Here is a 72089-nt window from a genome sequence, read left to right as displayed (position 1 = left end):
AATTTGTTGCTGGGACCATCATTGCCAAGCTTCCACCTTCGTGGAACGATTTTGCTACTTCTCTGAAAAACAAGAGACATGATTTTTTCCGTTTCGGATCTCATTAGCACTCTTCATTTTGAAGAGAAGGCGAGAGCAAAAGACACACGTGCTTGGGTCACTGAGGGAGCTTCTAGTGCCCACATGGTACACGAGAAGAACTTCCGCTCAACCAGCCCCAAAACAACAAGAACAAATCTTAGGGGAAAGGCAAGTTTGATGCAAAGAACAAGCCGTCACATTCTACCAACTTCAAGAAGAATTCTTATAACGGGAAGGGATACAAACCTCAATTTTGGTAGCACCGCACAAAACTTATATGGCTGCATCTCCCTGCTGTCAGCTAACCTCATGGTGCTCCAGGTATTCCTACATTCGTAACTAGGTACAATCACCACCGCAGGATGAAATAAACTTATTCGTACATTGCCTTGCTGATTGTAGTGCGGAACGATCCTGTCATGTGTGGAGTAGCAAACAAGCAGTGCAGCCGAAGGTGGAAATCAACCAAGGACTTATGAAATTATATATAATCTTCCTCAGGCAGGTCAGTATCCCCTTCGTCCAGATGATCATGTTTTGTCATGCCGAGCTATTGATATGTGCTACTGTTTTGCAACACCGTTTAAGTATAGCTATTGTTTTCCTATCTTTTCAGATTCAGGACAATGAAGATGATTTCACGGGAACTGCACAATATGGACTCATGTTGAGTCATCTCTATTGCCTCATGTGTTTGCTGCAAATGTGTTAGCATCAATTGCAAGATGAGGCAGCTAGCTAGCTGTGGAGTTGCCAACATGCTCAAAGTGCTCGCAACATTGAGAAGAAAAAAGCATGCCCAGGAAATTAATGCATGCGCAGGGAGGCCCTTTGCTCAGAGAAGCATCGATCGATTTTATTTATTTCCACACCTTCTCACAACTTTGTATTGGTTATAGTATGCTGAATCATCGAGATGCATAAACATGCTGAACTTTTGTTCTTCTGAATGTTAGTATGCATACAGTATCTTCTAAAGCTTAGTTTAATGTAAATGCTGACTAGCCTGTGAACCTTCACAATCTAGTAAGTATATTGTAGGCCTGTTATTTGACACCTCACTTTGCCGCACTACGCGACCAGTGTGAGTGTGTGCATCCAGTACCGCATCCTCTAATTTGGTGGATGCTAAGTTGAAAAAAGTTACCGATGAGTAGCCATAAGCTGGAGGCATCTCTTTTTTTTCTTTTGAATGGGCAATAAGCTGGAGAGTGTCTTGGGCTGCCTCTAGCACAAGGCCCTCTAGTATGAAACACGGGCAGCCGACTGGGCCAATACAAAAGCCTATCCATCTTAAAGCCCATTTGTTTTTTGTATTTTGCGAGGAGAAGCCCGTATTTCTTGAAGAGGGGGCGATCCCAGGAAAACCCTCCTTCCTCCTCTCTTCCACTTACGCTTCCATCTCGCCCCAATTCCCCCCGCTCCCCATCTTCCTCACTCTTCCAAAAAAACCGCTCACCTTCTTCCTCACTCATACAGAAAACGCCTTCTCCTCTTCTTCCACTCCTACAGAAAACCCTAGCCCTCCTTCTTCCCCACTCGCACTGCCACTAGGCTCGTCTCTGGCTACTCTGCTCAAACCCATGAGCTCGGCGCGATGCCCACTAGGAAAATGGAGTCGGCTGGCCCCAGCGCCAAGAAGATGAGGCTCTTGCCAGCGGCGATGCCTGTTGTAGATCCCGCACCCGACATCGCGGGAAGAAGCGGCGAGCTCCCCCCCACCCGGATCTGAGGAACCGGTAGAATCTCCAGTGGACCGCATCAACGATCTCCCGGACGTCATCCTTGAGGAGATCATCTCGCTTCTCCCCACCAAGGATTGCTGCCGCACACAAGTCCTCTCAACTCGGTGGCACCCTCTATGGCTCACCGCGCCCCTCAATCTCGACCGTCGTCAGATATCTGTCCTTCCTGAATTTTATCTCCTCAGAGCCATCGTCTCCTCTCACCAGCAGGGCCCCGTTCAACGCCTCTGCATCCCGACACGCTAACTACTGACCATACCCGGCACGGTGGACGCTTGGCTGACATCCCCTGAATTCAGAAAACTCCAGCAATTTGAGTTCTACCATTACCACGAAAGTTTCATACCACGAACATACCAAGAATTCGTGCCCACACCACCGTTGTCCATCTTGCAGTTTTCCTCGTCTCTCCATACCGCCACCTTTGCCCAGTGCCATCTACCAGACGATCTGGTACAAATGCTTCGACTCCCACTGCTAAAAAAACTTTCGCTTGTGGTGGTTTATCTGTCGGAGGCCTCTCTGCACAGCATCATCCACTCAAGTTGCCCTGCCCTGGAGCGCTTGCTGATTGTTTTGGGAATAGAAATCCCTATCAGTTGTCTCCAAATAAAGTCACCTCGCCTTAAAAGCATTCGAATTTGTTTTGAAGGACAGCAGCTCATCATCGAAGATGCCCCTTCACTTGAAAGGTTGCTCCTGGATAATTGTTATAAACCTTCGCAAATAACTGTCGCCTCTGCGCCCAAACTGGAGACCTTGGGTGTAATTCTTGATCCATTTAATGATCACAAAGAGTTGGTGTTTGGCTCCTCACTTTTTCAGGTACCGTATATTATCATCTACACATTTCTAATCATAAGCTGCATTTTTCATTTGTGCCCATAAGTTTTATATCATCTTGGAGTACACTTTGGGTACTAATATTATGTTATATGCTCAATGAAGAGTTCGTCCATGGATATCCTATCAATGCTGCTGGATTCTGTCAAGATCTTATATACCGGAATGTATAGTTATGATCTGAACATAATTATTGGATTGTTGCGATGCTTTCGGTCTCTGGAGAATTTATATATGGAGGTGATGATTTCATGCACATTGAAAGACTGTATATATTGTACTAGAATTAACCGTTCAGCTATTGCTCTTTCGACATACTCAATTTTTCAGACCTTAACTGTTTTCAAATCTTCATGTCTACTTAGGTACTGCAAGTACATGGACAAAAACGTATAACCAATCGGTGGCGTAATAAGCACCAGGATTTTCTCAGTTCTCATGACATTCGTTTGAGGACAATAACGATGGAAGGATATGCATCCAACCAGGCAAATAGAAGCTTTGTCACATTCTTCCTATTGAATGCGAGGTTACTGTTGTCCCCGAGGCTTAAGTTTTACCGGAAGAGATTTCTCACGGACGGACACATTGAAGAGCAAAAAAACATGTTTCAGGTGGACATATAGGCTTCTAAACGTGCTCGGCTTCTATTTACAACAAGTTGTAGTCATCGTGCAATAAATTTTTATGCGCAGGATGTTGATTTTATGGATTAGACCGATCCATTTGTTTGTGACTGTGAAAAAGAGTGGTTGGGTTAGATGTTACTGCCATGTTCAATCTGGGTTTTTTCTAAAAATTTGGTGAACAATTAATCCTTGGCCTTTTTGTACCGTTTGTAAGCTTGAGTTGCATGTTGTTGCCCTCGTACTCCCCTCCATTGCCACTACACTGCCGCATCTTCCATGGCTTCTGTTCCTTCTCGTCCGAGGCCTCGCCATCGTTCTCCGCCTTGGTTCGCTTGCTGTGCCTGCCTCCGTCTGGCATTGTCCACATGGTCAACAACTAAGAGGAATCAGGAGATGATTGTACGTGGAGAGGCTGACAGTAGGGACCCACCAGGGTCATTGCATTACGCAAGCAGGTGCCTCGTTATTACAAGTCAGGACAAGTCATCGACGTCTCATCTCACACCGGCGATGCATAGGCCGGCGCGGCAGCGGCTTTGTTAAATTACACAATGAGCGGATAACACTAGGGACCCAACAACTCGCCCAATTGTTTTTTTAGTTTCAGAGACGGAGCTCAACTGCGCGCTGTGCGGGGGTTGTGGCCCTTCTAGCCCACGCTTACGCTTTTATTTAAGCACATGATGAACCCAGTTGATATCTTTTTTCTTTCTAAAAATGGCTAGCCCAGTTCTTTTTTGGAGAACACCAAAACCGAGGCCTACTTGCTTTTCTCAGCCCTGCTGGGCAGCAAATCTTTCAAGACGAGGAGGGAGGGATGTAACGCCCCAGATATACTTTCCATATTTGTATCCAACTCTTGCCGTCTCCGGCGCTAAGTTATATTTATTTCTCGGGTTCGGGTCTTTGTCTCCTGTGTTGTTTTTCGTTTTCATGCATCTCATATCATGTCATCATGTGCATTGCATTTGCATACGTGTTCATCTCATGCATTCGAGCATTTTCCCCGTTGTCCGTTTTGCATTCCGGCGCTTCGTTCTCCTCCGGTGGTCATTTCTAGCTTTCTTTTGTGTGTGGGGTTCAAACATTTCCGGATTGGACCGAGACTTGCCATGCGGCCTTGGTTTACTACCGGCAGACCGCCTGTCAAGTTTCGTATCATTTGGACTTCGTTTGATACTCCTACGGTTAACCGAGGGACCGAAAAGGCCTCGTGTGTGTTGCAGCCCAACACCCCTCAAATTTGGCCCAAAACCCACCAAACTCTGCTCCATGTCATAGAGCGTTCGATCACGATCGCGTGGGCGAAAACCGCACCTCATTTGGACTCTCCTAGCTCCCTCTATGCCTATATATACACCCCCCATTCGGATCTCAGTTTCCTCCCCGTCCTCCTCCGAAAAAAAAGAGATCAACCTCCCCGCCACCGACGGACGTGTCCGGATCGGACCGGACAACGTCCGCCGCCGCCGCCTCCCGTCCAGTCCGCGCGCGCCACGTGGGCCGCGCCCACATCGCCGCCGCCGGGCCCGCCTAGCCCGCGCGCCGGCCCCCTTCCTCCTCCTCCCGGGCCAGAGGTGGCCGTGGCCCGACCGCCGCCGCCCGAGGCCACCGGCCTTCGCCGCCGCCCATAGCTCCGGTGGCCGGAGCCACCACCGCCGCCATCGCCGCCCGCCGCCTCGCCCGGCCCCGCCTCGGGACTCCGCCGCCGAGCCGCCCGCCGCCTCCACCGCCGGCGACCGGGCCGGATCCGGCCGCCCCTCAACCGGCCGGCGAGCCCCTCCTCTCCTCCGGCGTCCTTCTCCGGCGCCGATCTGCTACAGTGTCGCGAAGAGCTACAGTAAAACCCTAGATCTAATCTGGGAGGTTGATTTTTTTTTTTGCTAAGTCCCTAGAATTTTTACTCCATATGCTCCTGTTCGAGACCCCGTATCTCTGCATCCGTAGCTCCGTTTTGGGCATATGATATATCAAAATCTTCGCCTCGACATGTACATCATTTCATTCCATTGAATCATTTGCATTTGAGGTCATCTTGTTGCCCAAAATACTGTTAGAAGGAGGCTTCGTGAGTTAAATTGCAGATCCGTTAGTTCATCTTGCACTTTTGTCATTTTTGCCATGTTTAATTCGTGCATTATATACCTGTGCCCCTTTGGGATGAATTGTTAAGCATTTTGTCTTCTTTCCATAGGTGCCACCCATGCATTTTTAGGATGTGTGTGTTGTCTTGTGAAAGCTTGCGAAGAGAGGTACCTGAGATTGCTGATTTCAGGGACTTAGTGATTTTCACAGTCTGGGATATTTTAGTTCATGATGCTATATGTCCAGCTTGTTTCCTAGTGATACGTGCCTCTTTTGAGGATGATCAGTAAGGGAGTTTTGATATCTATGTTATGCTATATCCATCCATATCTTTGTTTGCATATGTGGAGTGCTCTAGGTTGACTCAATCGAGCTCAACTTTTGCTTCGTGGTGAATCTGGGCAGATCGTCAACTCGTTTGCGATTTTGCCGGCATTGTTGTAGTTGATCCGTGTATGCTATGCCATTGTTCTTGCCATGTCTAGCTTGTATTTTGTGCCTTCTTAATGGTTGTATACCTTCCTTGCCATGACTTGCACCGTGGTGAGTGCATCGAGCTCGTTTACATGCCTTCGTGAGTTATATTTCAGCATGTCTCAGTTTTCACAAAGTCTGAAAACTGATTGTGTTTGAGCTATGTTCGTGAGCTCGGTAGAGTATTTTGTGAACCCTTTTGGCCCCAGGTCACTTTGGGTATTTTGTTAAGCTTGTTGAGTAGCTCCATGCCATGTTCTTACTTGTCATGTTCAGGTCATGTATCATGTTGTTTTGCTGCTCCGAAGAGGGCTTCGTGATCTGAAATTTCAGGCTAGTGTCAATTTCACCAAGTCTGGAATCTGTTTTGCATATTCATTTTTGCCATGCTTGTTTGAACCTCTTAATGGATGAATTTGCCTATGTCTCAGTGCTAGTGTTTTGTTAACCATCTTGTGTACATCACTGCCATGCATTTTGTCTTCATGTTTGGTGGCTGTAGCATGTTCATTTCGTTGCATTTAGATGCCTACTTGCTGAAAATCGCAGACCGGTGTCATATCTTAAAACGCTTGCCATTTCCAAACCGTAACTCCGATTCCAATGATCTTTATATCGTTTTCAAGCGATTTCATCCCCTCTATCCAGTGGCACCCTTGGAATTCCATGTTGAGGCCAGGTTCATGCATTTCCTGTTATATCTTGCATTTTGCATCCCGCATCGCATCCCGCATAGCATATCATCATTTCATCATATTGCTTGGTCTTGCACGTGGTTGATTGTATCCTGATTGCTTGTTTGTCTTGTTAGGTAGAGCCAGGATACGAGTTCGCTACCGAGGAGCCCATTGAGTTTGCTTGGGAGGATCCAGTCAACTCTGACAACTGTGCAGGCAAGATGATCATACCCTCGAAATCACTACTATCTTTGCTATGCTAGTTTGCTCGCTCTTGCTATGACAATGCTACGATGCCTACCTTTTGCTTGTCAGACTCCCAATTGCCATGTTGAACCTTTAACCCACCTTGTCCTAGCAAACCGTTGTTTGGCTATGTTACCGCTTTGCTCAGCCCCTCTTATAGCGTTGATAGTTGCAGGTGAAGATTGGAGGCCGTTCCTCGTTGGAACATTTATTCACTTGTTGGGATATCATCATATTGCTATGTTATCTTAATGCATCTATATACTTGGTAAAGGGTGGAAGGCTCGGTCTCTCGCCTAGTGTCTTGTTCCACTCTTGCCGCCCTAGTTTCCGTCATATCGGTGTTATGTTCCCGGATTATGCGTTCCTTACGCGGTTGGGTTATAATGGGAACCCCTTGATATTTCGCCTTGATTAAAGCTTTTCCAGCAATGCCCAACCTTGGTTTTACCATTTGCCACCTAGCCTTTTCTTTCCCTTGGGTTCTGCAGACTCAAGGGTCATCTTATTTTAACCCCCCCGGGCCAGTGCTCCTCTGAGTGTTGGTCCACCTGTCAGCTACCGGTGGCCACCAGGGGCAACTCTGGGCTGGCCTACCCGTACCTAAGACAATCTGAGTGTGCCCTGAGAAAGAGATATGTGCAGCTCCTATCGGGATTTGTCGGCACATTCGGGCGGTGTTGCTGGTCTTGTTTTTAACCTGTCGAAGTGTCTTGAGTTACCGAGATACCGAGTCTGATCGGAACGTCTTGGGAGGAGGTCTATTCCTTCGGTGACCGTGAGAGCTTGTCATGGGCTAAGTTGGGACTCCCTTGCAGGGATTGAACTTTCGAAAGCCGTGCCCGCGGTTATGGGCAGATGGGAATTTGTTAATGTCCGGTTGTAGATAAATTTAACTAAACTTAATTAAAATAAATCAACCGTGTGTGTTACCGTGATGGCCCCTTCTCGGCGGAGTCCGGGAAGTGGACACGGTATTGGAGTTATGCTTGCGTAGGATGTTCCTTTAGCTTCTCGCTCGTGCTTCGCCTTCTCTTCTCGCTCTCATTAGCGTACAAGTTAGCCACCATAAATGCTAGTCACTTGCTGCAGCTCCACTTATATTGCCGTACCTGTCCTATAAGCTTAAATAGTCTTGATCGCGTGGGTGTGAGATTGCTGAGTCCCTGTGGCTCACAGATACTACAACTCCAGATGCAGGTCCAGGTGTTTTTGCTCCAGTTGACGATTACGAGCTCGAGTGGGAGTTCGACGAGGACTCTCAGCGATACTACGTGTCTTTTCCGGATGATCAGTAGTGGTGCCTAGTTGGGGTTATCGATTCAGGGCCTTGTCGCATGTTGGGGGTCTTTTCTATTTTGGCACCGTAGTCGGGCCATGAGTGATTTGCATGATGGATGTTATTTATGTACTTTGATGTGACGTGGCGAGTGTAAGCCAACTACGTTCTCCCCTTTATATTATTTATGTACATGGGACGTGTAATGATTTCCCGACTTGCGACATTGCTTTCAATGCGGTTATGCCTCTAAGTCGTGCCTCGACACGTGGGAGATATAGCCGCATCGAGGGCGTTATAAGGGATGTGAAGTAGTAAGAAATGGGCTTCCTCAGAAAATGGGCTATAAGTTGTAAGAAATGGGATGTAAATTTTTAAACCAAAGCCAACCGGCAATTACATTAAAATATCATTTTTTTCTAGATTTCTCTACTCTCTACTCTTATAAAAACCAAAGCCAACTGTCAATTACATTAAAAGATCGTCTTTTCTCCCACAAGATAAACTACTCATACAAATGCATCTTCATGTTTAGTGCAACGCACGGGCATCTTGCTAGTTAAGATTTTTAATTTCATTCATTTTTTTGCGGAAAATTGTTTTTTCAATTTTATTTTGATATAATTTTTAAAAAATTATTTTTAATGCGACTCAAAATTTCATGATTAAAAGAGTTCGGACCCCACCGAAATATGAAAAATTTCATTGATTTTTTTAGCAGTGCCCAGAATATATGGTCTGTAATGCTAATAAAAAGAATATGGGATTCAAATATCTTTAAGAATTAGCAAACGCGCTATAAATTATTGAAAATAATGGCTAATGGGTTGTATGTTGTTTCCCACAGATTTGGAGGCTGACTTCTGGGCCTACTAGTTTGACGATGACGCTGTCCTAATTTTTTTTGACGCGTACGCAAGGCTTTGTCAACTTAGTGAACACAGAGCACTGACTATTGGATGTCCATCCAACGGCCGCCGTGCTTCTTCAATCTCTGATCTTCCTGCTCCAGCCGCCCAAACCAGCGCCGGCGGGACTGCCTGCTCCCTCCTCCCATTGCTGGTTGTGCTGCCGCCATGCCATCCCTCTACCCACCCGCGCATCCTGTTATTTTCCGGTGACATCAGACTCACCCCGTAGCCGACCAGTCAGCGCTCATACACCCCTCAGCATGGGCATCCACGGTGGCTTCGCCGACTCTGGGTCATTCCCTTCCTGGGCCTCGCCCTCGTCCACCGCGTTTGTGCTCTCGGCGTGGCGAGGTCGACATGGTAAACAAACAATAGCCATCGGAAGAGGCTGATAGTAGGGGTACACACAAGGAAATGCCTCCTTATTACACGCAAAATAATGATTCCTCCACCTAACAGCTAGGACCCATCGGAAGGGCCTCTGTCTGCCGCCATCGCGCCCCCACACGCAAAATAATGTTTCCTCCATCCGCCGCTGCCGCGCCCCCATTGCCCTCAATCTCCCATTGCTCCAAATTCCTCACCTCTTTCCCGGCTGCCATGGCACCCAAAACTAGTAAGGGAAAGGGAGTGGCCAAGGATGCCGGGGAGAAGGAGATGTCGGAGAGCGAGTTGGCGGCGCTTCGGACGCAGCTTGCCTTCTTCCCCTCGACGGTTGATGCGGTCCACCTCAGGGACTACTTCAGGCCTCTATGGGTGGCAAAGACGACGGGGAATCTGGCCACGCACATTATCCCCGCTGATTTCATTGAGGCCGGCCCGATTCGGTATCCTTTCTTCGTTGACTACTTCTCCTGCAGGCTCTGCCCCCCTTTCTCCAAATTTTTCAATGATGTCATGCACACCTACGGCTTCCATCTTCTTGATTTTATGCCGAATGTCGTGGCGTGCATGGCCCTCTTTGCCCACCTCTAGGGCTTCGCCGGAATGCTTCCTAGCACAGCGCTCTTCCGCCACTACTTCTTTCCCCGTATCCAGGCGGGGTGTGCCATCTCCGGCTGCGTCACTTGGATCCCACGGATCCAGGAGATGGGCATGTATCCAAGGGCGCCCAGAAGGAGAGGTGGGAGGAGTGGCGGGGCCGGTGGCTATGGATCGAGGAGGAGGATTCGCAGGAGTTCTGCCGAGTTCGTCAGAGCCCGCCAGTCCGCCGCAAGGACTGGAGCGACCTCGACGCCGACAACAAGAAGCTCGCGATCGCTACTACCAGAATCCATCGCCTCACCATGGCCGTGATTACCCTTGAGATGATTGGGGCCGATTTCATCCGCCGCCGAATCGCCCCACTGCATAACAAGGGGAGGCCGGCCTGGCTCTTCAGGAATGCGACCGATATCATGAGGCTTCGCCCTGGCTTGCAGCACAACTTCACGGTGATGGGGCACACCCATTTTTGTCAGAGGCTTTTTCAGCTCGATATGGGTGACGACGGCAGGGCTGAGAGGGCCGGCAAGGCCGTCAAGGGGCCTCTGTTCGGGTTGCCGGTGGGGGTGGTCCCGATGAGCAACAACTCTTGCCAAACCTACATCATCGCCCTGATGCCGAACTTCAACGCGCACGGCGTTGACCCAAATTGGGCCGAGCAGGAGGCGGAGCAGGTGCAGGAGTTCTTCGACAACCTGTCAGAGAAGTACGTCCGCGATGAGCCACTGCTTATCCAGGACACCACCAAGTAGGAGCTAGACTACATCGCCGCCAGGGCGGCGGAGGCGGCGCTTGCCAGGGAAGCTGGCAGCGCCGGCAACATGGAGGATGAGGCTGAGGTGGCCGCGGAGGAGGAGGAGCTTGCCGGAAGGGCATAGTATGCTAGGGAGGCCAGATGCGCCAGCACCGGGGCCCCTCTCATCGAAGATGTGGTCGAGGAAGAGGCCGGGGCTGACGACCCTCCGGCCACGAGGAGAAGGCGTGTCCTGCGGTGGGCTAGCTCTGGCGAGCCGGTCCGGCCCGGCAGGACCGAGCAGCGGCAAGAGGTCCAGGGGGAGTCTATGTGCCTGACGAGGGCTGCAGCAGCGAAGAAGGTGGTGAAGGCCGTGGTGTCGAAGAAGAAAGCGACCGCCTCTTCTTCGTCCAAGCGTCGCCGGACTCCATCCCCTTCCCCTCCTCCCAGAGATGTCGACATGGAGGTCATCTTCGATCTTGGGTCTCTCAGCCCAAGGAGGAAGAGGAAGGCAGCGGAAGAGGAGGTGGAGGATGAGTAAGCATCTTGCCCGTCCTCATCCCCGCCCCTTCGGACCCTGCCGGTTTTCTTGACTTGTTTTTATTCTTGCAGGGATATGGAGACGCTGGCCCAGAGGGCGGCAAAGAAGGCCAAGGCCTCGACAGGGTGACAAGCCCCCGGTGGGTACTATGCGTACGCCGTTGTTGGCGGAGAGCAGCACGGACAGCAGTCCCCGACGCAGCCCCCGCTCCAGCCCCCAGCGTAAGCTCACCACTCACTCCTCCACTGATGAACATTGGGGTGTGAATCCTCGATGCTGACCTTGTCGGGTTGATAGGAGAAGAACGGCGGCAGGAGGAGCCACTAAGGGCCACCCCCAACATGCCGCCCCTCTCGACTACATCGCCCCGAGGGGCGTCCCCGGCGAGGGCATCCACCACCGAGCCCACTCATATGGAGGAGGAGACGAACTAGGGTGCCGAGGGTTCTGCCCCAGCAACAAATGCTGGAGGGGAGGGCGCTACTTCTTCTCAGATTGAAGCGGGTAAGTCATTTGCTTTCCATCCTCACTCTTTCTCTTTCTTATTGAACCTTGACCTTGGCCCCGTCCCATCCTCTGTTTTTGGTATCCAGATCCTTCCTCGGCAGACCGGGAGGATATCAACACCGTTATCAGGGAGCTCGCCAGGGACACCGAGGCCGAGGCCAACAAGATCACCACCGAGGAGGCCGCCAAGACAGCCGCTGAAGAGGCCGCCAAGGAGCCTGCCGGGGAGGCCGACAAGGCCGCTGCCGAGGAGGGGGTGGTTGACGACCAACCTTCCTCCTCTGCTGCCTCCAGCTCGGGCAAGTACTTGAAGGTGGGCGACGACCTATTCGTCCACCTTCCAGGAACGGAAAGCACTAGGGCGCCAACCGAAGGGGAGGCGTTTGACGACGAGGTGCTCGCCTTTGTCGGGCTCCAGGGGGTGACGAACCGAGCACCGGCGGCGGCGGTTCCCAAGAGGAGCTGCTGCTTCAGGCCATGAGCACCAACTTCCAGAAGCTCCAGGCGCTTCACCGTGCCCGCCTGGACAAGGCAAAATCCAAGATGGTGGCGGTGGACAAGGTAGATGCGGATCTCAAGGAACACGTCATCGAGACGCAAGCCTAGTTCCGCCAAGCCCATGAGGAACTGAAGGTCGCTCAGGACCTGCTGGCTGAGCACAAACAGGAGCTCATCCTAAAGCAGGCCGATGTCGAGAAAGCCGAAGAGGCGGCGAGGGAGCAATCCTCCAAGGACGAGGCCGCTCGACATCAGCACCAGGCCGAGCTGAACTCCCAAGATGAGGACCTTGCCGCTCATGAGGTGGCACTCGCCGCCACGCTCTGCGGCAAGGATGACGAGGTCAAGAAGCTCATCATGCTGCGGACCCAGGAACTGGAGCAGAAGCACAGGGAGGCGCTCGATGCCCAAGCCCTGGTCCATGCCGGTAGAGTGAAGGAGCTGGAGGTGGGGCGGGATGACCTGAAGAGATAGGTCCTGGAGCTAGCGAAGGAGAAAGACATGCTCAACGGTGCCTTGGTGGAGGCGCAGGCCGCAGTCATCAGCAAAGCCGAGATGCTCTCCAAGGCCAATGAATCCATCACAGACTTGAAGCTGAAGCTGGAGGGTCTTGAGGGGACGCTTTCGGAGATCATGGCCCGGGAAGAGACCCTGACCAAGGCCCTGGAGAACGAGAACCAGCTGCGGAGGAACGACGCTGCCAACCACGAGGATTATGTGAAGGGCAAAAACCTCTGGATCAACCACCTCACCGGTGTCGCGGAGAGGCTTACCACGCAGCTGGCCACCATGGGCATGTCAAGATTCAGGTATTCCCCTCAGGCGGGTGCGAGCCCCAATGCCAAGCTGACCCTGTTCTTCGAGGGTGTTCTCGAGGCCCTGGAGCAGCTCCGTTCCAACAGAGCATCCTCTCTGGCTAACGAGGCCCGGAGGCTTTGCCGGGGTGCCCTGACCAAGGTTCTCACCTAGGTGGCATACTGGAACCCCAACATCGACTTCGACGCCGCACTAGAGAGCTTGCCGGAGGGTGTGGACCTCGCGGCGCTCGAAGAGCGTATCGAGCCCATCATCAGCCGCGTCGACGGAGTTCGGAGGATAGAGGGCCAGCGCCGGGACTAGGCACCCCATTTCTCATCGCCGTTGTAGGTTCATGACCAAGACAATTTTTATCTTTAGTTAGAACCTGAGGCGGGTGCGAGCCCCAATGCCAAGCTGACCTTGTTCTTTGAGGGCGTTCTCGAGGCCCTAGAGCAGCTCCGTTCCAACAGAGCGTCCTCTCTGGCCAACGAGGCCCGGAGGCTTTGTCGGGGTGCCCTGACCAAGGTTCTCACCTAGGTGGCGTACTGGAACCCCAACATCGACTTCGACGCCGCACTGGAGATCTTGCCGGAGGGTGTGGACCTCGCGGCGCTCGAAGAGCGTATCGAGCCCATCATCAGCCGCGTCGACGGAGTTCGGAGGATTGAGGGCCAGCACCGGGACTAGGCACCCCGTTTCTCATCACCGCTGCAGGTTCATGACCAAGACAATTTTTATCTTTAGTTAGAACCGCAGCAATAACTGGTGTAATATAACTCTGCAGTACTTTGAAACGATGCATGTTATTTTCTTGTTCGATTTTTCTTTGTATGCACACCATATGCTCAACTGGATAGGCTTGTCGGTGCGTAAACCCAGGCTGCGGTGTTTCGAGGACGGATCCTCAAAAACCGGCTGGGTGTGCTTGCAGCCAAGTAAACTACCTTGCCGTTCTCAGTGCGGCCGCTCAAACTGTTGAGCGGACTCGAAACAGAACAAGGGCGTTGCCAATAGCAGGAAGGCCACCTTGCCGTTCTCGACGCGGCCGCTCGAACTGTTGAGCGGACTTGAAACAGAACAAGGGCGTTGCCAATAGCGGAAGGCCCCCATTGCGTGCAGATTTCTCATACCAAGAACAGGATCTCCGAGGAAAACAACCTTATATATAAAGGAATTATTCGAAGTTTCACATGACTTAGCTTTTCTGTCGCCACGCGATCGTTTATTGCATCCGCAAATGATGCCGCTCGTTCGGTTGTCTTCTTCCTTGGAGTGACGACCGCGATGAAGCCATTGCACCAACTAGATCAGATTTTCACAACCGCGCGCCCCCTACCTGGCGCGCCAGAGATGTCGGGGGAAACGACACCTATGGGATCGCTGGGATCCCTTTTTGCTACGGTTGGCAGGCGCGAAGTTGTGCAAAGAGTGGGTCTAGAAGCCAGCATGAGGATCGTTTACCCAGGTTCGGGCCGCGAGGATGCGTAATGCCCTAGTCCTGCTTTGGTGTATATTTGAGTGTTCTTGACTTCTTGAACTAGCTACGATGCCCGCGTCGTCCAAAAAATCCGAATCCTTGTCCAGTACACCTCGGGCCTCCTTTTATAGTCAAAAGGGGTTGTCGCAGTGGCACACAGGAGGTGGAAAGGTATACAGTAATCGAGTCTATCTCCTAGCACCGTAGGACAAACACATTTAATGCGCTGCCGACATGCCCTTCTTGCTTTACCGGGGACGACAAGGAAGCTCGTCTCAGCTGTCGCCGCCTCGCCTGGCTTTGACGTGCGTCCGAACTGACGAGGCATGTAGTGCCACGTTGGCTGGCTGCTGAGTTGGTGAGGTGGCTGAATCTTCACGAAGGTCTGCATAACACCACGCAGGTGCTTGCCGAGTCGGCCTAGAGGCCGCACGTCGCCATGCAGTCGCCTGCCTAGCTGGTGGGCTGGCAGCTGCATGGGAACGGCGGTGGAGTCTTGGCAGACGTGGGCCTAGATGCGGCCCCATGAATGTTTTCGGCAAGAGTCTTGCCGGGGCCCTGGCAAAGGTCTTGCCGCGGCATCTTGGTCGTCCCCGGCAAGGTTCTTGCCGGGGGTCTCGTGGGTATCCTTGGCAAGGATCTTGCCGAGGATCGTCGTCTTCTGGTCATCATCTAGTCTTGTGTGCTTCTGGTTTCCACAAAGATTTGCATACCACCATGGAGGTGCCTCCCGAGCCTCGGTTCCAAAGTGGTTGATGGTGTTGGAACTCTCAGGCTCAAGGGTGGCTGTGATGTTGGTGTTGGGCAAGTTGCCCCGGCAAGGTTCTTGCCGGGGCTGTGGAGGCCGCCCTGGCAAGGTCCTTGCCGGGGGAGTCCACCTCGCCCCTCTACTCTTCGTGTTTCTGGCTTGGCGTAGTTCTGGTTGTCTTGTGACTTCGCTTCCTTCCTCTGCCCCACTAGGTGTGGCCGGAGGCGAGGCTCCAACTGCCCGCGCGCAAGAAAAGGGATACAAAATAGGACCCCTCCTTTTGTGCGCCGATAGTATCACAATTCTTTTTGTTGCAAAGTATGGGTTGGAACAATCTCTTATAATAAGTAAAACGTTCTCGAGGATGCATGGGAATTTCATCAAGTCACTTTCTTCATGTTTGTTTGATTCACGTTTGCTACTTCAATAATTCGTTATGTGGGTGGACCGGTGCCTGGGTGTTGTTCTTACTTGAACAACCCTCCCACTTATGATTAACCCCTCTCGCAAGCATCCACAACTACGAAAGAAGAATTAAGATAAAATCTAACCATAGTATTAAACGTATGGATCCAAATCAGCCCCTTACGGAATAGCGCATAAACTAGGGGTTAGGCTTTTGGCACTTTGGCAACCCATCATCTAATTCATCTAATAACAAATCCACAATGCATTCACTTAGGTTCAAAGATGGTGGATTTTCATGTAGTCGACGTTCACATAACACCAATAAGGGAATCACAGCATACACGTCATAGAAATGTCGAACGAATACCAAATTCACATGTTAATTAAGCCAAGACTTCTCCCATATCCTCAAGAACAAAAGCAACTACTCACAAATCATATTCATGTTCAAGACCAGAGGGGTATTGAATATCATAATGGACTTGAACATATAATCTTCCACCAAATAAACCAGCTAGCATCAACTACAAGATATAATCAACACTACTAGCAACCCACAGGTACCAATCTGAGGTTTTGATACAAAGATTGAATACAAGAGATGAACTAGGGTTTGATATGAGATGGTTCTGGTGAAGATGTTGATGATGATTGGTCCTCCCGCCATAAGAGGGTTGTTGGTGATGATGATGCCTTTGATTTCACCCTGCCGAAGGAAAGTATCCCCAGCGGAAGCGCTTCGCCGAAGAGCAAAAGCGCTCCTGCCCAAGTTCCGCCTTGAGACGGCGGCGATCCGTCCCAAAATTCCTCTCTTTATTTTTTCTAGGGAAAATGGGCTTATATACAAGAAGATGGGCGCCGGAGGCTGGCCAGGGGCTCCAGAAGCCACCAGGGCGTGCCTAGGGGTGCCCTGGTGCCTTGTGGGCACTTGGGTGGCCCCCTCTGGTACTTCTTTGCTCCAGTATTGTTCATTTATTCCAAAACAAATCTCCGTAATATTTCATCTCATTTGGAGATGTGCATAATAGGTATCTGTGACATAGTTTTTCCAGGTCCAGAATTTAAGCTGACGGTAATCTCCCTCTTCATGTAAATCTTGCATATTAAGAGAGAAAAGGCATTATAATTGCTCCACAAAGTGTTATATCGATTAAAGGCACTATAAATAACAGTAGGAAAACATGATGCAAAATGGACGTATCATTGCCCCCCGGTGGACCCCCGGACCCCTTTTGGCACTCCCGGTACAATCCCGGTAATGCCCGGAACTTTTCCAGCGACCAAAATGGGATCTTTACCTCTAGACTATTCCAAAGATCCTCGTGACATCTGGGATCTTATTTGGGACTCCGAACAAAATTTTGTTACCAATGCACATATCCCAATAGTACTCCAGCGTCATCGAACGTTAAGTGTGCGGACCTTCGAGAATCATGTAGACATGACTAAGACATCTCCCCGGTCAATAACCAATAGCAGGACCTGGATGCCCATATTGGTTGCTACATATTCCATGAAGATCTTTATCGGTTGAACCACGATGTCCGGAATTCAGTTAATCCTGTATGCAATTCCCTTTGTCTAGCGATATGTTACTTGCCCGAGATTTGATCATCGGTATGTCCATACCTAGTTCAATCTTGTTGTCGACGAGTCACTTTACTCATTCTGTAATACAAGATCCCATGTTTAACTCATTACCCACATTTCTTGCACTCTCTTAAGGATGTTGCATTACCGAGAGGGCCCAGAGATATCTCTCTGTCATACGGAGTGACAAATCCTAGTCTCGATCCATGCCAACCCAACAAACACCTTCAGAGATACCTGTAGAGCACCTTTATGATCACCCAGTTGTGAAGTGACCTTTGATAGCACACAAGACATTACTCTGGTATCTGGGAGTTGCCTGATCTCATGGTCTCCGGAATAGATACTTGACATGAGGAAAGTTGTAGCACAAACTAAAGTGATACGATCAAATGCTAGGCTAATGGTTGGGTCTTGTCCATCACATCATTCTCCTAATGATGTGATCCCATTATCAAATGACACCTCATTTCCATGGTTAGGAAACCTTAACCATCTTTGATCAACGACCTAGTCTAGTAGAAGCTCCATGAGTGGCACGGGCACACAAAATAGATGATGATTTGAATGATTAAAGATGGCACATGCAAATTTACTTGGAACGATAGGATAATACCGTGTATAGGTAGATATGGTGGAATCATCTGAAACAACTTTGGGTTTAAGGATTTTGGATGCACAAGCACCATTCCCGCTTAGTACAGGCAAAGTCTAGCAAATAGATTGAGAAGCGACCAACTAGAGACCGACAACGGCCATAATCATGCATTGCGAATAATTAACATTGAATACTAGCATGAGTAGGATATAAACACCCTGAACATAAATATCATGTAGGTTGCATTGGTTTTGAATCAATTACATGTGTGAACATGTGCCAAGTCAAGCCACTTTAATCATTTAGAGGAGGATACCATACTAACATACTACATCATAACCATTTTAAATGCATGTTGACATTCAAGATAAATCATTATCCACTGCTAGCTATTTAAGCATGGAATGAGCAACTATAATCTCTAATTGTCATCACAAACATGCTCATAATATGTTGAATCATGAACACTGTTAAACATATTTACAAAAACAAAAATACCAAGAGTTCATACCAGCTTTCCTCCACCGCAATCACTTTATCAAATCGTCGTCCTTACTGCCTTCCACTTGCACGACCAAATGATGTGAAAATAACAATAGTGCAAGTGTGTCATGGACTAAGCTAGAATCTGCAAACAATTTATTCAAAGGAGAAGACAAGGTAAAATTGGCTCTTCGTTAGAATGACAACAAAGCATATGAGAGCCACTCAACAATTTCATCATGGTCTTCTCCCTACGACGACTCAACGAAAAGAAAAGAAATTCATAGAAACATAACGAAAAGAAAGCAAACTAAAAAATAAAAACGAAAAGAGAGAAAAACTATTTACACGGGAGAACTCCCAACAAAAAAAAGAGGAAACAAGAAATCTTTTTGGGTTTTCTTTTAACTACTATGAACTAACTAAACAAGAAAGAAAAACCAAAAGAAGTGAGAAATATTCTTGGAATTTTGAAGTTTTCCAAACACACAAGATATCAGTGGGAAACAACACCTATGGGGTCACTGGGATCCCTTCTACGGTTAGCGGGCGCGGGGTTGTGCAAAGAGCGGGTCTGGCGGTCAGCACACAAATTGTTTACCCAGGTTCGAGCCGCGGAGACGCGTAAAACCCTAGTCTTGCTTTGATGTGTATTTAGGTTTTCTTGTGTTCTTGAACTAGCTACAGTGGCTCTCTCGTCCAAAAGATCCGAATCCCCCTCCAGTATGCCTCGGGCCTCCTTTTATAGACAAAAAGGGGTCGCCACAGTGGCACACATGAGGTGGAAAGGTGTACAGGGGCTGAGTCTATCCCATGGCACCATCAGACAAACACATTTAATGCGCTACCGACATGCCCCTCTTACTTTATTGGGGACGGAAAAGAAGCTCGTCCCAGCTGTCGTCGCCTTGCCTGGCTCCGACGCGCGTCCAAGCTGACGAGGCATTGTTGTGCCATGTTGGCTGGCTGCTGGGCTGGCGCGGTGGTGGAGCCTTCACGAAGATCTGCATGCCACAACGCAGGTGCTTGCTAAGTTGGTGTAGAGGTCGCGCGCTGCCACGCAGATGCCTGCTCAGCTGGTCAAGCTGGCACCTGTATGGGAGCGGCAGTGGAGTCTTTGGCAGACGCGGGCCTGGCTGCAGCCCCGCAGGCGTCCTTGGAAAGGATCTTGCCGAGGGCCCGGCAAGAGTCTCGCTGCGGCACCACGGTCGTCCCCGGCAAGGATCTTGCCGGGGGTCTCGTGGATTTCCTTGGCAAAGATCTCGCCAAGGGTCATCGTCTTCTGGTTCTCATCTGACCTTATGTATCTATGATCTCTACAAAGATCTGCATGCCACCACGGAGGTGCCTCCCGAGCCTTGGTTCCAATATGGCATGGGAACCCCTTGGGCTCAAGGGTGGCGCGCTCTGCTGGCGTCAGGCAAGTTGCCCCGGCAAGGATCTTGCCGAGGCTGCGGAAGCCACCCCGGCAAGGGTCTTTCCGGGGGAGTCCACCTCGCCCTCTTTCTCTCTTTGTGTCTCTGGTCTTGGCGTTGCTCTGGTCATCTTGTGCTCCGACGTCCCTCCTCTGCCCTGCTTAGTGTGGCCGTGGGCGCGACTCTGACTACCCGTGCACAAGTAAAGGGGTGCAAAAGGAGAGCCCCTACTTTTGTACACCGACAGGAGCCCCCGGGCCGGGCCACACATAAGCGTGACAGTTGTTGGGTTAGGCCCAGAACGGAGCGCGGGCAGGTAGGGCGGATTTTTACCGCAGTAATTTCTCCGTCCGCTGCGCTTCCCCACGCCCTGTGTTGAACGCGTGACATGGGGGTCGTGCGTGGGGCAGTTTTTGCACGCATGTGTCATATCATGGTAAAGAGGCGGCCCGCGCCTTCCCCGTAAAAAGAGTAAAACGCAGAGGTGCAGCTCATTTACTGAGTGGGCTCGGGTCGTGGTCTTCAAGGCACCCGCGCCCCATGACCACAGGGTGGGGAACGACCGTCTCATTTGTCCCCTTGATTTCTGCTCGCCCGCCACGTGTCCCCCATGCTCTGAAGATGGTAGGTGGTGGGTGCGGGCTTTGAATGGCGAGGCGGGGAAATGGTCCGCTGCTGATTGGGGCAGTGGGTCGGCCTCGATTCTCTGCGCCCCTGATGGTCGGATTTGCTGAGTGGGGCGGCCGAGTCCCGACCCCGTCCCTTTATAAGAAAGGGGAGGGGGATGGCACCCCACAATCTTTCATCATCCCTCTCCTTCCAGCTCGGCTCCGCTCTTTCATCTGCCATGGCGAGAGGGGGCGCAGGTCCTTCGACGGTGGCGGCGAGGGTCTCTGCTCGACAGCGCGTCCCTCCTTCCCAAGAGCCCGTGGCAGCGGAGCCGGCCATGAGAGGAAGGGGGAGGGGGCGAGGCCTAGGCCGGCGTGCCGCTCGGGGAAGAGGGGGACGGGGTGGCTCACCGGCCTTGCCTCCGCCAGCGATGCCTCCTCCGATGGAGGGCCACGTCGGGGACTAGCCTCATGAGTTCTTCATCAGGCTGCGTCGGCCACCACGTCGTCGCCTTCGTCTTCCTGCGCCATTCGCTCGGAGATGGAGCTCGAACCGCCCCAGACCCTAAGGTTGCACATGAGGGGCTGCGGGAACGGCGGCACGCGGGTCGACATCGACTTTCCCGTCCCTCAGGTCATGTATCTTCGCCGCGGATGGAAGACCTTCGCTCGCATCCTTAGCCTAACGGCGGGGCTCATTCTCTATTTCAAATTAATGGAGAACGACCTACTCTCCGTCAAGGTCTTTGCAGACTCTGGAACTCGCGTGAAGTGCTGCGTGGAGAGCTCCTCCGACGATGAAGACTCCTCTTCAAGTGGGAGTGATGAGGAGGACAGCGACAGCGATGGTGAGAGCATCGAGCGAGGGCACGTCGACCTTGTCTCTGAGTGACCGTGTCACCCCTCCCTCCACCGTGCACTCTGCCGAGGGCCTTCCTCGTCAAGCTCTCCATCGGCGTGTTCCACGTCCCTTCCTTTTTGCCTTCACCTGCCACACCAGGGAGGAAAGGGGCAAGAACGGGGATCACGGGGCACTTATCATTTCTAGTTTGTAAGCCTGCGGGCACTCGTTAGATCTCAAAATTTGTAATCCCCTTGCTCGTTTACCCATTCCGTATGAATTGTACTTGTTTGCAACATATGAATGAAGGGAAGGGTGTTTGCCGGGTTTTGTTTGCGCATGGGCGAGGGCCACACTGAGGAATGCGTCCTCGTTATCTTAAGATAAACATGGTCTCCCGGCAACAGACCTTGTCGTCCTCCTGTTCTACGGCCTGACTACGCTCACACTCTTGGCGGAGGTAGGGGCCAAGTAGGATTAGGCCTTTCGCTCGCCCTCTTCCCACCGCACTACAACCAAGTTCTGGTCCAAAGTAGAGTTTTCGGACACGGGATGGAGGGGGCAAGATGGTACGAGAGTGAGCGAAGCCTTATACATTCAAGGTTCACACAGGCGCAAAGAGTGGGGGGAGAAAAACTTATCTGACATTGCAGCCCCGGCAACCTTGGCCTGCTGTGGTTAGATCCTTGTGTCTGGAGCCCCTGGCAACCTTGGCTTGCCGGGGCCGGAGCGCCGGCCCGTTCTTTTTCCTCCCAATAGCTCAGCAGAAACGCCCATGTACCCTGTGAACCAAAGAAGACGGAAAGGAACAGAGTGACGCACACTCGACCTCTATGCTAGGGGTTAGCCGCCGCTAAGCACTATCAACCCTAATCGAGGGAGAGAATCAACCTAGCATGCATGCTATAACTTAGGGCGACAACGCTTCATTTATTTATGCTTAGGGTCTGTGCCTGGCTTTGTACAAAGGGTTACATGCCTTATCGGCAAGGCTTGTACAAAAGGTGGTTTGCCAGGGGGGGGGCGGAAACAGTGCCTTATGTATAGAACTTGCGAAGCTGTTCGATGTTCCAGGAGTTGCTCACTGGAATGCCATCTTCGGTCTCCTCTCCAGGCGGACTGCGCCAGGCCTGGTGACTCGTATTACCCGATAAGGGCCTTCCCACTTTGGCGTCAACTTGTTGGAACTCTTGGCCGACTGAACGTGCCGAAGAACAAGGTCGCCTTCCTCAAAGCTTCGGGCATGAACCTTGCGGCTATGGTAGCAGCGGAAGGCTTACTAGTAGCGTGCTGCTCGTATAGCCGCCCGAAGACGATCTTCCTCAAGGAGCATCGCGTCATCTTGCCGCAACTGCTCTTGCTCAAGCTCATCATAAGCGAGCACTCGAGGTGACCCGTATGTGAGTTCCATGGAGAGAACTGCTTCTGCCCCGTAAACGAGGGAGAAGGGTGTCTGACCGGTGGCTCAATTTGGCGTCGTTCTGATTGACCAAAGAACCGCTGGCAATTCATCAATCCAGTGTTAGCCGCACCTGCGTAGCCTGTCAAAAGTCCTTGTCCGGAGGCCTCGCAACACTTCAGCATTTGCCCTATCAGCCTGGCTGTTGCTTCATGGATGTGCAACAGAAGCAAAACAGACCTTGCTGCCGACGTCTTGGATGTACTGCATGAAGGCGCGGCTCGTGAACTGTGTGTCATTGTCGGTGATGATACTTTTTGGCACACTGAAACGGCAGACTAGCCCCTTGAAGAATTTGACAGCTGATTGTGCTGCCACCTTTCTCACTGTCTCCACCTCCGGCTGCTTTGTGAACTTGTCGATTGCAACGTACAAGTACTCAAAGCCCCCGATGGCATGGGGAAAGGGGCCCAGTATGTTGAGCCCCCAGACCGAGAATGGCTAGGAGAGAGGGATTGTTTGGAGTGCTTGAGCTAGTTGATGAAGCTTCTTTGAATGGAACTGACACGCTTCACACTTTGTTACTAGTGTCATTGCATCCTGGAGGGCAGTGGGCCAGAAGAAACCTTGCCGGAATGCCTTGCCGGCAAGGGCCCTTGACCCTATGTGGGAGCCACATATGCCTCCGTGTATCTCTGCCAACAACTCCAGTCCTTCCTCCCAGGGAATGCACTTCAATTTCACACCATTTGGTCTTTTTCTGTACAGGACGTCGTCGACGAACTGATACATGGTAGAACAACAGGCTACTTTCTCCGCTTCTTCCTGCTCCTCAGGGAGTTCCCCTGTTTGGAGGAATCAGACGGTATGTTGTTCCCATGCCGGAGCCTGAGGCTCGATGGCTAGGACTAAACGCACTTCCTCTGCCATCGGAGCAGCTGTCTCTATAGCCAGGACTTGACGCCCCGCAGGAGTCGGTTGCCCCATGGCTGGCTCAGTGCCCACGGAAACATCCTTGTCGGGGGCTCCTGGGAGCTCGGCGGGAAAGTACTTGTCGGGGCCTGATTTCCTTCGCTTGTTCTGCTCTGTTGATGGTTCAACGGATGGTTGAGTCAACCGAAGCACAAAAGTACCTAGTTCCACATGTAGTTTGAAGGCAGCGCGCTTCGACAGGTAGTCGGCGATGTCATTCTCCACTCGGGGAACATGCTCCGCCTATATACCGTCAAAGCGCTCCTCTAGCTTCCTCACCTCATCCACGTAGGCCTCCATCAACGGGCTTTGATAATCTTTATTGACCTGCCTGACAACAAGCTGCGAATTAAGCCTGACGATGAGCTTCTTGATCCCACGGTCTGCCGCGATCTTGAGACCGGCAAGCAACCCCTCGTATTCAGCATTGTTGTTTGTGGACATCTCCCTAGGAAATTGCATCTGGATTACATACTTGAGGTGCTATCCGGTGGGTGCGACGAGCAGCACACCAGCACCAGCGCCATGTAGCGAGAAAGCCCCGTCAAAGTACATAATCCAGTTGCGACTTGCCTCCTTGACGGGGAGGGTGGTCTCCTGGATCTCTTCATCTGGCGTCGAGGTCCACTCGGCAATGAACTCTGCTAAGACTCTGCTCTGGATTGTCGAAGTACTTTCAAACTTCAAACCAAAGCTCAACAGCTCCACAGCCCACTCCACAATCCTCCCGGTTGCATCTGGGTTATGCAATATCTATTGCAACAGGAGGCGGGTGACGACGGTGATCTCCTATGCCTGGAAGTAATGACGCAGCTTCCTCGAGGCCATAAGGAGGCCGAAGAGCAATTTCTGCACACCGGAGTACCTCGACCTAGCCCCCTGTAAGAGGGAGCTAATAAAGTAAACCGGGTGCTACATCATTTTCTTCTTCGGCAGCACTTCGTCTGGTTGCGCAGGCCCTGCCCCACCAGCGTTGGACCTGCCGGGGGCCTTGCCTCTTCGTCGACCTCCCTCCGCGCCACTAGTGAGGCACTGACCACTTGGTTCGTTGCCGCCAGGTATAGCAGCAATGGTTCTTGGGGGTTGGGCGCAACCAGTATCGGTGTAGAGGAGAGGTATTTCTTCAAATCCTGCAGTGCTGCTTCGGCCTCTGGGGTCCATTCCATTGGACCCGCCTTTTTCAAGATTTTGAAAAAGGGAAGGGCACGCTCAGCAGACCTGGAGATGAATCTGGTCATGGCGGCAACACAACCAGTAAGCCGACGCACGTCCTTGATCCGCTTGGGTGCCCTAATCTGCTCAATAGCATTGATCTTGTCTGGATTTGCCTCGATCCCACGCTGTGACACAAAGAACCCGAGAATCTTGCCGGACGGAACACCGAAGGCACACTTCTCAGGGTTCAACTTGAGGTTGATCTTGCACAGATTCGTAAACGTCTCTTCCAGATCTTGTAGAAGTGTCGCCCTGTCTTTGGTTTTGACCACTATGTCATCCATATAAGCTTCCATATTTCTATGTAGCTGGGACTCAAAGCCAATCTGGACCGCCCTTGCAAACATCGATCCAGCACTCTTTAACCTGAAAGGCATCCGTAAAAAGCAACACGTGCCACATGTGGTGATGAACGATGTCTTCTCTTTGTCTTCTCTCGCCATGAAGATTTGGTGGTACCCCGAGTAGGCATCAAGGAACGATGGCAGATCACACCCGGCCGTGGAGTCAACAATCTGGTCAGTGCGCAGCAACGGGAAAGGGTCCTTGGGACAAGCCTTATTGATATCTGTGTAGTCAATACACAGCCTCCACTTCCCATTAGCCTTGCGCACTACTATCAGATTGGCCAACCACATCGGATGGAGCACTCCTCTCACCAAGCCTGCCGCTTCCAACTTCCTGATCTCCTCCGTAATGAACTCCTGTCGTTCCAAAGCTTTCTTCCTGACCTTCTGCTTGGCGGGTCGCGCATGAGGACAGACAACAAGATGGTGCTCAATCACCTCCCTGGGAACGCCGAGGATGTCAGATGCTTGCCATGCAAACACGTCGACATTTGCCCGCAGGAAGGTGACGAGCACGCTTTCCTATTTGCTGTCCAGGGTGGAGCTTATGATGAAAGCCCCTCCCATGCCATCCTCCTCAACAGACACCCTCTTGGTCTCTGGTGGCGCATCTCTAGATTTCTTGCTCCTGCCGGTGGAGCTCTCTGGCACGTCCTCGACGGAAGCACAACACTCCGAAGAGGTGCGCTTGCCGGAGTGGGTGCGAGAGGTCTTGCCGGTCTTCTTCCCTGCCGGGGCTCCAGCGGCAGGAGCGAGTGCCTTGGCGGCAGTCGCTGCAACTGCTTCCCGGTAGAGTTGGTCGGCGAGATCAGTGCATCCTTCTTGTCGGAGGGGACGGTGATGATGGTCATCGGCCCCGGCATCTTCAGCGTGTTGTAGGCGTAATGCGATGCCTCCATAAACTTGGCTAGCGTCGGGCGACCGAGAATCCCGTTGTAGGGCAAGGGGATCTCGGCTACATCGAAAACAATCCTCTCCGTCCTGTAGTTTAACTCGCCTCCAAACGTCATGGGCAGCGTGACCTTACCGTTCGGCTGACTCCTCCCCGGGTTGACCCCTTGAAACGTGCCCGTCTCTTCGAGGTCTCCATCAGGAATCTATAGTCTTTTGATCACAACTGGCGAGATCAAGTTCAGACCGGCCCCGCTGTCAACTAGCATCTTCGTCACCTTGATGTTGCGTATTGTTGGCAAGACCAACAACGGCAAACACCCGACCGCAGTCATGCGGTCAGGGTGGTCCTCGGTGTCGAAAATGCTTGGTGTGCTGGACCATTTCACTGGCCTCTGAGCATCGAGGGATGGTTCCGTTGCTGTAATCTCATGCGCCCACTGCTTGAGTTGGCGGTGAGAAGTGTGCAACGAGGCGCCACCATCAACGCACAGGGCCTCCGTAGCCTTCTGGAACTCATGCTCACCGGACTCGTCATCTTCATCATGATCATCATCTTCTTGCTTCTTGTCGCGGCCCCGAGCGGGCCTCTCTTGCTGATTATCCTTTCCGCGATGGCCTCCTTGGCCACCATGCTTCTTGCCAGACCCCTCGACACCATCCTGGCCCTTCTCCTTGTCCCGCCTCTCATACTTAGCTTTTTTGCTTCTCAGCAAGCATCTCGACTTGCCAGCAGTTCTGGAGGTCGTGGCCCTTGGTGCGGTGGATCTTGCAATATTTCTTGTCGGCGGCCGCCAAGGCCCGGCAAGTGGCGCACCCGGCAATTTCCTTGACGGGGCCGTCTGCCCTGGCCTTCTTGGCAGCGCCGGCGTCCTCGGATCCCTCGACGGCAAGCACGGTCTTTCCCTTGCACTTCCTATTGCGGCGCCGGCCCTTTTTCGTCGGGGTGGCCGCGTCTTCATCTGTGGAGTCGGTTTCCGTGCCGGCGTCCTCGTCGGGGTACTTCCTCCCCTCTTCTCCTCGAGCGCACCTATCGGCCAGAACATAAAGTTTGACCACATCCTTGACCTTGTTCATTTCCAGATCTTCACGCATCTTGCGGTTGCGCACATTCTGATGGAATGCGCTGATCACGGCGGCGGGATGAACATTTGGGATGTTGTATTGCACCCGACTGAACCTCTATATGTACTTGCGCAGGGTTTCACCTTCCTTCTGGGGGATGATATGCAAATCACTTGCCTGGCCATGAGCTTGGTGGCCTCCGGTAAAGGCACCAACAAACTCATGGCACAAGTCCGACCAAGAAGAAATGGAATCCGCCGGCAAGTGCATCATCCATGACATGACATTGGGTTTGAGTGCGAGCGGGAAGTAATTGGCAAGCACCTTGTCATCACGGGCTCCAGTATCTTGCGTTGCAATGGTGTAGATGCTGAGGAACTCTGACGGGTGGGTCTTGCCGTTGTACTTCTTGCCAATGTCTGGCTTGAACGTGCGGTGGGAGGGCCACTGGAACTACCACAACTCATGGGTAAATGCCGGGCAACCCACCTCGTAGGGTAGGTCGCCAGAGCCCCCCGGTGCTGGGTGTTCCATAGTAGGCCCCGCCCGCCTATCTGAGGGGTGGCGCACATCGCGCCGGCGTTCGATGCTGGTTCGAGCGTCTTCACGGGCTCGCTCCCGAAGAACTTGGCGCTGATCGCGGTGGGTCTGTGGGTCGGACAACGCTACGGAAATGTTATCACAAGCGCCGTCACGACGGATCGACACCCGTGGTGGCTGGCGTGGAGGAGGAGAGTGCACCGTGGCCGCAGCGCCCCCGATCCTTCCACAACTGGCATGCGGCGGCCCGACGGAGCACTGGCCAGAGGGCCTCGCTGGTCGTGGCTCATCTTTGTTGGCAATGCCGACGAGGCTTCGGATGGTGGCTCTCCACTCATCGAGTTTCTCCATAGCAGAAGGAAAGTCGAGGAGCAACTGCGCGCGTGCCAAAGCTTCTGCTGGCGTGGTGCGTAGACCGTGATGCGCTCCGACTTCTAACCACGTTAGAAGGAGCTCTATCATGGCCTGGCGGCTGTACGCCGTTTTCGGCAGCACTTCGGCGCGCGTGATGGCCTTCTACATCCCGCGGATGATGCACATGACTCTTCCCACGATAGTGCCCAGGGTCGCCAGCGTTGGGATGCTGCTCGTCGCGCACAACCTAGGAAGAGCGCGTCAGGGGCGCCGGCGTAGGCGCCTCCGAAGTCGCCGCGCCGCCCCTGGAGGGCCCCGCGCCGCCTGCGGGGGGGGGGGGGGGGGGGCTGGCTCTGTCTTTGGATTTGGTGGCGTGTGGCCCGTCGTCTCACGCACGAACGATGCCGCTCGTTAGGCTTTGGCTGCCAGAGCAATGCGGGTGTTCGTGAGCCGCGCCTCGGCTTCCGTCCGCGACCGCCTCACCACTCGCCTGCGCTGGTACGGGCCGTTCGGCCCCTGACGAGTCGATCACTGTTATCGTCTTCTTCTTGGGAGCCATAGCGATGAAAAACTGCTAAACTAACTGCTAGAGTGGATTCTCACAACTGCGCACCCCCTACCTGGCGCGCCAGAGATGTCGGTGGGAAATGATACCTATGGGGTCACTGGGATCCCTTCTACGGTTGGCAGGCGCGGGGTTGTGCAAAGAGCGGGTCTGGCGATCAGCACACAAATCATATACCCAGGTTCGGGCCGCGGAGACGCGTAAAACCCTAGTCCTACTTTGATGTGTATTTAGGTGTTCTTGTGTTCTTGAACTAGCTGCAGTGGCTCTCTCGTCCAAAAGATCCGAATCCCCCTCCAGTACGCCTCGGGCCTCCTTTTATAGACAAAAAGGGGTCACCACAGTGGCACACAGGAGGTGGAAAGGTGTACAGGGGCTGAGTCTATCCCCTGGCACCGTCGCACAAACGCATTTAATGCGCTACCGACGTGCCCCTGTTGCTTTATTGGGGACGGCAAAGAAGCTCGTCCCAGCTGTCGTCGCCTCGCCTGGCTTCGACGCGCGTCCAAGCTGACGAGGCGTTGTAGCGCCATGTTGGCTGGCTGCTGGGCTGGCGCGGTGGTGGAGCCTTCACGAATATCTGCAAGCCACCACGCAGGTGCTTGCTAAGTTGGTGTAGAGGTCGTGCGCTGCCACGCAGATGCCTTCTCAGCTGGTCGAGCTGGCGCCTGTATGGGAGCGGCGGTGGAGTCTTTGGCAGACGCGGGCCTGGCTGCGGCCCCGCAGGCGTCCTTGGCAAGGATCTTGCCGAGGGCCCAGCAAGGGTCTCGCTGCGGCATCGCGGTCGTCCCCGGCAAGGATCTTGCCGGGGGTCTCGTGGATTTCCTTGGCAAGGATCTCGCCAAGGGTCGTCGTCTTTTGGTTCTCATCTGACCTTGTGTATCTATGATCTCTACAATGATCTACATGCCACCACGGAGGTGCCTCCTGAGCCTTGTTTCCAATATGGCGTGGGAACCCCTTGGGCTCAAGGGTGGCGCGCTCTGCTGGCGTCAGGCAAGTTGCCCCGGCAAGGATCTTGCTGAGGCTGCGGAAGCCACCCCGGCAAGGGTCTTGCCGGGGGAGTCCACCTCGACCTCTTGCTCTCTTTGCGTCTCTGGTCTTGGCGTTGCTCTGGTCGTCTTGTGCTCCGGCATCCCTCCTCTGCCCTGCTTAGTGTGGTCGTGGGCGCGGCTCTGACTGCCCGTGCACAAGTAAAGGGGTGCAAAAGGAGAGCCCCTACTTTTGTACACCGACAGGAGCCCCCGGGCTTGGGCCACACATAAGCGACACACGTTGTTGGGCTAGGCCCAGAACGGTGCGCGGGCAGGTGGGGCGGATTTTTACCGCAGTAATTTCTCCGCCCGCTGTGCTTCCCCACGACCCATGTTGAACGCATGACGTGGAGGGTCATGCATGACGTGGGGGTCGTGCGTGGGGCGGTTTCTGCACGCATGTGTCACATCGTGGTAAAGAGGCGGCCCGCGCCTACCCCGTAAAAAGAGGAAAACGTAGAGGTGCGTCTCATTTACTGAGTGGGCTCGGGTCGTGGTCTTGCCGGGGGAGTCCACCTCGCCCTCTTGCTCTCTTTGCGTCTCTGGTCTTGGCGTTTCTCTGGTCGTCTTGTGCTCCGGCATCCCTCCTCTGCCCTGCGTAGTGTGGCCATGGGCGCGGCTCTAACTTCCCGTGAACAAGTAAATGGTGCAAAAGGAGAGCCCCTACTTTTGTACACCGATAGAAGAAGAAAGCAAAAATAAAACTAAACATGGATATACAATGAAAAAGTATGAACACCGACAGCTGGAATGAGTGTGTGAACATGAATATAATGTCATTGAGAAATACATACTCCCCCAAGCTTAGGCTTTTGGCCTAGCTTGGTAATCACCATTGTAGTATCCATCGGGCCCGGTAGGAAAGTGGCTGGGTTGCGGCTCTCAAGCGTCCCAAGGTTGGACCTCCTTCTCCTTCATAGCTAGCTCGTTCTTATAAGCAATGATATCTGGCGGGTAGGAAGGCGTAACCGTGCATGGCATGGGAATGAAACAAAGAGGGTGGAAGCATTGAAATAATCTCATGAGTATCCTCACTACATACCAAGTTATAACAAATGTGGTGAGGAGGCTCATGGTTATTAATAAATTGGTGATCTATCATAGACTGGCGGCCTAAGTAAATCCTAGGCAGCAAATAATTATTATGGTGTATATCAACAAGGAAACGCCTTGTCGGGCGAGTAGCATAAATACCGCCATGAATTTTACCCCTAGTCATGTTAGTGTGAAAGCGGCATGCAATAATAGCTCCTAGACTATAAGTGTTATCACCGTGAAGCGCACGGTGTAAAATGGCAAGGTTAGGGGCACTGAGGGTACCACCTTCCTCCCTAGCAGTCAAACATTTCCTTATAAATAAACCAAAGTACTGCACAACAGGATAATGCAGGCTAGTAACTCGGGCTCTCCACACGCCCCTATATTCACTCCCAGTTCAGGTATGGAGGAAGTCATCGAATTCCTCTAGTCGAGGCTCCCTTGGTTCCCCCTCAGAGGGAATCAAACATATCTCACAAAAATCCACAAGCGTTATCTCCAAGTTTTGAGCATATAAATCAAAGTGTACCATGGGGATATCAAGTCTAGGCAAATAGAAAATTTGCACAAAGGTATTTGTGAGGAGGTGGTATTGGTCACACTTATCTATGAGGAAGTCGATCAACCCGGCATTTGCAATGAATTGCGTAAACTCTTGGTGAAACCCGGCTTCGTTCATGAAGGCATTGTGTGGCCATTCGCACGGACGAACCTCCGTCCTACGTGGACGGTGAAGGTCAGGGGCACCTCCGATGACTCCCTTGGGACTCCAACACAAAGAACCTCTCTAGAAGAAGTTCATTTTCCTAAGAACAAATTTCTGAAATTTTGGGGCCACAAAAACATGTTAACAAAGCCTCACAATATTGATAGCAACTTCTCATATGAATGTCCAGAGGCTATATCAAGCACTAAAACTACTTAGAACCAACTAAATTCAACATGCAAGCTCATTTTTAGTGGCACCAATAGTAGCAATAGAAGCAAAATATAATCCACTAAAGCAAAACTAATTGGAGCAATGGAGGAGTCACATACCCAGGAGCAACCCCCAAAACAGTTTCGGAAACGGAGCTCCGAGCAAAGAGATCAAAAATCTTAGGTTTGGGGGCAAGAACACAACAGAGAGAGAGCTACCATGATTTTTTTCTCGAGGTAGGAGATGAAGTGGGTTGAATCACTAAGTGAGTGGGGTCCACAAGGCATCCTGGCACACCCAGGGGTGGTGGGCATGCCCTGTTGCCTTGTGAGCAACTGGGGCACCCCCCTAGAGTGTATTCAGTGCCAAAAATTCTTAATTATTTTAGAAAAAAATCATGCCAAAATTTTACGACATCCAGAGAACTTTTACTTTGGGTCATTTTTATTGCATGGATAATTCAGAAAACAGGATAATCATAGCATTTTACTTTATTAAACTATAAAATACAGAGGGCAGACTATAGGTACAGTAGGTTGTGCTTACTAAATTCATGGACCACATGCCCCTCAAAAAGAATCCATTAATAAGGTTGGTCAAGTCTTATTAAGAAACTATTTCAGAGTAACATGAAACCAAAGAATTTTCGTATAACACTAAGTTACCTTAATGAGGATATGCATCTCCCCAACAATAAGACTTTCATATTTATTTTTGGGTACCGGAATAGGAAATTCAAAACCTCCAATAGTGATTGTCACAATTTTTTCAATAGAGTTGATACTATTCACTGAACTTTGTTTCCCCGGGAACATACCGTATGCTCATTACCATTAACATGAAAAGTAAACTTGCTTTTGTTGCAATCAATAACAGCCCCTACAGTATTCAAAAAGGGTCTACCAAGAATAATCGACATGTTGTCATCCTCGGACATATCAAGAATAACAAAGTCGGTTAAGATAGTAACATTTGCAACTACAACGGGCACATCCTCAAAAATACCGATAGATATAGCAGTTGATTTATCAGCCATTTGCAAAGATATTTCAGCTGTTGTCAACTTATTTAAATCAAGTCTTCTATATAAAGAGAAAGGCATAACACTAACAATGGCTCCTAAATCGCATATAGCAGTTTTGACATAACTTCTTTTAATGTAGCATGGTATAGTGGGTATTTCTGGATCTCCTAACTTCTTAGGTACTCCTCCCTTGAAATAATAATTCGCAAACATGGTGGAAATTTCAGCTTCAGGTATCTTTTATTAGTGACAATATCTTTCATGTATTTAGCATGTGGAGGCATTTTCAAAATACCAGTCAAATGTGTGCGCAAAGTAGACATGTATTCTGTATATAGTCATACGTGCTTATAATAAGAACTTGCATGACATTGTTCGACGTACCCTCCCGTTGCAGCGGGGTCTGTAAGGAAACTAAGGGATATTAAGGCCTCCTTTTAATAGACAACCGGAACAAAGCATTAGCACTTAGTGAATACATGAACTCCTCATACTATGGTCATCACCAGAGTGAATCCCAATTGTTGTCACCTTGGGGTCTGTGGATCATAACACGTTATAAGTGCATACAACTTGCAAGATAGGATCTAAAACACACTTATATTCATGAAAACATAAAGGGTTCGGATCTGAAATCATGGCACTCATGCCCTAGTGACAAGCATTAAGCATAACAAAGTCATAGCAACATCAATCTCAGAACATAGCGGATACTAGGGATCAAGCCCTAACAAATTGACTCGATTACATGATAAATCTTCCAACTCCATCACTGTCCAGCAAGCCTACGAAGGAATTACTCACTCTTGGCGGTGAGCATCATGAAGTTGTTGATGAAGAAGACTTGGTGATGATGATGGCGATAAATCCCCCTCTCCGAAACCCCGAACAGACTCCAGATCGGTCCTCCTAATGAAGAACAGGAGGTGGTCGTGGCTCTGTCATAAAACATGATGAAACTTCTTCTCTTATTTATTTTTCTCGGGGAAACGGAATTTATAGCGCTAGAATTAGGTCAGACGGCCACCTGTGGGCCCCACAAGGTAACAGCCCGCGCCCTGTTGCCTTATGAGCCATAGGTGGCCCCCTCCGGTGGATCTTTGTTCTAGTATTTTTATTTATTCCATAAAAAATTTACCAACAAGTTTCATCTGATTCCGAGAACTTTCATTTCTGCACAAAAAAACAAGACCATGGTAGTTCTGCTGAAAACAATGTGAGTCCATGCTAGTTTCATTCAAATCATGCAAATTAGAGTACAAAACAAGAGCATAAGTGTTTGGAAAAGTGGATACGACGGAGACGTATCACCTATTCAAAGATCATTTCAGGAAAGTTCAATGTAGGCATGGCAAGGACATGTGCTTGTGGACCCCCCAACATGCCAAGTGAATGATCGTGGATGTTGCCTAGAGTGGGGTGAATAGGCGCTTTAAAATAATTACGGTTTAGGCTTGAACAAATGCAGAATAAACCTAGCGGTCAATTTTCCAAGCACAAAACCTACAACAACTAGGCTCACCTATGTGCACCAACAACTTATGCTAAGCAAGATAAACTACTAGGTGATAGCAAGATATATGACAAGAAACAATATGGCTATCGCAAAGTAAAGTGCATAAGTAAAGGGCTCTGTCGGGGTATGGGGTCCCGGCAAACCCTTAAGGTTCGAACACTGGGGTGCACGCGAAGTCTGTCCCTCCAACCGATCTACGCCCTAGCTCGCTAGGATCTCGCGGACGAACTTGACGAACTCACAACATAGAAGGACACGGGGTTTATACTGGTTCGGGCCACCGTTGTGGTGTAATACCCTACTCCAGTGTGGTGGTGGTGGATTACCTCTTGGGCTGATGATGGACAATACAAGGGAAGAATGGCCTCCCGAGGTTGAGGTGTTCTTGTGCTCGGCGAGCTTGCGTGCGTGGGAGTGGTCTCTCTCAAGCTAAGATGATCTCGTCCCCTTTCTGTGGTGGCTAGTCCTATTTATAGAGGCGCTGGTCCTCTTCCCAAATATCAAGCGGGAAGGGAGCCAACAATGGCGGGCTAATTTCAAGGGGGGCAGCTAGTACAAGCTATCGTGACAAAAGTAGTCTTCGCCTGCACAAAGTTCTGGCGGTGACGTTGTTCTGGGTTCCACGGTGACCTCCGTCTTGCAGTCCATGGTCTTGGTCTTGTTGCACCGAAATGGCAACCTTTGCCTGAGGCCTCGGTACTCCGTGGCTGTGCTTTCCCCCTTTGCACCAAAGAGGAAACAAGGACGATGTGCACGATGGCGCCCGCCTGGCGTCGATCGTCACGGCTCACGTCACGAGAGCCTCGTGAGGTTCACCTTGCCTTGATATCTCCGCTGCTCGTGAGCCTGCCTTGCTAGGCCAGTCCAGAGGAGGTCTTGCGTCATCCGCCTCGCGAGGCTTGGCCCCTCGCGAGGGTCTTGGGTGCTTTGTTGTTGAAGATGGGTCGTATGGCCTGCTGGCTCAGCCACGCCGCGGGCCGCAGGCAGGCAAGTCTGGGGACCCCCATTCCCAGAACACCAACAGTAGCCCCCGGGCCCAAGGTGCGCTCGGGCTTGGCTTTGCGGCGAAGCCAAGGGTCAAGCTCGAAGCACCGCAGGCCCCAAAAGCTTGCGGCCTCGGTTGACGCGTGGCGGTTGATTGGACATGGGCGTCTCCGCTTCCCCATGCTGCTTCGGCGACTACACGACTTGACAAGTCCCTACGAAATGCAAGGGAAACCATCATTACCTGTGACCATGGGAGACGTCGGTTGGCCTTCTCTTGCTATAAATGGGGAGGGAGCAGAGCCCCGGTTGCCCATCTCTTCCTTGCTTGCTTCCTCCTTCTCGCTCCACTGCTTGCTCCAATGGCGCCCATCAGAAGATTCTCCACCGAGGAGAAGGGGAAAGCCCCCCGAGATGCCCGGGAGCCACTCCCGCCAAAGAAGAGGTCGATCCATCACCGTGACGAGGCGGCGTTGCAGGTGGTGGCGAGGCCTTTGTGCGAGTGGCCTCCGCCGGGGTACCCACTACCCTTGTACGCCCAAGCCGTAGGCTCAGGAGGACGAAGTGGTGAGCAACATCACCCACACCACACCCGGGGTCGCCGCGCCTCGGCAACACGGGCCGTCCATGCGGCGGACTCCTCGCGCGAGCTGGTGCTATGGCGCCGACGCCTCTGAACTCCTGGATCCGCTTCCCACGGTTCTTCTCCGACGCGATGCCGTCGAGGGGGCCTCTCGTGTTCTGGCTGCAGCATGCCGATTGTGGCACTCCGGCAATCAGAGCGAAGATTGAAGCGGTCCCTGTTGGCAAAATCTTCATGACCCGCGGCTGGGGCGGGGTTGCACGAATCTGTCGCGTGAGGGGCGCCCTCGCGATCCACTTCGAGTATGACGGCGCCTCCACGCTTCTCTTCAAGGTCTTCGACACCAAGGGCCGCCGCCTAGAGTGCTGCTCTGGAGAAGAGCGCGAGGCTGATGCGCGCTCTGCCCGCAACTACTCCAGCAGCAGCAGCCCTTGGGAGTCCAGCAGTTCTCCTGAGCTCAATGAGACTCCGGAGACGAGCGATGACAGCTACGTCCCCCGAGCTCTCGCCATGCCCGGGGCAAGGCTGCGGCATCCGGCCGCCGCCGTCGCTGATATGGATGGGGTTGGAGCCGGCCTCCCGTGGCCCACTGCTGATGACGGCGTCCGCCACGGGAGGATGTAGATAGGGGCCCCCTTAGCACCAGCTTTTGTTTCCTGCGAAGGATCATGAATCACCCCGTGGGGGCATGTAAGGATCTGTGTCGGTGTCAAAACCAGCGGATCTCTGGTAGGGGGTTCCGAACTGTGCATCTAAGGAGGATGGTAACAGGAGGCAGGGGACATGATGTTTTACCCAGGTTCGGGCCCTCTTGATGGAGTTAAAACCCTACGTCCTGCTTGATTAATATTGATGATATGGGTAGTACAAGAGTAGATCTACCACGAGATCAGAGAGGCTAAACCCTAAAAGCTAGCCTATGGTATGATTGTATGTTGTCCTACGGACTAAAACCCTCCGGTTTATGTAGACACCGGAAAGGTTAGGGTTACACAAGGTCGGTTACAAAGGAGGAGATACACATATCCGTATTGCCTAGCTTGCCTTCCACGCCAAGTAGAGTCCCATCCGGACACGAGACGAAATCTTCAATCCTGTATCTTCATAGTCTAACAGTCCGGCCAATGGATATAGTCCGGCTGTCTGGAGACCCCCTAATCCAGGACTCCCACAGTAGCCCCTGAACCAGGCTTTCAATGACGATGAGTCCGGTGCGCAGTACTGTCTTCGGCATTGCAAGGCGGGTTCCTCCTCCGAATACACCACGGAAGAATTTTGAATATAAGGATAGTGTCCGACCCTGCAAAATAAGTTCCACATACCACCGTAGAGAGAATAATATTTCCACAAATCTAATTTCCTGACTTGTTTTAGCAACACGACATTATGTCACGGCCCGGTGATTATTCGAACCGTTTCCTTTAACTAGCCCTGCACATAACGCGAGGCAGTTTTTTGACACGTCTTGTCAAAGCAGAGATCGTGTCCCCTTATCACGGGATTCTCATCAATAGGGGTGTGGGTAACCCAACCGCGCCATCGATTACGGCGCTTGGGGGACAAGCGAGTTTTACCAGGCTAGTGGGGACGCATAGTTTCGTCCGCCCATATAATGGGATAAGGATTTACCTTTTCATCCACGCCTTCTTCCTCCTTCGCTCATCCGTTTCCGTGCACTCGAGCTCCAGCGCCCAAGTTCGCATTCCCCACCTCGACCTTCTCCAATCATGTCCGGAGCGGGAGGCGGGTGGATGGTCTCCTCCATCACGGAGGGACACGTTAAGAAGCTGAGGAGAGCCGGATACTTGTTTTTCATAGCTTGATTCCATGCGGGATCTAAACTCCCATACCTTTGACAGGACTGGTAGGAGACGGCCGGACAGATCGACTGTCCGGCTCCTTTGCCCGAAGGCCCAGCAGACGCTCTTCTGACGAAGATGCTGACCCCGGCTCCTTATACGGTGCCGGAGAAGACCAAGAAGGCCAAGGGAACCCGAAAGAGTTCCCGGCGCCAGGCGTCATCGGACTCACCGTCCGAGGACTCTACGGCGCAATCCTCCCGGGAAGACAAGGAGGCATAAGAAGATGCTCCCCTCCAGACGGGGGAGACAAGAAAAGGAAGGCCGCCCCAACTGGGGAGGCCGAAGGGTCCAAGAAGGGAAGGACTCTCCTTCCGGATAGCTCTACCACCGCCGCCGACGGCGAAGACGAGTGGCTATCCAGGGTCAAGCCCCTAGGGAAGTCGTAAGTATTCGGATACCAGAGTCACTCATAGCACCCCTTTTTCGCACTACTTTACCTAACGCCGAATGTGATAATGCAGGCTGCCCCGAGCCTGTATCGATGTATCATCGGACGGCTCCCTGGGCTCGTCGGATATGGATAGCGATCCAGGTCCGACTGCCACCTCCCCCCATCCTGTGGACGACGCCGAGGTGTTGTCTCTAGAGGCACCGGGTCAAGGGGAGACAGTCCCAGAGGCGCCTCAAGGCGGCCTTCCGGACTCCGGGAGCAGAGGGGACAAGGCCCCTGAGGGCTCCATGTTCGGCCCTCAGACGAACACCGCGCCGGAACCTCCAGCGGTTCCAAACTCGGGCAGGCGGCCTCCTTCTAAGAGGGGCAAGACGCTTGCATCGGTGACCTCTGTCCATCCAGAGGCACCGGACAATCTGCTGGAAGTGCTTCGCAGCGCTTCCATCGACGAGGAGCACCGCACTATTATGAGTGCGGTGATCCAGAAGGTTCAGTCCGCTAAGAGCGGATTGACTGAAGCCTGTCCCAGCCTTCTGACAGGCTTTGAGGTAAGTGTTTAAAGTACAGGAAAAATATTACCGCATAGACAGTAGCCCCGGATGCTCTGTTCGGTGTTCACAAGGAAAAGCCGAACAGAGGATCAAACAATATCGTAGGAGTCTAATATGAGTATGTCAATATGCATATGCAGGCTTCGCTACTGGCATTCGCCGCACTGACTGCGGAGGTCGCTGTACTGAAGCAGGACCTTAAAGGGTCCCAGGACGAGCTCGGCCTTACCAAGAGGCAGCTCGAGGAGAACAAAGGTAAGTAGTACCTAGTCTGTGGATATGTATGAAAAGAATGCGATTGCAAAATGACAGGATCATCATGAATTTGCCAGGGGCCGCGACCGAAGTGGCGACCCTAAAGCGAGTGCTGTCCGAGGCCGAAGAGAAAGCGGCCAAGGAGCGCACCGAGTGAGAGAAGCATGAGGCTCGGGTGGGCGAGGTGCAGCAAGAGCTCCAGGCTCTCGTGACGAAGCACGAGGCGTTGGAGCTTGACTCGAAGACACGAGAGTCGAAGCTTGCCGCGGCCCTCGAGAGCGCAAAAAGTGCCAAGGCCAAAGCCCAAAAGGCCCTCCAGGAGATCGACGCAATGAAGAAGATAGCGGCGGGTAAGGCATTCTATATGCAAAGCAAGCATGTAAAAGTAAATTACCGATTACTTACCCGAATCCGGAGCACTCCAGGAGCATTCGCAGATTTGCCCCGCAGCGTGTCCGATGCCGCACAATTTTACCAGGCCGAGGATGGAGGCTCAACGGAGAAGATGTTCTGGTCTCAGTATACTGGGCCGAACACCCGGTGCCAATGAGCGACCAGCTGAAGCAGCTGGTCGAGCTACATAAGGCGGCCGAACAGGCCATGAAGGGCTATATAGTCCGGCTGTGGCTTGGCGACGCCCTTCCGAACAGCTTCTTTGGCCTGGTGAGGCGGCTTGTGGATGCCTGCACGCGGCTGGAGGTCGTCAAGTGATCCGTCTGCATTGAAGGTGCATGCCGGGCTTTCGCCCGTGTGAAATTGCAATGGGTCAAGCTAGACACCGTGAAGCTGATCAAGGAAGGGCCGCCGGAGGGCAAGGAGCATCACTGCCCCGAGATGTACTACGAGGGTGTTCTGCCGGGTGCCCGTCTCATAGCGGACGAGTGCACAAAAGATGTAATATTTGAGTAAAACTTGCTCGTGTGATCCTGTATTTATGAAAACTTGTTTCATATGCGCTATGCAGCGCTTGTTTGAATTTAAAATATTACCTTCTGTTTGGCTATTTATCCAATCTGAGAGATGGCTAGTCCTCGGCTTCTGCCCCCATGCCGCGAGTGCTGGGGTGTTCGGGATAAACCTAAGCACTCTTGTTCCCATTTTTGGGTCCTTCAAGGGAGGTGCTCAGCACAACGAACAAGGAAACCGGACTAATATGCTTTATCACTCTCACTTAGCCATAGAATTCTATAATTTTAAATTTCGGCGAAGCCCCTGGTATTCGGAAGGCCAAATTCGGGGCGCGATACACACCTGTAAGCCGGACAGGGCCGGCCCCTCGCTCTAAGCGGCATAAGTCTTTAGGGACTCGAAACCTCGCCGAACAGCGACCAGTCTCTCGCCTTATCATGACAGTCAGTTTTAGCTTTCTCTACTGAGGTGCTCATCCCAGCAGAACCGGGGCACAATCGCAGTAGTTCTCCTAGCGCTACCTTAGCTGATAGAGCAGAACGTAAGGTACCAAAAAATAGGAGCCGGGCAAACCCAACATTTGACCGAAGACATGATTCAGAGCTGATGCATATAATGCTATAAGTTCGGGGTGCCACACTTGTGAAAGTGTTCGGACTTTTCACACCATATTGTGGGGTACGTAAGCCCCTGGTGTATTGGCCGTACCAAAGTGTACGGTTGCAAGGCGTCATTAATGAACACACATATATATAAAACATGAATGCAATAATAGTCGTAATGTTATGCATTGTTTATTCAAAAAGGTGCGTTAAAGAAGAATGATACAGATAGTGCGATAAGCAAAGAGTAGGACTATGTCCCTTCCAAGGGCAAGCTGAGGAATAGTATTAAATCAAACATTTCGCTCGTTACTGTAATCCACCTTGGAATTCCGTGGTGTGACGTAGCTTTCTGCCTCCTTGGTTGCTGCATCATGTGTTCGGCAATAGTGCTGCCGGACAGGGTTTCCAGAGATTAATGTCCTGAAAAAGAGAAAAATAACTAAGCGGGAAGCCCCTAGTGCGGTTTAAGCCGCGTCTTGGGGCGTGCCGCAATTGTGCCCCCCTCCCCGCCTATGCCCATGGTATTTTTAATGTGTAATTATGTATGCGTGGCATGAGTTTCGCCGCTTGGCTGGGACTGGGGTGGGGGCCGCATTGCTACACGAGCTCAGATAGCACCAGGCGGTCTAGTTGCCGATTGCTCCGAGCGCGCTTGAAGGTGTCCGGGTCTTGAAATGCCGAACTGGTGGATTGCCTTGAGAGGCTGCTCTGCGCTTCTGCTGCGAGGGCCGCAGTGTGCTCCTCCATTTGAAGAGAGCGCTCTGTGTTTCCATTGACTGTAATAACCCCACGAGGTCCTGGCATCTTGAGCTTAAGGTATGCATAATGCGGTACCGCATTGAATCTCGCAAATGTGGTTCGCCCGAGCAGTGCATGATAACCACTGCGGAACGGGACTATATCGAAGATTAACTCTTCGCTTCGGAAGTTATTCGGGGATCCGAAGACCACTTCCAGTGTAATTGAGCCTGTGCAATGGGCCTCTATGCCTGGAATAACGCCTTTAAAGGTCGTTTTTGTGGGTTTGATCCTTGAGGGGTCGATACCCATTTTGCACACCGTGTCCTGATAAAGCAGGTTCAGGCTGCTGCCGCCGTCCATAAGGACTCGAGTGAGGTAAAATCCGTCAATGATTGGGTCTAGAACCAGTGCAGCGAATCCGCCATGACGGATACTAGTGGGGTGGTCCCTGCGATCGAAAGTGATCGGATAGGAGGACCATGGGTTGAACTTTGGGGCGACTGGCTCCAACACATATACGTCCCTGAGCGCACGCTTCCGCTCCCTCTTGGGGATGTGGGTTGCGTATATCATGTTCACCGTCCGCACTTGTGGGGGAAACCCCTTCTGTCCTCCGGTGTGTGGCTGCCGGGGCTCCTCCTCGTCATCGCTATGTGACCCCTTATCCTTGTCTTCGGTAATTAACTTGCCGGCCTGCTTGAACACCCAACAATCCCTGTTGGTGTGATTGGCTGGCTTGTCTGGGGTGCCGTGTATTTGACACGAGCGATCGAGTATGCGGTCCAAACTGGACGGGCCCGGCGTACTTTGTTTGAATGGCTTTTTCCGCTGACCGGGTTTAGAGCCTTTGAATCCGGTATTGACTGCCGTATCCTCAGTATTATCACTGTTAATGCGGCGCTTATGTTTGTTGCGACGGGACCTGCTATTGCCGTCCTTGGTATCCGAGGTACCATTGTTCTTTGACATATTGTTACTGTGAGCCAGCTAGTTGTCTTCTCCCGCACAAAAGCGGGTCATGAGTGTCGTGAGGGCTGCCATAGATTTCGGATTTTCCTGACCAAGGTGTCGGGCTAGCCACTCATCGCGGATGTTGTGTTTGAAAGCCGCTAGGGCCTCTGCGTCCGGACAGTCGACGATTTGATTTTTCTTTGTTAGGAACCGAGTCCAGAATTGCCTGGCCGATTGTTCTGGCTGCTGAATTATGTGGCTCAAGTCATCGGCATCTGGTGGTCGCACATAAGTGCCCTGAAAGTTGTCGAGGAATGCGGCCTCCAGATCTGCCCAACAACTGATGGACTCTGCTGGCAAGTTGTTAAGCCAATGTCGCGCTGGTCCTTTGAGCTTTAGTGGGAGGTATTTGATGGCGTGTAAGTCATCACCGTGGGCCATGTGGATGTGGAGGAGGAAATCCTCGATCCATACCGCAGGATCTGTTGTGCCGTCGTATGATTCAATATTTACAGGTTTGAAACCTTCTGGGATTTGATGATCCATTACTTTGTCTGTGAAGCATAAGGGGTGTGCGGCGCCTCTGTATTGGGCTATATCGCGATGCAGCTCAAGTGGGTCTTGCCCGCTGTGTTCGGCCCGGCCAGATTTACTTTTACTGTATCCGGCGTGACGTTTATCGTCTCGCATAGTGGCGTGCCCTCGTGATCCGTAGATCGATCTTGCATGTTTTGCTTTGTCCTCCAATACGTCTCGCAGGTCTGGCGTGTTTCTCCATGCTTTTTTATTTGAATGGCGTCGGGGTGCGGGCTGAGATTTTGGCTGGAATGCCTCCCTATCACGGCCACGAGGTGGCCGATCAGCCGCATCATACGCTTCTTCCTCCAGTCGAGGTAGCAACCTGTATTTTGGGTAACTCTTGGAGGGGCGCTCGAGTTTATATTCCTCGGCCGCGAGGACTTCAGTCCATCTATCAGCTAGCAGATCTTGATCAGCTTGAAGCTGCCGCTACTTTTTCTTAAGGCTATTTGCCGTGGCCATAAGCCAGCGCTTGAAGCGCTCTTGTTCGACGGGATCCTCTGGCATGGCGAATTCATCATCGCCGAGGCTTGCCTCGTCTATGGAGGGGGGCATGTAATTATCATCCTCTGCCTCTCTGTCTGCCACTCTCTCAGGAGGGCTAGCTCCTCCATCCTCCTGCTCTAAATCTTGCTGGAGGGGGTTGTTGTTGTCTTCGGCACTATCCGGAGTGTTATTACCTCATGTGCCGGTATCACCACTTTTGCTTTGGCAGGACTTAGAGCGGCGCCGCTGACGTCGGCGCTTGGGTTGCTTCTTGGAGGGGTCATCCTCTGCTGTCTCGTTGCCCTTGCCTTCTTTGGGTGTATCCACCTTGTATATATCGTATGATGAGGTGGCTGTCCAGTGCCCTGTGGGTAGTGGTTCCTCTTTGTCTCCCGCATCATAGTCCATACCGTCGATGTCTTCGGAGTCGAAGTGGAGCATGTTGGTTAAGTGATCGACAATGGCTACTAAGTGGGTGGTGGGTGGGCCACGAATTTCTTTGTCGTCCGCATCCCAGTCCTGCCGGACGTAGTTCGGCCAGGACTCTCCTGACAAGGAGAGAGACCTTAATGAGTTCAGTATGTCGCCGAAGGGCGAATGCTGAAAGATATCCGCGAAGGTAAACTCCATGATCGGCGCCCAATCAGATTTGATAGGAACGGGCGCAGGCGGTTCGGAGTCCGTGGCCAGAGAAGAACTCGGCAGTTTAACAACACGGCTCTCGGGCAAGTTATGGTCGATGTTCGGCTCGATCGCCGCTGAGGGTAACGCCTCCGTGGCGGGGTCCATCCACCCATCCATGGATGGCGCAACTAGCTCCGAATTGAGGGTCGGAGCGGCTGCCTGTGTGATCTCCTGAACACTGTCCGATGGTAGAGCTAAATCGTGCTCATCGTGACCGCGTGACGCACAAGGCAGAGGCTCGAATCCGTCGAACATCAAGTCTCCATGGATGTCGGCCGTGTATTCTAAGCTTCCAAACTTGACCTGGTGGCCAGGGGCGTAACTTTCAATCTGCTCCAGATGGCCAAGCGAATTGGCCCGCAGTGCAAAGCCGCCGAACACGAAGATCTGTCCGGGGAGAAAAGTCTCACCCTGGACTGCATCGCTATCGATGATAGCAAGAGCCATCAAGCCTAACGGCGACGACACAGAGGAACTCTCAATGAAAGCACCAATGTCGGCGTCAAAACCGGCGGATCTCGGGTAGGGGGTCCCGAACTGTGCGTCTAAGGTGGATGATAATAGGAGGCAGGGGACACGATGTTTTACCCAGGTTCGGGCCCTCTTGATGGAGGTAAAACCCTACGTCCTGCTTGATTAATATTGATGATATGGGTAGTACAAGAGTAGATCTACCACGAGATCAAGGAGGCTAAACCCTAGAAGCTAGCCTATGGTACGATTGTATGTTGTCCTACAGACTAAAACCCTCCGGTTTATATAGACACCGGAAAGGTTAGGGTTACACAAGGTCGGTTACAAAGGAGGAGATACACATATCTGTATTGCCTAGCTTGCCTTCCACGCCAAGTCGAGTCCCATCCGGACACGAGACGAAGTCTTCAATCCTGTATCTTCATAGTCTAACAGTCCGGCCAATGGATATAGTCCGGCTGTCCGGAGACCCCCTAATCCAGGACTCCCACAATCTGCAATGCCTTTGTACCTATTTTCCTTGTTATGAAGATTTGACGAACGCGCGTCCCATTAAGGCTCGGCCTTCCCTTTCTTTCCTCGTGATAGCTTGTTGCTCTACGCTGACGGGTCCCGGCCCCAAGGCAGCTACAGCCGTCGCTGGTATGCCAGGTCGCGATGCCATGGTCAAGGCCAGGAGGTGCACGGCCCGAGGTCCAGTAAGAGCCCCTGAGGCGCGATGCTCAGGAGGTCCCCCTTAGCGACCAAGTGTCCATTGCAAGGAAAGAAAGGAAGATGACTTGGCCACAACGGGGTTGCGGCATTGGGTGAGCGACTATTAGGCCAAAATGTTTTGCTGATCCGAGGGTGAAACTTATCTTGATGACTTCGTGGTGATTCCTGATGTTGCGCTAGGGCTGCGCGTCAACTCACGCGACATAGCTAGGCCGGCCCGTGCGAGTTTTCCTTCTCCCGAGCTCCTCTTAATGCTCTACATCCTCAGGTCCCAGCCCTTGAGCGAGCTCAGCCGCCGCTGGTATGCCAGGTCGTGATGCCATGGTCAAGGCCAGGGGTGAGGGCTGGAGAGCCAATAAGAGCTCCTGAGTTGCCATGCTCAGGAGCCCCCCTTTAACGCGCAAGCGAGTCGCACGAGAGGAAAGGAGACTCGTGGTGCCGCCTGCTACCCTTCCTGCGGGGTTCCTATGAACAGGCATAAGGAGAAACATGGTTTGCCGTTACTGCCGCCTGCCTGCCGCTGGTTGGTCCGGATGAAGTGAAGACAAACGATAGAAATAAACCTATTCCCATGCAGCAGAAGGTAGACTACACTAAGCAAGCCATAGTCAAGTATTCAATGAAGTGAAAGAACAATGACTAATAGCAGCTAGGCAATAAAGATCAGGTAGGAAGATAGTGTGAAGCCAATTAGAACAAACAGTCACTCAGTGAAGACAAAAGATAATGCAATCATACAATGACTTCACAAGGACCAACAGTAAGTAAAGGAAAGGGAATGATGAAACCAGTGACTCGTTGAGGACAATGATTTGTTGGACCAGTTCCAGTTGCTGTGACAACTGTACGTCTGGTTAGGGAGGCTGAGATTCAACTTACAAGATCGCGTCTTCACTTTATTCCCCTTGAGCTAAGGACACCCAGTCCTCGCCCAATCACTCTGGTAAGTCTTCAAGGTAGACTTCCAAACTTTCACAGACTTCGTTCACCGGCGATCCACAATGACTCTTGGATGCTCAGAACGCGACGCCTAACCAGCTGGAGGATTCACAATCCTCAAGTGTAATAAGTCTTCAGATCACACAGACAGGAAGACTTCAGTGATGCCTAACACTCTTTGGCTCTAGGTGTTTAGGGCTTTATCCTCGCATGGAATTCTCAAAGGCTTCGAGGTGGGTTGCTCTCAAACGACAAAAGCCGTGCACTAACTCTGAGCAGCCAACCATTTATGGTTGTAGGGGGTGGGCTATTTATAGCCACTAGGCAACCCGACCTGATTTTTCCAAAATGACCCTGGGTCACTAAGGAACTGACACGTGTTCCAATGGTCAGATTTCAAACACACACGGCAACTTTACTTGGGCTACAAGCAAAGCTGACTTATCCAACTCTGAATAAGATTTCCTCTCATAGTCTTCACTCGAAGACATAGGATTTTGGTTAAGCATCACTTTAGTCATTCTGACTGGTTCTCTTGGACCCCACTTAACAGTACGGTGGTTCCTATGACTCAAGAAAGAAGGAAAAGAACAACGAAACTGCTAAGTCTTTGCGCTCCATAGTCTTCACGCGATGTCTTCTCTTGTCATAGTCTTCAATGTGAATGTCTTCACATACCACCTTTGACTTGAATGTCTTCATACATTTTTAGGGGTCATCTCTGGTAGGAAAACCGAATCAATGAGGGACTTCTACCTGTGTTATCCTGCAATTCTCACAAACACATTAGTCCCTCAACCAGGTTTGTCGTCAATACTCCAAAACCAACTAGGGGTGGCACTAGATGCACTTACAATCTCCCCCTTTTTGGTGATTGATGACAAACTGGTTGAAGTTTTCAATGAGGAATAAAATATGTGAAATTGTAAAGGATAGGGTATTGTCTTCATAAGTTGCAAGGGCTCCCCCTGAAGATGTGCATATAAGTAATTTGCTTTTGGAATGCAAATGCACATGGCAGGTTGTACTTTTGGAGATCCTCTTCAACCTATGATGACAATTCATCATGCAAGATATGATGTAACGAAGATAATGACATGCATAATGAAAAATGGACGTCTGCAAAATGATCTAAGTGCAGAATTTATCGTCGCACATGCAGAATTTATCATCGCATCACAGAATAGCAAATAAGTAGCAGACGACCATCGAGTTTAAGTGTTACAACTCAAAGAACCAAATGTATCGAAAAGGAGAGTTGTAAGCACTTGGCAAAAGTAGCAAAAAGTAAAGCAACCACCCATATTGACCCGCTTGAAGACTATCAACTCATATGCTTCTCCCCCTTTTGTCAGTGAGGACCAAAAAGGTTTGAAGACATAGAGCGCCTACTCATTCCCATGAGGTGCAGGCGAGGCAGCAGGGTCGTCGTTGAGATCTGGTGGTGCGGAAGAACTTGGTGCAGTGTCGACACGCGCTGAAGTTGGAGGAGGTGAAGTTGCATCATCTTGGTCATCAATGACTCTGGCATTTATGGTCGCAGCTGAGGAAAAGTATTCAGAGTCTTCAAGTGAGGGAGTCCGACGCAAGTGAGCATTTCTGGGATGAGTTGAGTCAAACTTGAATCGTTCGGTGAAGCCATCGTCTTGCAGATCAGCTTCAGCACTAAGTAGGGTCAAACTCTTCCACGACCTCCGACAGGTTTCATGAGTGACAAAGGCATTCTTGGTGGCAAGATTGCGAATGCGGTTGACATCCACCAAGAGGCTTTGCATCTGACGCTTAAGCCAGTCGTGATGCTTGTCCTGTTTCTGATGCAGCGTGACGAGAAGCTCTCGGTCATTGAGGACACGAGATCGTCTGCGAGGCCTTTGCGCAATGGTGCTGCCAGTGGCGTCAGTGTGAGCACGAGGGGCACGTGTGTTTCCCGCAAGGGGATAAACACGAGAGACTGCTGGAATTCCTTCAATGGGCTGGGTGAAGCTTTGGTGATCAACATTGTGAAGATAAATGGGATCCTTAGCAGGCTCTGGGTAAATGGCTTCAACTGACAGATCAACCTCGGGCAAGAATATAAGATGTTTGCGCGTAGACGGCTGATAGTTGAAGGCTGAGTGATGCTTGATCAGACGCATGACCCATGGAGCATAGAATTTCAACCCAAAGATGTCGGAGCCAGATGCAGCCAACTGCCTAATGAAGAAGTCTTGAGCATTGAAGCTGATGCCATTGAAAATATAGAAGACCAAAGTCTTCATTGCTCCTTCAAGCTTTTCTGCAGATGAGTGTCCTTTGACAGGCCATAGAGTCTTCCTGATGATGTGATAAATGGTGCGAGGCAGGTACTCTAGGTCTTCAACAAAGAACTCAGATGGGTATTCAGCATCGTGAGGCAGAGGCTTCATCATGCTCAGCATTTGACTCATGTTGGGTTCTGGCTTCTGAAAGATGCTTTCCAAGGCATTTTGGTGTTGTTGACAACATGGTTCATAGTATTCACTAGGAGTGGGCAGGCCTGTGAGCTCAATGATATCAAGAGCTTTAGCTTCATGATGGACATTGCCTGTCATCCACTCAAGGACCCAAGTCTTTGGATCCCTGTTGTAGCCTCGAATGTGGAGAGTTGCATAGAACTGTAGCAGAAGCTCTTCATTCCAGTGCTCCTTATCCGTGACAAATTGCAACAGACCAGCATCTCTGAAGCAATCCAATGCTTCTTCAAGGTAGGGAGGTCCAGCTATAGCTTCAGAGTCGAGGCACATATGTGGAAATATGCGCCCTTGATTGTATAGGACACAGGAATAGTAGCTGCGCTGCTGATAGCTCCAGAACCGATCTGAGGAAATGCGTGGTCTTGTATAAGGGTTCTTGGAGCTGTTGAAGAAGGTATTATGTGCCACGAAGCCATTCACATTGAAGACCCCAGGTGAAGTGGCAGTGCCTGGGAATCGTGCAAGTCTTGGCTTGGGCTTTTGGACTTGAGGTCCGTGCTCGACGTGATACTCAAATTGTGGACCCGTAGAAGGCGGAGGAGTCAGAATGGGCCATCGGACCATAACAGGCTGACCACGATCAAATGCAAGCTCAATTGTATGAGGTCTTGGAGGGGGAACAGGAGCACTGGCATTGTCTCCAGGGGCTTCAGGGGCCACATTTGCTTCATGTGCTTGGACCTCAAGTGCTTCAGCATTGACTTCTGGTGCCATATTGACTTCTGGCACTGCAATAGCTGCAGGCGCCTCATTGGCTTCAGGCGCCGTATTGGCTTCAGCCATGACAACGTCATTGGCGTCAGCGGTGATGTTGGTGGCCGCCTCAGGGTTGTTAACCTCCACTTCAGAAGCTGGAGGGTCGGACACGTTCTCCTCGAGAACAACATCTTGGTGGGACAGGGGTGTAGCAACTCTTTCAACTCTTGGGGCTTCTTCTTCATCGGCTGATGCAGCCGGAATATCTTCAGCCATTTTTGCTTCGGACTCAGACACGTGCAGAGTGGGAGTGACTTGGGGCCTTGGTCCTTTGCGAAGCCTGCATAATGTTGGCGACACTTGTGGAGATGGAGTGTGCTGGGCCTCGAAGTCATCGTCATCTTGCACTGGTGGGGTAGCTTGCGGTTGGGGAGAGCTTGGAGTGTCTTGTTTATGTGGGTGATCAGCCCACGATGCATCCTGAGCAGTTGGCGTCAGAGGACGACCAATGCTGATGAGTTCGTTGTGCGTGAGCACAGGCGATGATACCAATTGGTGCTTGATCTGAGGAAGGACTTCATCATCTTCAACATTGTCGTGAGGACCAATGTCTTCAGCTGTGGTGGGGTCAGCAGCTGGATTAACTTCAGGATTTTCTTCAGCTTCAGGAGCCTCTGTGGAAGCAGGCTCATGAACTATCAATTGGCGCTCACGATGTTCAGATGCAGGAAGAGCCACTGATATTGGCTCGACATTAAGGGGCTCTGTAGGAGCAGCCCGATCTCTCTTCTTGGTTTTGCATTTCTTGGATGGAGGAGCATCATCAGTAGTGCTCTTCATTTTGTGCTTTCTGGCTTCAGCTTCAGCAGCCCTGGTCTTCTTCAGTTCTGAAGCCACTATGGGGACCTTAGGCTTCGAGCCTGTCATACTGTTTGGGAAGACAATTGGATGTACTTCCTGCCTTGGTGCTTCGGGTTCTGCCACAGCTGGCTTCTTCTTCTTCTTCTTGGCCGCCATTCTGGGGTCGATTCCTGGTTGCCCCAAGGCCTTGCGCTTTCCAGCCTCATTGTATCCTTGGACACATTTAGCAGCAAGATCCTTCATGCGCTCATGAGAACCTTTGGCTTCTTCGTGTTTGGTTCGGAATGCTTCCTTAGGCTCATGCATCATGGTCTGAAAGTTCTGAATGTCTTCAACATTGAGCTTGGCCATGTGCTTCTTGAACTAAGCTTTTTCATAATCAATCTTATGCTTCAGTTCAACAATCTTCTGAGCTAGAGCCAGCTCAGCAGCAATGGCTCCGTGGAAGGCGACACTCAGGCCAATGGGAAGCTGAAGATCATCAAAGCTAACATTTGGGCTGTTGAACCACTCATCAATGAAGGTGTTGATGATTTCAACATCAAAGAGAGGGAGGTCATTGAATATTTCTGCCTCTTGCTTGCTCTTGATCAACTGCACAAGAGCATCATCGCCAAGATCGTCGTCGCTGGACAGATCAATGGCGTCATTGCACAGAATAGCAGCAGCTGTCAGTGCTTGGCTAGTGGGTTGCAAAGGCATCTTCACTTTGGAGGGCTTGGAGATGCATGACAAATCTTCAGACTGCACACTGAGTTCAGGAGGTGCAGTGGCCAAAGGCTTCGCCCGTGAGACCTTTGGTGCTGGAGAAGGCTTCGAAGCTTGAGGTTTCTTTAGCTTCTTTGGCTTCGGTGGTGCAGGTGCTTCGTTAGAATCAGCGTCGTCTGCAGGTTCATCCACGGCTGTCCCTTGAACCATAATGTGAGTGATGAGACCTTCTAGGTTGTAGAAGGGCCCAACAAGATTGGGTTCAGCTTCGCATGTGCCATCGGCACGAGGAGCAGAGGGGCCTGGATTGAAGTCTAATCCCTGCGACTTCTTGTTTTCTTTGGCTGAGTTCCTGGCAAACTAAAGGTTGCGCTTGAACAGATTGTCGTCACGACACCATAGCAGTGATGATGGGTCCGCATTTGCAGGCTGTGGTCCACGGACCATACAAGGATATAAGCCTTGTTCAATGGCTTCAGCTCGGGACCTGGGTTGAAGATTTTTGTATAGGATGTCTCCCCACGGTCGCTTGATGGATTCTTCTCAGCATATTCCTGGGTCACGAACCTGTACTTGAACCATTGCTCGGCCCAGTATCTTCAAATCCATTGGATTCGTGTCTTGTGCTGAACATAGCTTTCTTCGGGGTCAGTCTTGTACAGTTCATAAAGATCTTCGGGCAGGTCCGTTGATGTACCCCCACGGCGCTGTCTGCCGCCCTTTCTTGTAGATTTCTCTTTTGCCATGAAGTTTAGACTGAAAGGCTTCAACACTGTCAAAGTCTTCCGTCTACTGGTCAGACAAGAACTGGCTTCAGGAGAATTTATATGATGTTGTAAGAATTCTGCAAATGAATGCAAACTATGAGAACCAAGGGATTCTCCCACGGACATGTACCTATGACAGCATTAAGGTGCGAGGGAAGGGGAAGAGGTCATGCATTCTCAGAAGATTTTGAAGATAAATCAGTTTAGAAGACATTGACCTCATAGTGCGAAGACATTCACTCATAGATAGAGAGTTGGTTCCAGATTTGTACGAATCCATGAATAAGTACAAGTGAGGAATCTAACTACTTTGTGAAGCATACGTGTACATACTAGGCATATTATGAGATGCAGTATGAAATAGATCCAACTTGTGTGAACAGAAACTGCTTGTGGTACAAAGTGATGAATCTATAGGATCAAAGGGGCTGTAAAAAGGAGGTTTTATTTACCACACGAAGAACTGCTAGATGGAGTGGGAGAGGAGGCCGATCAGTTCGATCGTCCGTGCCCTAACTTGGCGACGGAGGACACCTATGGCGACGGCGGAGAGGACGATGTCCGCAGCCGGCGTGAAGACGGCGTCGGTGAGGTTGCGGCAGCTAAGCGCTTCGTCACCGGCATCGTCGAGGGCTAGCGGTGGCACTAGGGTTTGTGCGAGAGTGGAAGAAGGGATAATGACTATGGTGAGGTGTGTATTTATAGGGATAGGGACGGCACAGTGTTATTACACAGGTGCCCCTGGCGATTCACATCTGAAGGACACATGGCTATCATGCAACACATCGGAGGTTGTTCCACGTTCCCACGCACGCCTGTATTGTCGGGTGGTCGTTCCCACTTCTCCGGGTTTCAGGTGAAAAGGATTTGGCATTGAAAACGGATTAATGTTTGTCTCTGTGTCTTCTGCTGACAAGGATGCAGAGAAGACCTCCTGACAGTGTCAATAGAATGCATATGATTTGGATAGATAGACTTAGGAAAGAAGCATAGAGGGGTTAGGGTCCGATCACATTCACTTAGTTCAAAAGATTCAGCAAGAAGCCATAGCTATAAGTGAATGATCTAGAGGACAGAAACCAAATCAGTACGTTGAAGATAAACAGGAAAACTTTTTAACATTGAAGACAAACAAAATGCGAAGACTTTGCAAATGTAACGCCATGAGATAGACACTTCAAAGGGAAGAATTTTGGTGGTGGCGTTACCCACCGTATAGGAAGTATTAGACCCAGACACGGTGCACAATTATCGTGGCGCTCCAAAGTCAAATTCCACATTAATATATTCACACTCAGAATGTAAGTCTTCATTGATTGAAGATATACTTTACTTCATGTGTTGCACATCTAAGTCATCAACATGCTTAAGTGTTAGGATGTGTGCCTGATCACAGGACATTTGAGGATTCCAAGATATTTAGCTCACACCGTAACTTGCAAAACCCCTTCTCATCCAAGGGCTTGGTGAAGATATCTGCCAATTGCTCTTCAGTGTTGACGTGTATGATATCAATATCTTCCTTCATAACATGATCTCTGAGGAAGTGATGACGAATTTCAATGTGCTTTGTCTTCGAGTGCTGAACTGGGTTGTTGGCAATCTTGATGGTGCTTTCGTTGTCGCAGTAGAGTGGCACTTGCTTCAGATGAATGCCATAGTCTTTGAGTGTTTGCTTCATCCATAGAAGCTGAGCGCAGCAAGATCCAGCAGCAATGTATTCAGATTCAGCAGCGGAGAGAGATACACAGTTCTGCTTCTTTGAAGACCAACATACAAGTGATCGTCCCAGAAAATGACATGTGCCTGATGTAGACTTGCGATCCACCTTGTCACCAGCATAATCAGCATTCGAGAATCCAACTAGATCAAACTCTGAGCCCTTTGGATACCATAATCCTAGTGTTGGGGTGTGAGCCAAATATCTGAGAATTCGCTTCACAGCTAAGTGATGTGATTCCTTTGGTGCCGCTTGGAACCGGGAACACATGCAAACACTAAGCATGATATCTGGCCTAGATGCACATAAATAAAGGAAGGAACCAATCATGGAGCGGTATACCTTTTGATCGAACTATTTACCATTGTCGTCGGGCCTAGATGATGTTTGGCTGGCATTGGCGTCGTGAAGCCTTTGCAGTCTTGCATTCCAAATTTCTTCAGGCAATCTTTGAGGTATTTCTCTTGAGATATAAAGATGTCGTTGCGTTGCTGACGTATTTGAAGACCAAGGAAGAACTTCAGCTCACCCATCATGGACATATGATATTGCTCTTGCATCATATATCCAAACTCTTCACTGCATTTCTGATTGGTGCAGCCGAAGATAATGTCATCCACATATATTTGGCACACAAACAGTTCACCATCATATGTCTTCGTGAAGAGAGTGGGATCGAGGGAACCAGGTTTGAAGCCTTTGCTCTTCAGGAAGTCTTTGAGTGTGTCATACCAAGCCTGAGGGGCTTGTTTGAGACCATACAATGCCTTGTTGATCTTGTACACCATGTCAGGATGTTTTGGATCTTCAAAGCCAGGCGGTTGTGCAACATACACTTCTTCTTCAATCTTGCCATTGAGAAAAGCACTCTTCACATCCATTTGATACAGAAGAATGTTATGATGATTTGCATAGGCCAGCAGTATGCGTATGGCTTCAAGCCTAGCCACAGGAGCAAATGTTTCATCGAAGTCAAGCCCTTCAATTTGAGTGTATCCTTGAGCAACGAGACGAGCTTTGTTTCTAACAACTTGACCATGCTCATCTTGCTTGTTGTGATATATCCATTTAGTACCTATTATATTGTGCTTACGAGGATCAGGACACTTAACCAGTTCCCATACATTATTCAGCTCAAACTGTTGAACCTCTTCTTGCATGGCTTGAATCCATTCAGGTTCCATGAAGGCTTCATCAACTTTCTTGGGTTCAGATATTGAGATGAATGCGAAGTGCCCACAGAAATTTGCTAGCTGTGTTGCCCTTGAACGAGTGAGTGGACCTGGTGCATTGATGCTATCAATTATTCTCTCAATCTGTACTTCATTTGCAACACGAGGATGAACGGGACGAAGATTTTGCTCTTGCTGATCATTGTCATCGTTAGAAGGATTGTCTTCAGGCTGAGCATTGTCTTCAGGTTGATCAGGTGCGGAGATGATAAGTTCCTCTTCAGGCTGAGCTTCATATGGTATGATTTCTCCAGTTCCCATAAGTTTGATTGATTCACTGGATGGAACTTCATCTAGCACATTTGGCAGGTGCTCTCTTTGCGAGCCGTTAGTCTCATCGAACCGCACATCCACAGTTTCAACCACTTTATAGTGAAAGAGGTTGAAGACTTTGTAGGAGTGCGAATCCTTTCCATATCCAAGCATAAAACCTTCATGTGCTTTCGGTGCAAATTTTGAAGTGTGATGTGGATCCTTGATCCAGCACCTGGCACCAAATACTCTGAAGTAACTGACATTTGGCTTCTTGCTAGTAAGGAGCTCATAGGATGTCTTGTTTAGAAGCTTGTGAAGATAAACACGGTTGATGATATGGCATGCAGTATCAATGGCTTCAGGCCTGAACTTTCTTGGAGTCTTGTATTCATCAAGCATCATCCGGGCCATCTCAATAAGTGTTCTGTTCTTGCGTTCCACGACGCCATTCTGCTGCGGCGTGTACGGAGCTGAGAATTCATGTGTGATGCCCAAAGTATCAAGATAAGTATCTAGGCCAGTGTTCTTGAATTCAGTGCCATTGTCACTTCTGATGTGCTTGATCTTGATGCCATAGTTGTTCATGGCTCGATTGGCGAAGCGTCTGAAGACATCCTGCACTTCAGTCTTGTAGAGGATTATATGCACCCAAGTATATCTTGAATAATCATCAACAATGACAAAGCCATAGAGACAAGCAGTAGTAGTAAGAGTTGAGTAATGAGTGGGACCGAAAAGGTCCATGTGGAGCAGTTCGAAGGGTTGAGTCGTTGTCATGATTGTCTTCGAGGGATGCTTGGCCCTCGTCATCTTTCCTGCTTCACAGGCACCGCATAAGTGATCCTTCTTGAACTTGATGCCCTCGATGCCTATGACATGCTTCTTTCTTGCAAGAGTGTGCAAGTTTCTCATGCCAGCATGCCCTAGCCTCCGATGCCAGAGCCAGCACTCAGAAGCTTTTGCCAGAAGACATACGGCAAGTTATGGTCCTGTTGAGAAATCTACCACGTACAAATCATCTTTCTGATACCCTTCAAAGACTAGAGACTTGTCAGATTCCATTAGAACAAGGCAGCGATATTTTCCAAACATCACAATCATGTTCAAATCGCAAAGCATTGAGACAGACATTAAGTTGAAACCAAGGGATTCAACAAGCATGACTTTATCCATGTGTTGATCCCTTGAGATTGCAACTCTACCTAGACCCAATACCTTGCTTTTACCAGTGTCAGCAAATGTGATGTGACTTTTGTCAGATGGACGTAAGGTTGAGTCCATAAGAAGACTTCACTTGCCAGTCATGTGATTAGTACACCCACTATCAATAATCCATTCTGAAGCAGCTGGTGTCGTACCCTACAGTGCAGTTAGGGGGGTAGGCTTCACGAAGAGAATTGTGAAGCATACACATTTGACGAGCAAGTGGATTATGAAAGCTTAGATCGAGGTTAGGACTAATAGGGCAAGTAGCAAGCGACTCAGGAACAAAATACATAATAAGACCATTTGGGCATTTGATCTTGCGCCCTACAAGATGTTTAAGGTCCCCAGCAATAGCTTCAGACGAATTTGATTGTCAGCTAGAGATCTTTCCCTGCAAAAGAGAGTTAAGCTTTCTTAGCCACCCACATCTTCAAGGGTGGCTTCGAAGAAATGAGTCTAAGTGCAGCATCTGAGAACTTTGGCTTTGGGGCCCTAGCAAAAAGTCTTGCAGGTGGACAATAGTACTCATAAGAATAAGCAGAGTAGTTCTTGGTCTTATGAACATGGCGGTTTGATGAAACGCGCTCATATTCATAGGCCTGAGTTTGGCTTCCCTGCAAAACAGTTGCATTAGTGCGACTCAGGTGAGTCCTTTGTCTGTATGAAGCCTTTGGACCATATGAAGCATGTGGTCTGGGGTTTGTCTTCTTCACTTGTGGTGTCATGACGACATTCACAGGAAGATTCTCCAACAACCTTTTCGGCACCCAGACTTTCTTCATAGGTGGCCCATTCCTGCAGTTAGTACCAATATACCTGGCAAACACTTCACCATTCTGATTCTTAAACAGTTTATAGTTTGCATCAAATGATTCATCAACAACAATGGGATTAGCACAATTGAAGCCTGACAGGGTGGATGGATCCACTGAGGGTTCCTTTGCAGCAACACATGTGGTTTTGGGGTACTGCTCAGGTTTCCAGTAAGAGCCATCAGCATTCATTTTCCTTTCGAACCCAAGACCCTCTTTCCTAGGGTTTCGATTCAGGATCTGCCTTTTGAGAACATCGCATAGTGTCTGATGCCCTTTGAGACTTTTGTACATCCCTGTTTCAAGCAATGTCTTCAACCTAGCATTCTCATCAGCAATAGCAGTGGTATCCTCAGCAGAGGGGTTAGTTACCACATCAACAGTTGAAGATATTGCAATAGTAGCAGCAGTAGAGCACCTAGCAACAGAAGTAGCATTGTCACGCTCAATGCATTTAAGACATGGTGGTTCAAATCCTTCCTGAGCGAAACTGATCTATTTGGCGCGGAGTGACTCGTTTTCCTTTTGAAGATCTTCATGAGCCACTCTCAATTTCTCAAGATCTTGCTTCCTTTGAAGATAATCATAGGAAAGCTTTTCATGAGTTGTTGAGAGCGTTTCATGACGACTTTCAAATTCCTCATACTTAACGTGAAGATTTTTTATGTCTTCAATTAAGGACTGAGATCGAGTCATTTCAGCGTCTAACAGGTCATCACTTTTGTCTAACAGTTTTTGAATATGTTCCATAGCTTTCTGTTGTTCAGTTGCAATTTTAGCAAGTGTTTTATAGCTGGGTTTGGAACCACAATCAGAGTCATCTTCACTGGATTTTGATAGTGAGTAGTTTGTGTGTTTACCTTGGCACCACGTGCCATGAAGCAGTAGGTAGGAGCGGAGTAGTCCTTGTAATTTGCATCGGTGTCGGTGATGAAGTCATTGTCTTCAGTGTTGAAGATGGACTTGGCAACGTATGTTGTAGCCAGACTCGCAACGTCAGAATCGGACTCCTCCTCAGACTCCACCTCCGCCTCCTCAGAAGCGGACTCCTCCTCTGAATCCATTTCCTTGCCAACAAATGCACGAGCCTTGCCAGATGAGCTCTTCTTGTGTGATGAAGACTTTGAGGAAGACTTGGAAGAAGACTTTGAGTATTTCTTCTTCTTCTTGTCGTCAGAGTCATACTCCTTGCTCTTCTTCTTGTTGTTGTTCTCATTGTCCCACTGCGGACACTCAGAGATGTAGTGGTCAGGTTTCTTGCACTTGTGGCATGTTCTCTTTTTGTAGTCATGAGCAGAAGCTTCATCATTCCTTGAGCTTGATCGTGAAGACTTTCTGAAGCCTTTCTTCTTGGTGAATTTTGGGAACTTCTTCACAAGCATAGAAAGATCCTTTCCAATGTCTTCAGGATCATCAGAACTGCTGTCAGATTCTTCTTCAGATGAGGAGACAGCTTTTTCCTGCAAGGCACGAGTTCGCCCATAGTTGGGACCATAGATGTCTCTTTTCTCAGAAAGCTGAAACTCATGTGTGTTGAGCCTCTCAAGTATGTCAGACAAATCGAGTGTCTTGAAGTCAGGACGTTCTTGAATCATCAGGGCTAGGGTGTCAAACAAGCTGTCAAGTGATCTCAGGAGTGTCTTGACGACTTCATGCTTGGTGATCTCAGTAGCGCCGAGGGCTTGAAGCTCATTTGTGATGTTAGTGAGTCGATCAAACGTGAGCTGGACATTCTCATTGTCATTTCTCTTGAAGCGGTTGAAGAGGTTGCGAAGGACACTAATTCTCTGATCTCTCTGGGTTGAGATGCCTTCGTTGACCTTGGAGAGCCAGACCCAGACTAGCTTAGATGTTTCCAAAGCACTCACACGGCCATACTGTCCCTTGGTCAGATGACCGCAGATGATGTTCTTGGCAGTCGAGTCCAGTTGAACGAACTTCTTGACATCAGCAGCGGTGACACCTTCACCAGCCTTGGGAACGCCATTCTTGACGACATACCATAGGTCAACATCAATGGCTTCAAGATGCATGCGCATCTTATTCTTCCAGTAGGGATATTCAGTTCCATCAAAGACTGGCACGCAGCGGAGACTTTGATTATCCCTGCAGTCGACATAGCTAAAACTCCAGGTGGTTAAACCGAATCACACAGAACAAGGGAGTATCTTGCTCTGATACCAATTGAAAGTGCTAGTGATCGACTAGAGGGGGGTGAATAGGCGATTTTTATGAGAGTCTTCAAAACATGGAAGTTTCAAAGACAAACGATAGAAATAAACCTATTCCCATGCAGCGGAAGGTAGACTACACTAAGCAAGCCATAGTCAAGTATTCAATGAAGTGAAAGCACAATGACTAATAGCAGCTAGGCAGTAAAGATCAGCTAGGAAGATAGTGTGAAGTCAATCAGAACAAGCAGTCACTCAGTGAAGACAAAAGATAATGCAATCATACAATGACTTCACAAGGACCAACAGTAAGTAAAGGAAAGGGAATGATGAAACCAGTGACTTGTTGAGGACAATGATTTGTTGGACCAGTTCCAGTTGCTGTGACAACTGTACGTCTGGTTAGGGAGGCTGAGATTCAACTCAGAAGACCGAGTCTTCACCTTATTCCCCTTGAGCTAAGGACACCCAGTCCTCGCCCAATCACTCTGGTAAGTCTTCAAGGTAGACTTCCAAACCTTCACAGACTTTGTTCACCGGTGATCCACAATGACTCTTGGATGCTCAGAACACGACACCTAACCGGCTGGAGGATTCACAATCCTCAAGTGTAATAAGTCTTCAGATCACACAGACAGGAAGACTTCAGTGATGCCTAACACTCTTTGGCTCTGGGTGTTTAGGGCTTTATCCTCGCAAGGAATTCTCTCTCAAAGGCTTCGAGGCGGGTTGCTCTCAAACGACAAAAGTCGTGCACTAACTCTGAGCAGCCAACCGTTTATGGTTGTAGGGGGTGGGCTATTTATAGCCACTAGGCAACCCGACCTGATTTGTCCGAAATGACCCTGGGTCACTAAGGAACTGACAAGTGTTCCAAGGGTCAGATTTCAAACACACACGAGAACTTTACTTGGGCTACAAGCAAAGCTGACTTATCCAACTCTGAATAAGATTTCCTCTCATAGTCTTCACTCGAAGACATAGGATTTTGGTTAAGCATCACTTCAGTCATTCTGACTGGTTCTCTTGGACCCCACTTAACAGTATGGTGGTTCCTATGACTCAACAAAGAAGAAAAAGAACGACGAAACTGCTAAGTCTTCGCGCTCCATAGTCTTCACGCGATGTCTTCTCTTGTCATAGTCTTCAATGTGAATGTCTTCACATACCACCTTTGACTTCAATGTCTTCATACATTTTTAGGGGTCATCTCTGGTAGGAAAACTGAATCAATGAGGGACTTCTACCTGTGTTATCCTGCAATTCTCACAAACACATTAGTCCTTCAACCAGGTTTGTCGTCAATACTCCAAAACCAACTAGAGGTGCCACTAGATGCACTTACAGTGGGGATGATGCAACCCGAGGGGCACCCCCAGCGAGGTAAGCTTAGAAACATAAGAAGAAAGGATACATGCCACAGGGACGGACCCATGTGGCCTAGGAATAGTGCAGCCCAAGGGGCGCTCCCAGCTTAAATGAACTTGGAAGATGTCACTTGGGTCTGTAGACGAAGTAGAGGTGGTGCAGCTAAAGCCGCCCGTTGAAGGAATGACTCCTCATGAGCCACCAGGGTCCTAAGCCTCGGGAGGATCTGGGGGCTCAGGAGGTTCCCTGAAGGTCGTCGCCATCTCCTCCAGAACGGCATGGAGCCTGGCCTCCTGTGCCACCAGGACTTGCTGCACATTGCGTCGATGGGCCGACGCCACGCTCGGCAAGCCGAAGGGCATGCGAACGAAGTTGTGTGGTGGACCCTCACAGCGGCCCGCGCGTGATGGCCAGAAGCGCTCCTGAGATGCGGCCCTGTTGAGCCCTGGGATGTCGACGCAGGCGCGCAGCTCAGCACCCTCGCCTGGGTGGTGAGCCACACTCTGTGAACAGTTGTCGCCACGCATGGCCTTTGCGTCTTTTAGCTCCTGGGTGGTCTTAGCGATGAAATCCCGGGTGGTGGGCATTCCTCGCCCCATGCTCTCCTGAGGAACACGTGCCGTGAAGCATGCTTCCAAGTGGTGCCCAAGCGCCTCCCTCGTGAGACTGGCAAGGTCGGAGGCCCTCCAGAAGAGAGCCCCCGAGCCCTGCCTGAGGAGGGCGCCAGGCGCGCTTTCCTATGCGGTGGAGGGAGGCACCCCTGGAGCGGGCGCCGATCCTGGCGAGGCTCCTGAGGCGACGCCATCTTCTTGGGGTCCTGCACGGCGCGGTAGCTTCTTCTTGGGGATGGCCTCCGGAGGGCCTTCACTTCTGCTATCAGGGTTGTCGATTGCCGCGGCTTGGAAGGCGCGCTCAAGGGAGCACACCGCATCCCTTTCTTCACATGGGACCGTGATGATCCCCCCGCTTCCTGGCATCTTGAGAATGTTGTAGCCGTGGTGAGTGACTGCCATGAACTTGGCCAGGGCTAGATACCCGAGGATGGCATTGTACGGCAGGCGGATGTGCGCGACGTCGAAGTCGATGAGCTCGGTGCGGTAATTCTTGCGCTCCCCGAAGGTGACAGGCAGGCAGACTTGCCCTATTAGTGTGGTGGAACCATCAGTCACTCCTGAGAAAGGGTTGGTTGGCTGGAGGTGCTCATAGGGCACTTGGAGGCTGTCGAATGTGTCGGCGGATAGGACGTTGAGCCCTGCGCCGCCGTTGATGAGAGTCTTGGTGACTTGCACATTGATGATGACTGGGGAGCACAACATAGAGAGTGTGCCAGCGATGGCTGCGCACTTGAGCTGGTCGGCCGAGCTGAAGGTGATGGCGCATTGGGACCACCGGAGCGGGCGCGTGGCCTCGAGCTTGGGGAGCGCCGCGTTTACTTCACGAGCAAACTATTTGAAGATGCGCTGAGAGGCTGAGGACTGAGCGCCGCCCAGGATGCAAGCGACCACACGCGGCTCCTGGAAGCCCCCAGTCGCCTCGTCCTAGTGGTGGTCATCGTTCCTCCTTGGTGGCGGCAACGGGGGAAGACCAGCGTTGCCCTGGGGGCGATCCTCATGAGGCGGGTCCCTCCAGGCGCCCTCGTGAGGTTGGTCCTGCCAGCGGTCCTCGCGAGGCCGGTCACGCCACTCTTGGCGCGGGCCACGGTCGTCCCAGCGTCCGCCTCCACGTCCTCCTCCATGGTCGTAGCCCCGATTGTTGCGCTCGGGGCGTCGGCCGAAGCGTCCTTCCCGAATGGCTCTGAGCTCTTAATAGTCGTTGGTGTTGTGGGTGTTCAGGTTGTGGAAGGCGCAGAATGGGCGGCCATTCTTGGATGACTCGGGCTGATCTCTGCCTCGCTTGGTGTCGGGCTCTGCTGCGAGCACTACTGCCTGTTTACGCTTCACGTCCTTGGCCTTGGCTTTCTTTTCCTCCACTCTTGGAGCTGGCAGCTCGAGGAGAGAGAGGCGCTCCTCCTCGGCTCTTGCGCACCTGGTCGCAAGGTTGAACAGCTCCTGAGATGTGCAAAGCTCCTCATGGATAGCCAGCTCTTCCTTCATCTTGACGTCGCGGACGCCGTCGGAAAACGCGGAGATGATGGCCTCGTCCGTGACCCTAGGGATCTTGAGGCGGGTGCTGTTGAAGCGCTGAATGTACTTCTGGTGGGTCTCTCCTAGCTGCTGCTTGATGCGGCATAGGTCGCCCGCGACCGGTGGGCGGTCACGAGTGCCCTGAAAGTTGGCGACGAAGTGGTCGCGCATCTCGTCTTAGGAGGAGATCGAGCCGTGCTACAGGTTCAGGAGCCAGGAGCGAGCCCCATCCTTGAGAGCCATGGGAAACCAGTTCGCCATGACTTTTTCGTCGCCATTGGCCCCTTCGATGCTCAACTCATAGAGCTGTAGGAACTCCACGGGGTCGGCAGTGCCGTCGTACCGAGGAGGCAGATCTGGCTTGAACTTGCCTGGCCAGGCAACGCTACGCAGCTCAGGGGTGAAGGCGCGACAGCCTGCCGTGGTTGTCGAGGCCTGCTTTGGGGGCGGAGCTTGGTCTTGGCGAGGTACGCGTTGTGCCACCGCAGGCGGCGCGCGGTCTTGACGAGGTGGCGCGAGGAGCGCTGGTGCAGCTTCTCGCGGCCGCGGGATTTCTTGGCAGCTCCTTTCTTCACGCGCGGGCGCCGGGCGCGGCGTATCATGCCGCGGAGGCGCGCGCCATGGCGCCAAGGCACCGTCTTGGGGTCGAGGCGGTGGAGGGACACCGCGAGCCCCGTCGCCCGCGGCCTGCTGAGGGGAAGGCAGAGAGTGCGACGGCGCTAGAGAGCCCCCCGCGGCACGGACGAGCTCGACGACGCGGTCGAGCCACTCCTCATAGACGTCGTCGACGGGGCGGTAACATAGGAGCTCGTTCGCCGCGATGAGCGCGGCCTGTGCCTCCATGGGAGTGCAGTGAACGTGAGACGAAGAGCCAGCAGGGGTGAGCGATGGAGTAGCGGTGCGGTCGTCCTGCCACACCGAAGGATGTTGCGAGGACGCCTGTTGCTCGTTTCCCACCGGGCCGGTGGCAGCGTTGGTGGCGGGGGACGGAGAACGACGAGGCCGCCCACCGACGGGAGCCGTCTCAGCGACGCGGGTGGCGAGGGCGGCCCGATGCTCAGCTCAAGTGCGGCAAGCGTCCGACATGGAGACGACGGAGCGACGGAGCGACAAACTGATGGAAGGGAAGCTACGGCGCACCCCTACCTGGCGTGCCAAATGTCGGGGTATGGGGTCCTGGCAAACCCTTAAGGTTCGAACACTGGGGTGCACGCGAAGTCTGTCCCTCCAACCGATCTACGCGCTAGCTCGCTAGGATCTCGCGGACGAACTCGACGAACTCACAACACAGAAGGACACGCGGTTTATACTGGTTCGGGCCACCGTTGTGGTGTAATACCCTACTCCACTGTGGTGGTGGTGGATTGCCTCTTGGGCTGATGATGGACAATACAAGGGAAGAACGGCCTCCCGAGGTTGAGGCGTTCTTGTGCTCGGCGAGCTTGCGTGCGTGGGAGTGGTCTCTCTCAAGCTAAGATGATCTCGTCCCCTTTCTGTGGTGGCTAGTACTATTTATAGAGGCCTTGGTCCTATTCCCAAATATCGAGCGGGAAGGGAGCCAACAATGGCGGGCTAATTTGAAGGGGGGCAGCTAGTACAAGCTATCCTGACAAAAGTAGTCTTCGCATGTACAAAGTTCTGGCGGTGACACTGTTCTGGGTTCCACGGTGACCTCCGTCTTGGAGTCCATGGTCTTGGTCTTGTTGCACCGAAGTGGCAACCTTTCCCTGAGGCCTCGGTACTCCACGGCTGCGCTTGCCCCCTTTGCACCAAAAAGGAAACAAGGACATTGTGCGCGCTGGCGCCCGCCTGGCGTCGATCGTCACGGCTCATGTCACAAGAGCCTCGTGAGGTTCGCCTCGCCTTGATATCTCCGCTCCTCATGAGCCTGCCTAGCTAGGACACTCCAGAGGAGGTCTTGCGTCATTCGCCTCATGAGGCTTGGCCCCTCGCGAGGGTCTTGGGTGCTTTGTTGGTGAAGATGGGTCGTATGGCCTGCTGGCTCGGGTAAGAAATAACTGAGGCACGCAGAGACGACGATGTATCCCGAAGTTCACACCCTTGCGAATGCTAATCTCCGTTTGGAGCAGTGTGAAGGCACAATGCTCCCCAAGAAGCCCCTAGGGCCACCGTAATCTCCTCAAGCCCTCGCACAATGCAAGATGCCATGATTCCACTAAGGGACCCTTGAGGGTGGTCACCGAAACTGTACGAATGGAAACCCTTGGGGGCGGTCACCGAACCCGTACACTTTGGCAACCCATGGGGGCGATCACCGGAACCCGTCAAATTGCTCGGGGTGATCACCACAACCTAATTGGAGACCCCGACGCTTGCCCAGAGCTTTAAACCACAATAATTGAGCTCCAAACACCACCAACCGTCTAAGGCACTGAGGCACCCAAGAGGAACAAGCTCAAGGGTACGGAGCACCCAAGAGTAATAAGCTTCTCAACTTGAAACTTACATGTATCACCGTGGAGAACTCAAACCGATGCACCAAATGCAATGGCAAGGCCACACGGAGTGCCAAGGTCCTTCTATCCCAAATCCCACCAAAGCAACTAATGCTTGGGAGGAAAATGAGAGGAAGAACAAGAAGGAGAACACCAAGAACTCGAAGATCTAGATCCAAGGGGTTCCCCTCACATAGAGGAGAAAGTCATTGGTGGAAATGTGGATCTAGATCTCCTCTATCTTTTCCACCCCCAAACTAGCAATAATCCATGGAGGGATTGAGAGATAGCAATCTCGGAGAAGGTCAACAATGGGGGAAGAACACGAGCTCAAAGAATAAGGTTCATTGGGGAAGAAGACCCCCTTTTATAGGTGGGGAAAATCCAACTGTTATGCTCAGAGCCCGCACAGAGTGGTACTACCGCTCATGGGAGTGGTACTACCGCTAGGGCGGTCGAAGCCCTTTGAAAAACAACAGCGAGGAGGCAAAAGCCCAGTAGAACCGCCGGAGTGGTACTACCGCTAAGGGTGGCAGTATTACAGCTTGCGAGCGGTACTAAAAAAATACATCTGTGCCTACCACCACTGGACTTAAGATGAGTTTTTGGTCTGGAGCGGAAGTAGCCACTGAAGTAGCCCAAGAGCGGTAGTAAAAAATTACATCCCCTCCAAGCGGTAGTACCGCTCGCATGAGTGGTAGTACCACCGTAGGCTTTTAAGGACACCAAAACTGACACAACTTCTGCAAACGGACTCCGAATTCAACGAAACCAAGTTTGTTGGGAAGCTAGCGACAAGGGCTAACACAATATTAATAGAAATAACAATAAGAAGGAAATTAGAAAAATCCCATAAGAAAATGGTGAGAACCCTTCCTCAAATAAGACCGGTAAAACCTCCAACACCAAAAACGCAATAGAAGAAGCATGTGAACTCCGTTTTCGAAGAACTCGATCTTGTCAAGAAGATGACCATAAGCTCCAAATCTCACAAGGAGAAAACCAAACAAGAACCAAGAAAGATGATGCAAGCATGCAATGGTTTGAGCTCTTTACGAACGGTACAATCAAGCTACTCACTTGAGAGCCCCCCTTGATAGAACGACAATCGATCCTATAACCCGGTATCCAAACTACCCCCATGAGACCGGTAAAATAGAGAACCTATCAAGCCAAACCTTTGCCTTGCACAAAGTCCACTTGAGCTAGATGTAGGCGATCTTGACTTCCTCAAGTAGGACCACCTTTCTTGATTGTGTTGGCTCGGTGAAGACTAGTAGATTGATCCCCCATACTCCACTATGGGTGACCCACTCTTCGGCACATCTTCACAAGTCCATTGTCACCACAATGGACGGCAATCTTCAAGCACTTGATCTCTTCGTGATGCATCACTTGAACGTGCACACCGCAACCTAACCCCACAAAGAACTCCCACGAAGACCATGGGTTAGTACACAAAGTGTAATTGACAATGCTTACCATACCACGAGATCACTTGATCCCTCTCGGTACATCTTCTACACTTTGTGTGTTGATAAACTTGATTCACTCTTTGACTTAGTCTTGATCAACCTCTCACATGACCAATATTTAGGTAATTCCTTTAATAGCACCTTGGTCATCACAAACTCTCCTTGAAACTAGCAAATGGACTCCAAGAAAAGCCTATGAACAAATCCTTCAAATATAATTCAAGGCAACCATTAGTCCATAGAGATTGTAATTAATTACCAAAACCAAACATGGGGGCACCACATGTTCTTTCAGTCTCCCCCATTTTGGTAATTGATGACAATCACTTTCAAGAGAGTTTATATAAGGAAATATGCATCACCATGCAATGCAAAGCAATAAGAAACAACTCTCTAACCTTCTCCATAAAACTCTCTGAAACTTCTCCCCCATTGGCATCGATTTCCAAAATGGGAGAAAATCTTAGAAGGCCAATATAAATTGTGTTCCTCCATAAATTGTCTATTTCTCAACAAGAGAGTGGAATGCAATACACATATCCAACGGGAAATACTTGGAGGAAGACAAACTATATTGAGGCCCAAAGATTGCAAGAGAATGATATGCCACAAAGACATAACAAAGAGAGAAATAAGCAATCAAGCAATCAAAAGATACCAATTGAAGCAAGCTATCAAAAGACACCAATTGAACCAACTAGACCAATGATCCTACGTGCCACATGAATAAAAGATATTATGATATGAGCAAAGGAGTGTTCTAGAGAAGCTAGATAAGCTCCCCATGATTTGTGCACAATTTAGTTTTGTAATTGGATACAATGATCACAAAATAGGATCGTCACTCCCCCAAGATCAAAAGAACCTCACGACAAGTGCAAGAGAGCAACAGAGTGTTCTAAAGACACTAGTGAAGCTCCCCATGATTTGTGCACTCCTTACAATATTTGCATTAGGATACCAAGTGCACAAAATAAGATCATCACTCCCCTAAAATCAATAGAAACTCACAACAAGTGCAAGTGAGCATGTAGGAAACAAAGCCTAGCACTTGCAACAAACAAATGGTTGAGCAACATATAAAAGAGGCAACTTAAGAGTAGGCTCAACCAAATGATGTGTGTGAGTCATGGCAAAGCACTTGGGAAGACTAATTTAAGGGTGAGCATTAAGTATCAACATAGTCTTGAATAGTGGAGATACAAGGTGCATGACATGTCCTTCCCACACACACCAAGCAAATTGGTTCACAAGCACTCTAAATATGCAAAATGAATAAGCAACACTTGTGATAACCCATGGTGAAGAAAGAAAATGATAGCTTTGTCAAGAGGAGGGATACCAATCAAAATGGCAAAAGCCTCATCAAGACAAGCAAAAGAAAAAATATCTTCACCACAACAAAGTGCATCAAGATGCAATGATATAAGATCCGCACTCAAGATAAATCCTTTCACATAACCACAAAGGAAAGGTGGACGTGAAAGAATAAGGATATCAACTACAGATGTAACTTCTCTCTAGTGTATAAGGTTCTAGGTAGATGAAAATCATGATGATATCAATCCACAAAGAAAGATATACACATGAAATAGTTACAAAAAAGAAAAAAAGATATCCACAAGGAAGTCGTAAATATACCAATAAGAAATTTGCTTGAGAGCATAGCACATGGATAGATATGATCTTATTGTATATAAATGAATTCCAACCACACGAACATCAAAGACATCACAACTAGCAACAAGAGATCATTGTTGGGATGCTTTGAGAAAGGAAACAAGTATCACAAGAAAGAATGAATAACATGCCATGATACAACCTACACAAGGTTGATGCAAGAAATGTGTGCATGAAGTATATGAAGATACTTGTTACCAAGTTAACATTGGAAGGATGTAGGAGATACCAATTGAAGGTAGATAGTAGTTCATTGATAATCCTAGCTTGACTCCAAGAAGCACATGGTGACAACACCTTCCTTGTGAGTGTGCTGAGCATCCAATGCATCTCCAATTGTTCCTAGAACAACAACACAAACTAAATGGTACCCAAACTCATTGGGACCAAAGAGTTAGAAACACCAATACATAGGACAAACTCCACAAACATATGTGCGTATAGAAATGGAAATGAATTTCATGCACATCTCATCCAAATTGAGACTTGGTGGAGTTTCCCCTATATATTGGATCAAAGAAAGAAAACATGCCAAATAAAATAGATGAAGTGACTATGAATGCTCAAGACTTTCAAGAAGCAATACCAAATGAGAAAGAAATACCAAGAGAAAATAGATTACCAAATGGAGAAATCATCACTTGGAAGATGTCATTAAACGATACATCAAGGAATGAGATATCCATTGGCACACTCAAAAGGAAAGAAATCAAACTCCTAAAAGAGAGGATGGTTCCAAACAAACCAAGCCCTCTACAAAGTTTCATGATGGCACAAAGTACCAAAAATAAACGGCTTGCCTTCCACCAACACACACTTGATAAGGATCACAAGATGAGAGTTTTATAGAAAATAGGATAGCTCCCCGAAGAGTAGTGCATTATAGAGAATTTGCATTTGAATACAAAATGCACAAGGTGGTATCACCACTTTCACTATATCTAGAAAACACTAGACAAGATCAAGAAAACAACAAGATCCACAAGTGACACGGAAGTCAATGGGAGTTGACACAATTTTGGCAAGAAATAAGACAAAAAAGAACGAAAGACAATGTAAATATGATCAACAATACCTACCACATATATGATTACCAATTTTCAAGAGACAATAAGTATTTGGAAATAATTCATAGTGGTAGAATGCAAAGATATCCAACATCATCTTCACACCAAACACACATGCAAATTTGCAACTTGTAGAGCTAACATGCAACCTAGGAACAAGATAATTTACAATATCAATTCTAAGTGACAATATCTCAAATATACACATTTTCTAGGCTTGTAATGTGCACATAAAATATTACTCCCCCATAATGTGATACCAATGAAAAACTTAACAAGATGCAAAAGAGGACCAAGAGATAATTAACCAAATAGAATTTGAATTTCTCATGAGAAGACATACCACGTAGAGACTATATAATCTTGTAATATCAATACTAGATGGTATTACTCATGCACACACATTTATAGGATTGTGAGGTGCACAAAGAACCCCACTCCCCCAAAATGGGATGTTCTATTAATCTCTCACAAGAGCCAACTAAGATACAAACAAGATGCAAAAAGGATCAACACAACACTCACACGTACATGATGTGCAAACCATCATGCACAAACTTGATTACTCAAGTTAAGAAAATTGGAAGCACACCATATACAAACACATGCAAGGAACAAAACCAAAACATGCAAAAGAGCAAGTAACTTTCAATGTAAACAATTTAAGCACAAGTTACCGCAAGGAGGAACATTGGATATAAGATAGAAACTTGGTAATCCGAATGACTTGGCTTGAGACAATATGAATGGTGAAGACCCCTTAATTCTTCACAAGGTAGCCAAGTCTCCAATGCCCTCCAACAACACCTATTGATCAAGTTTGAGCTAGTTGGTCCCCAAGCAAGTTGGGTCCTAAGAGGTTAGTCACAATAGGCTTAGCAACCCAAATGGTTCTTTCCTTGACACCACTTTGAGTACCAACAAACTTGGCAAACACATTTCCAACCTTATCCTTCCCAAGAGAATAGATATTATCAATAATAATTGGGTTGGATAAGTTACCACTAGTGCATGAAGAAGCGACGCGACCTTTCTCACGACATAAGTAGCAACATCTACTCTTCATTTTCTTCTCACTTTATTTCTCAACAAGAGAAGTATTAACTTGAGTCTTCTTGGGAAGTGGCCTTTCTTCAACTTGAGGTTGAGCATGAGATTGAACTTGTGCCCTCTTCCCTTGTTGCTTGTCACTGATGGCCTTCTTCTTCAATGGGCAAGATCTAACACGATGCCCTTCAATTTTGCACTTGAAGCAAATAATCTTGGCCAAATTCTTGAGTTGTTCTTGGCCCTTCTTCTTGTTTCTCTTGGACTTCCTATTATTGGAGTTGAATCCAAGTCCACCTTTGTCATTAGGGGATTTTTGCACACTCAAGATATTGTTGAGTGTGGACTTCCCTTCATGACACTTTTCCATGTCTTTCTTTAAACAAGTGACTTGGTCCTTGAGCTCTTTGATTTCCTCTACATGCTTAGTATCAACACAAGTGCTAGAGGAAGTATAAGCTTCATCGTTAGAGCAACAAGGCAAGGAAAGCAATTCATCACAAGATGTGCCAATGTTATGCATAGATGAATTACAAGGACTAGCACATGGCAATATAGCATTTTGACTTGAATTAGTGCTAGTATCCACATGAGACTCACTAGATGTTACCTTGATAATCATAGCCTCATGAGATATCTTTAGCACATTATGGGATACTAGAAGATCATCATGAGAGCTTGTGAGCTTTACATGACTTTTTTTCCAATTTCCTATAATTGCTAGATAACAACTCAAGTTGATCCCTTAGCTCAACATTCTCCTTAAAAATGGATGCTTCACAAGATGTAGAGTTAGTAGCACAAACATCATCATTAACAACAAGAGGAGAAGACAACTTGGCAAGCTCTTTTGAATATGAAGCTTTAAGTTGAGCATGAGACTCGGTGAGTTTGATGAGCTCACTTTTAATGACCCTTGAGCCATTTTCTAGGTGCTCAAAGTCCTCAAGGAGTTTAGCATGTGCAAATTCAAGCTTCTCATTTTTAGTTTCAAAATAGTTGGCCACCTCAAGAGCTCTATCATGAGATTCCCTCACTCTAGATAATTCTAGAGCAAAAGTCTCCTCAAGAGATTCCTTGGTGGTTTGTTCAAGTTCAAGAGCTTGAGAGAGGTCCGCGATCTCATTAGCGTAATCAAGCTCATGACCTTCCATTTTATCAATGGTGACCTCATGCTCCTCTAGATGAGGTTCCAACTCCTCAATGTATTTCTTGCCCTCAATGGCAATAGACATGATTTCCATGAAGTTGGAACGAGCAATTTTATTCTTATGAAGAGATTTAAAAATCATTTCCCCCTTAATTTTTAAGGAGGCAACATTATCATTCTCTTCATAATTATCAACATCATCATCATTCTTATCATCATCATTATTACCATCATCATTCTTACCATCATCAATATCATCACAAGATGTATTGGGATTCAAAGTGGGAGATACCTTTGAAGCCTTAGCCATAAGGCAAAACGCAATACATGATCATGTAGGATCCCTTGAAGCACCATTAAAGACCACATCTTGTTCCATGGGGTGTTGGGTCTCCTCTACATTGTTAGCACAACAATTCGAGGAAATAAATGCATTTTTATCATGGCAACAAGATATAGCAAGCATATCATCATGAGATTTAGTCAAGCAATTTCTACATGATATGCAAGGACTATCAATGCAAGCATGTGAAACATCTAGAGTGCTAGAAGTGTTAAGGTCCAAAGATGAAGCATTGCAATAATATAGTGATGAAGGATCATCAACAATAAGTCCACTATCATTATTGCAATGAACACCACTACTCACAATATCATTACCTTGTGGAAAACCACATGTAGGTGAAGTACAAGAAGTTTAGAATACTATACGATTGGGGGTGGAGGAGTACAACCATCCCCTCCAAACTTGGACACACCATATTTATCTTGAAGCTTTGTCCACAACTCATGAGCATCCCGGAACGGCATGAGTTGAAATATAACTACATTGCTCAAAGCATCGAAAAGCACATTATAATCTTGAGCATTGAGATAAGAGTTTTTCTCATCCTCTAAAGATAATCTTTGGGGATCCTTTGGAGGAGAAAACCCCATATCTACAATTCTCTCTAAATTTGGGTCCATGACCCTAAAGAGATTAAGCATGCGAATTACCCAAACATCAAAATTTGCGCC

This window comes from Triticum urartu, chromosome 5A (genome assembly GCF_056163025.1).
Source record: "Triticum urartu cultivar PI428250 chromosome 5A, HENAU_Tu73, whole genome shotgun sequence".
NCBI classification, from domain to species: domain Eukaryota; kingdom Viridiplantae; phylum Streptophyta; class Magnoliopsida; order Poales; family Poaceae; genus Triticum; species Triticum urartu.
The sequence above is the reverse complement of the archived record's forward strand: the minus strand, read 5'-3'. Positions refer to the sequence as shown.